The following is a 72089-nucleotide window of genomic DNA, read 5'->3' on the forward strand; positions in this document are numbered from 1 at the left end:
TTGTAGAAGGCTTGCATAGTAAAGTATCATTTTTTGCAGATGACAATAAACTGTGTAAAGTAATTAACACTGAAGAGGACAGTATAGTGTGTATATATATATACTACAGAGGACAGTATACTACTACAGAGGGATCTGGATAGATTGGAGACTTGGGCAAATAAGTGGCAGATGAGGTTTAACACTGACAAATGTAAGGTTATGCACATAGGAAGGAATAATGCAAGTCACCAGTACATACTAAATGGTAAAACACTAGGTAACACTGACATGGAAAAGGATCTAGGAATTTTAGTGAACCGCAAACTAAGCTGTAGAAACCAGTGTCAGGCAGCTGCTGCCAAGGCCAATAAGATAAGGGGTTGCATCAAAAGGGGCATAGATGCCCGGATGAGAACATAGTCCTACCACTTTACAAATCATTAGTCAGACCACACATGGAGGACTGTGTACAGTTCTGGGCTCCTGTGAACAAGGCAGACATAGCAGAGCTGGAGAGGGTCCAGAGGAGAGCAACTAAAGTAATAACTGGAATGGGGGGACTACAGGACTCAGAAAGATTATCAAAATTAGGATTATTCACTTTAGAAAAAAGACGACTGAGGGAAGATCTAATTACTATGTATAAATATATCAGGGGGCAGTACAGAGATCTCTCCCATCATCTATTTATCCCCAGGACTGTGACTATGACGAGGGGACATCCTCTGCGTCTGGAGGAAAGAAGGTTTGTACACAAACATAGAAGAGGATTCTTTACGGTAAGAGCAGTGAGACTATGGAGCTCTCTGCCTGAGGAGGTGGTGATGGGGAGTACAATAAAGGAATTCAGGAGGGGCCTGGATGTATTTCTGGAGTGTAATAATATTACAGGCTATAGCTACTAGAGAGGGGTCGCTGATCCAGGGAGTTATTCTGATGCCTGATTGGAGTCGGGAAGGAATTGGTTTCCCTTTAAGTGGGGAAAACTGGCTTTTACCCCAGTTTTTTTTTTTTTTGCCTTCCTCTGGATCAACTTGCAGGATGACAGGCCGAAGTAGATGAACAAATGTCTTTTTTCGGCCTTATGTACTATGTTAGTAATGGCTCAAGGAAAGAGGAAGGGTCACAAGGTCATATGTTGCATAGAAGCATACCGTGCAACCGCTATGTGGTCTTTGAAAGAGAGGGCTCAGCCTTGGTTAGACCCATCCCTCTTATTCAGGGGCGTACATAGAAATCATTGGGCCCCATAGCAGGAATCTGAATTGGGCCCCCTAACTCCACCTAATACCCACCCCTAGCTCATCCCACTACCTGCCCTGGCTCCTCCCCTGCCACACCCCCGTTTGCCAAAAATACAGAAATACAATGTATAAATAACCTAATAAAACCGTTAGGGATAAATAAAAAAAATTCTTACCCAACTTTGTTGCAGCAACTAAAAAAAATATACGCATTTTCCAATAATCATTGAAAAGTACAGATGGCCCTCACATAGCCTAATACACTTAAAGGGGTTATCCCACTTTGCGTTTTTAAACTTACCTGCTGCCACCGCGCGTTCACTTCCTGGATTCTGGCTGGGGGCGGGCTTCATCTTGATTGAAGTCTTCTCCCGGCCGTGCCGCACGCTGGACTGAACGCGTACGCCGCCGCGCATGCGCAATGGTGACTTATTCCTGCCCAGTATAGTACAGAGCCGGCGTGTGCGTTCGCAGCTCTGTACTATTCTGGCCGGGAAGAAGTCACCGTCGCGCATGCGCGGCCAGAACAGCGAGCGGCCCGGCCGGGAGAAAAGAAGGAGTCTTCTGGGCAAGCGCGACCATCGGGATTTTGGAGAAGAGCGGTGGTCGTAACCAGGGGAGACCGAGTCACAACAATAAGGTAAGTGGGGATGAATTTTATCCTAATCGGTGGGAATTTGTTAATAAAGTATATTTACAAAAATGATCACTGTCAAATCATTAACAGATTTAACAGTGATCATTATGATGGGATAACCCCTTTAACTACAAAAAAGTTAGAGGTGTCAGAATATTGCTATGAAAAAACTAAATGCTAAAAGTTTTTTTTTTTCAGTATTAAAACGCAAGAAAAACTATACATATGTGGTATCACCATAACCGTACTAACCTGGAAAGTAACAGACCAGTTTTGTCTGGTGTAAAAAACAAGTCCTCGGCTATATGAATAAAAAAAATGAAAAATGTTACGGCTTTGGGAGCGCTGGGAGTATAAAACAAAAACCAAAAAATTGAAAATTTGTGGACCTAAACTTGTAATAACATTTATTAGCCGCTATTGTAAGTGCTTTAAAATGACATTTTCTAAGACTTTCTTTCTGTATGAGAAATAGATGCTAAATTCAGGTGCCTATAGCGCTTTCTAATCCGTACTCTGATACACCGCTGATATGGCAGTGCTGTGTGGGAGTAAGGTAAAGTACACTCACTTTGTGCAAGCAGTGGCAGTGGCACACAGGGACAGGCAATGCTGGGGGCTGCTGGACTTTGGTGGCAAGCTGAAAGCTGAAGTAGGCAGCAGGTAAGTCACTGCCAGGTCCCGCCCACTCAGTTCTGTCTGCTGGTGCGAGTGATACACTAGCCAATTAGCAGCAGGAGTTTAGCCTGCTAAATGCTGATTGGCCAGTGCAGCGCCCAGCAGAAAGAATAGAGCGAGCGCTAGCCTGGCTGCAGTGCTGGCAGGGACATCGGTGCTAGTACTTGCACTGTGTGTGCACACAATGGGGAAGGGGCAGGGGGGCCTAAGAAGAGGGGAAGCAGGGCCCGCCGGAGCAGCATAATACATAAATAATGTCTGCAGACATTGTAGGGGACGGGGCCTTACATGTACTCTGGGCCCCCCCCCCCCCCCGCCATGGGACCTATAGCAGTTGTGTGGTCTTCCGCTATTGGCAGTACACCACTGCCTTTTATTAATATTTCGTAAAAACCTGTTTAGGATTCACGTCTCCTGAGGAAATACATTGCCAACAAACCAGGGGGTGAAGAAACTTTGGGCTGTATTCTCACAATTCATCACCATAAAGGAACCTTGTTTGATCTTTGCTATGTCCTCCATGTGCACCATCAGAAGATGGCCAAACGTTCTGTCTCCAGATGGAGAGCGTATGGCTGACCAGTACTAGAAGAAGGGCCCCCTGTTTGATTATTGCTATCAAACTTCTTATATTCCATGTTTGTTCCTTGAAGCAAAGTACTGGATGTTATGAATGAATTTCTAGCAGTTTACAATGAAGATTGTCACGTGCCAAGGGTCCAAGGCAGACCTCCGGGACGTCATATGAGCAGGTCACAGACAAACAGAACAGACATGATAGAGAATTGGTAACGATACCACAGAACCAAGTGCACCGACCGACCACAGCAAAACCCGTAGAGCGGAGCCAGTGAGCCTCGTACTTCACAGAGCCCCAGATGGTGGGGATGACTGGGCCGAGGGCTCACTGGTCGCACCTGCAGGAAGGTCCCGATACACTTGCCCCCGACCTGCCAGGAACAGGCTAGTGGAACTTCCAGAGGAACAGACAAAAAGAACCAGAGGAACACACAGATTAGCGATTCCCCCTCTGGGGAAGCCAGGAACCCCCTTCCGGAGGAAGACATGAACAGAACATACAGGGCAGGAACAGATAACAGACGCAGTTACGCACTGCTAGGCGCTCAGATGCAGATATGCTCTGCTAGGCCAAAACATGGAACCAATCAGGAACAAATAACATCATACAGAGCAGGAACAGATCAGAACAGGACATATCAAATACACCAGAACAGAGCAGGTACAGACGAACAGAGACTAACAATGCAAAACCAGGCGACACTACGCAGAAGGGTAACTGAAAACCCCCAGGAACAGAAGCGAGGTGCAACACCTAGCAGCACAGACAGGACTCAGGACAGACTGACAAAGACTGACAGACTGAACGGAGCAAACTGACAGACAAAACAGAACTGACCCCCAGAACCACAACTACAGGTCTATATAGCTGGTAATGAGGCACCTGGGAAGACACACCCAGGCACAGCAGACAGGGGAAGTTAACCCCAACAGAACCGGAGCTCAGACAGACACATAGGAACAGAACCGGACGTTGCCCCTGGCAACCAGCATACACCAATATAGAGCTGGGCGTTGTCCTAGGCAACCAGGATACACGGATACAGAACACAGATACAGTCAAAAGGGTACACACATACACTGGCAGGTTCACACAAGATACTGCAGCCAGCACGCAGCCCCTAGCAACCAGCCTGCACAGGATTACGGCCTGCAGCCAGTACACAAGGGCGCATTCAGCCAGCCTGCACTGCAACACACGGAACGGTGAACCGCAACGTGACAAAGATCCAGATGGGTGTTACCAGTTGGGGATGTGTCCCTTCACAGCCTGACTCTGACAGCACTATTTGGATAGTGTCTGGTAACACCTATCTGGACCTTCATTGTAAACTGCTAGTATATCATTTATAACTTCTAGTAGGAATAATAGTCATAAACATAAAGTCATAAGAATAGATTATCCAGAAAAAAATAGATTTTTTTTTCTTTTTTTATATATTTTTATACATTTGTTTTATTTTTTAAAGTATTCCTTTTTTTCCCCTATGGAACTTAAATTATTATAAGCTTTAGTGCTCATATATGTGACACAGTGAGAGGTTTGGTCTGGGAAAACAGATATTTTCCTCCCAGCATGTGCTGCTGGGCTGTCCTTAAATAGGCAGCTGGGCTCAGAAGCCAGGTCTCTGTGTTGGGATCTGGGAGCCTTGTGTCTGGATAAAGGCTTACTACCTGTTTGGCGTGAAAACAGGTTGGTGCTGCTATCAGCAAGGACTCTTTGAGGCATAATTGCTGCATGGTGTGAATTACCACCAACACCGCAAGATGACTTTTTTGTTTGAATATGAATTTGTTTTGTCACTTGCCTAAAGTGTGAATAAAACACTGAACTGTTTGATCCAAAGAAATTGTTGTTGCCTCTATACTGCGTCCGCTAATCCTGTCTACCAGAGCGAGTCCCCATAGATAATACAGTGCAATACTTCTGTATTGCAGTGTATTATGTCTGTCAGTCCAACACTGACAGGCAACCTAATAGAAGAACTAAGAGCTGCCCTGATAACCCATCAGCACCCTGCGTCACTCGGGGTCCAGTAGGGTGACAGAGGGTGCGCCCTTCCTTTATCTAACCATTTAGATGCTGTGATTGCTGTTGACAGTGGCATCTAAGGGCTTAAACAGTTAGTACCAAAGCTATCTCTGATCCTTCAGCTGAAGTTTGGCTGTAAATCACAGCAATGATCCTGCCGCTGATGGCACAGGCACAGACACAATGACATTTTATGAGATCTGAGTTTGCGAAAGAAACAAAGAACATTTTGGAGACATTGTCCATTTAACAAGACGCCTTAAAAAATATCCATTATGTTTCAAACACCCTCACAGACAAGACTCTACAACCGGGAGCTTCACTTCTGCTGGCCAGATGGGAGACTGTTCTAATTATCGGTTCTTTTACCATTGGGTAGAGCGGAGATGTAGTGTTAAAGGGACTGACAGGAAATATGTGCGGCGTGTACGCTGATAAATTCAGCCACAAAACTTTTCTGCTTCTGAAACTCATTTCTATGAGAACTTCAAAAAACGAGGAAAGACTTTAAACATGTCTTTGAAGTCTTTGAAGTATCGGCTTGCATTTTAGTTTAGGCAAATTTCCCCCCTTTAAAAACCATCTGCTTGTGCATTCACCTTTATACTTCATGCATTTTCACTTCTTCTGCTGACATATAATCTCCTTGCATACAATCTTGAAGAAATATTCTATACAATGTGGATGTTAAGCGATCTTATCATGGTGCTCTGGGTTCCTGAAACTCTTGAGGCCCCCAGTCAGCTGTGTGGGTTTGAGGATAGAATATCCGGAGGATAGACCATCAATATCTAAATCCTGGAAAACCCCTTTAAGAAAAATGCCTAGGGGGAGGCCTAAAAAAAGATTTTGGAGGGACTGGACAGCATGTTGTCATCACTTTGAGAAGGTGGGTGAAAATTTGGGGAGGGAAAAGGTAGGCAGGAGGAGATTAAAAGCTCAAGCATAGGAAGGAATAATGGCTATTTGGTAGAGTAGTGTGTCACCCAACACCCAGCCTCCCTTGAGATGATAAGGCATTCAAGTAGGAGAAGAATTTGGGTGTTTAGGATCATGAATGGATTACACTGGCCAAGCAACTTTGGCGTTAGGGGTATTCAAAGTTGGGTCAATGATGGATAGATTTGGAGATGGTCGCAGTTGTTCAATAGCATTGGTTGGCAAATCTACTTAATGGGATGGATCCTGATCACCCTGGTGGGGTGAGTAGTCTTGGTTGGTATCCAAGCCAAACATTTTGGTGCTTTTAACTTGGCGATAATTAATCAGCTGGGGAGACAGAATTTTGACCAATCTTTGTGGACCTTCTTCGTCGGGGCTCAAATTTGTATGTTTCAGGCTAAAGATGTTGGGGACCGAGCTGGGGCGAGGTTTGTTCTTTAATTCAGGTCTCACGTCAACATTTATAGGACAATTTTGGGAAAGGAGTTGACAATACCCAGTCAGCTAGATTCCAAATTAACCTATCTGAAAGTTTTTGGAGCATGGGAGGAAAACCACACTAACACGGGGAGAACAAACAAGCTCCATACAAATGGAGGATTCACACCCAGGACCCAGTGATCCAGCCTAGAGACCGATAATCGTTGCAGGTACTTCCTATTCATTTACCATTGTCTTTGGTCACCTTTTATTTTTGTGGGTGTGTTGCAAAACTTTTTGAAGTTTCATAAAAAAAATTCAGCCCAAAACTTTGGAATAAAAATAAAATTGGAAGGAAGTAATAGAAAAGCAGGAAGAATCCAAATCTCTCACTCATTAAAGAGACCCTGAGAATCAGGAATTCTTCTATTTGTGAAGTCTACCAAACTCTCAAGGCATATTTGAGGAAGGAACTTTCGCCTCTGCTGGTGTCTACCAGCATCTACTACCTAAACTGTGAATATTTTTCCTTTTAAGAATCTTGCACAGGACCCTGTTAAGAATACATTTTGCTGCTGCAAGCAATAATATTAACGACACCCCCCCCCCCCCCTTGCTGTGCACACCTCACCTCAGGAATATAAACTTATATGATTAGCGATTTCTCCAGTGCTGGTTAAGCACATTTTAACTGTTTCCATGAGTTCCCCAGCATGCCCAGACAGCCAGAAGGCAGTCTTCTTATTAATCCCTAAGAACTTTTTAGCTTTAGAATCAACCCAGATAGGAACCTCAGTGTGGTTTATTTATAAGGGTTAACACTTATGGGCGTATAATTGCTTTGGACAACCCCCAAGCAGCAGTCTGGGGCTATTTGTATGCAATTTATTTCTGCCATATTCCCATAAAGGCACCAGAAACATATCATAATAGGGTTGATCCTGCTGATTAAAATTATACCTGTCCTGTAAAAATCGGTTGCGGTATTCCTAAGAAAAAATACTTTTGTTCTTTATGCAAATGGAGGCTTCAGTGCACCAAAGGGAAGGTACTAGCCCCTCAGTGCACCTTAGCTCCTCCTCTTTCCAGTGCTGGTCATACCCCTCGGTGAGCTAAAGACCTCAGCCGTTGGTGAAGGAACCCCATAACCGATTTTCACAAGACTGGTATGATTTTAATCAGTAGGATCAACCTTATCAGACAATATGCATGGCTTAATAGGGTTGACCCTTATGACAGGTGCTTTCTAACAAGGGGACCTATTTGAGGGCAGTAGTCCAGCTGATTACATGGGTGCACACATTCTTCTGATATGGAGATCATTCATTGCCCAGAGTTGCACTCATGGCCTCCTCCGTGTAGCATCTGTTTTTCCAACTGGATGCTTGTAGCGCCAGTCTCCATCACCCTCACGGTCTGCCTGTCTGCTGTGGCCTTCGCTTTTGAAGGCCTGATATGTCTGCTCATTTTACAGATGTGCCATTGATCTAAATTTAAATTTTGTAAGGCTTATTGCACACGAACGGACCCGCAATACACGGGCACTGTTCTGTGTGCATTACGCATCACGGATACGGACCCATTCACTTCATTGGGTCCGCAAATCCGCAGATGCGGAATGGTGCTGAACGGAAGCATGGAATGGAACACTACGAAAGCACTACAGAGTGCTTCCGTGGGGTTTCGTCCTGTACTTCCGTTCCGCAAAAAGATAGAAAATGTCCTATTTTTTTGCAGAACGGCCGGATCGCGGACCCATTAAAGTGAATGGGTTCGCGATCCGCTGCGGTGGGTGTTCGTGCACAGCTGGCCATGGGGCGCACATGTTCCTGTGCAAGAGGCCTAATACTTCATTTCCCGTGTAGTGGTCCAGGAGCGCGGTTTGGGTTGGCTCCAACACTACGCTGGGTTCCCCGGACACAGTTGAGGTGTCACCACGTGTTGCTGCTCTCTGGAAGGGATGGTAAGGCGTGATGCACCCCAATGGGAAATAAGTCCAGAGAGTCAGGGTCTGCAGTAAACCAGGGTGCTTCTTCACTGGAGGGATTCAGATGCAAAACAATACAGGCGAGGCATAGGGCTGGCTTCTCCAGTCTCCTCCCTGGCAGACAGTGGCGTAGGGATCGCCATAGCAACCATAGCAGTGGCTATGGGGCCCTACGCCACTGGGGACCCGTCCGGGCCACCTTCTGTTGATTTTTTTATTTTTTATTTACACACATACACAGGCAGCCAGGCCCGAGCCGCGGACCACCCGCCCACTACACTAGTGTAGTGGGCGGGGCGGGGTGCGGGCGGTCCGCGGCTCGGGCCTGGCTGGGGAGAAGGAGTCAGGACGTAACTCAGAAGATCCAATCATATTCTAACCCCCAGGCGTTCCCATGGTGACAGGGACGCTTGCCTGGGGGTTAGAATATACAGGGCCACGCCGCTCACAGGAGCACATTTATAAACTAATCAGTAACTTTAATAATTTAATCATTGACATTGCTGATCTCTTTACTTGGATTGGATTTGGATATCTTACTCTGTCTTAGCTCCGGCAACGGTAACAGCAGGCAGTGCGGGCGGGCGGCGCTCACTCACTGACATCACGCGCTTGCTCCTCCCACTAGGCGGCGCAGGAGCGTGACGTCAGTGAGTGAGCGCCGCCCGCCCGCACTGCCTGCTGTTACCGTTGCCGGAGCTAAGACAGAGTAAGATATCCAAATCCAATCCAAGTAAAGAGATCAGCGATGTCAATGATTAAATTATTAAAGTTACTGATTAGTTTATAAATGTGCTCCTGTGAGCGTCGGGGAGGGGGATCTGTGGTGGATGGCACTATTTAGGGGAGGGGGATCTGTGGTAGATGGCACTATTTAGGGAGGGGGATCTGTGGTGGATGACACTATTTAGGGGAGGGGGATCTGTGGTGGATGGCACTATTTGGGGGAGGGGGATCTGTGGATGGCACTGTTTAGGGGAGGGGGATCTGTGGATGGCACTGTTTAGGGGAGGGGGGATCTGTGGATGGCACTGTTTAAGGGAGGGGGATGTGTGGATGGTACGGGGGGGGGCATGAAATTCTTTTTGCTATGGGGCCCATGCATTTCAAGCTATGCCCCTGCTGGCAGAAGAAGGGTTTAAAACTAAGGAAAGGCCTGAGCTAGCTGTCCTTCTCTCTCTTCAGAAGGCTGGTTCCTGGTCCAAGGCTGGTTGGGTTACAGTCTGTGGTTCAGCATGCCCATCTCAGCGTCTTCTTCTGGTCACTCAGTAGTCTGGAAGGAGTCTCTTTCTTCTTCTAAATACTGATCCCTAACTGCAAAACACTAGACTGTTCTCCTTATATACCATTTCTAGATAGACTGGAACCATAAACAGATACATTGTAACACTCCGTCTGTAATAGATTTACATTAGAGCTTCAATGATACTCAATGGCAGTTTTTCCAGACAATAACAAGTTTACAGACATAACAACAGAGCTAAAACCAGACATTCACACGGTCAGGCTGTCTGGCTTTGGTGGCAAACAACGTTTGTTTTTTTCACTCCAAAACATGGTCTTCTTTAAACTCTATGGCAGCTGTGGAAAATTACCCGCTTCTTATTCAAAGTCCTAACAGTCTCTCAGTGTTCCTTAAGCCTCTCCACAGAGCCATGCAAATTCAGTAATAATGAACAGGATATATATCACAACATACATATAAAATTCAGTAACTCAGTATTAAACAGTGCAGCAATTAAGCTTTCAAGTGAAATAAAGTAGCAAGTTTATAACTTTGCATAGGGGAAATAGACAAATTTCCAAACGTCAAAGTACCCCCTGCTCCAGGGCACTACAGAGGTGCTGCAGGAGGAATTGGCAACTTGCTACTGGGTTACCCAACAGATCTTAGGGAAGAACACCATGGTCAGCCTTTGCTTCCGTTCCCTCCTTAAAAAGGACCTTTCATGCGATTTTATTAAGGGAGATATATACCTGTACTTGCGGGGTACCTCCCTGGCTGTGACGCTCTGCGCTGCGATTGGACAGCGCTACAGCTAGGGGAGAAGGAGACGCCAACGGAAAAAGACTGCGTCTCCTCCCCATTGCTCCAATGCTCAGTATTAGCATACTGAGCGGGAGAAATCCGGCGGGGCACAGCGGGGCACAGGAGGCATATTTTAAAAAATCAAGCAGGGTGGCAGCATCAGCAAGTACAGGTATATATCTCCTTTAATAAAATCGCATGAAAGGTCCTCTTTAAAATGGTTGTCTACAAACTAGATTACATTCTACTACTGGAGGTTAGGGGTGATTGGCGCATGCACTCCCCTAGCTGATCACAAAGATGGGCCACTTAAAGGAGCGATTGTAACATCCGTTACCCAACCCCTGACTTGTTCAGTTGTGCTTATGTCTTTTCCACTGTACTACATGCCCAGTTTTGTCCGATTTCTCCAATACCTGACACGTGTCTCTTGTGTCTAATATCCATTACTATATTTACATTTAGTACAAGACTACTGATTGCCTACTCTTGACATGTGCATGTTTAGTTTTTTTATTATTAAAATTTAACTTTTATTATTTGCTTTTTTAATAAAAAATGAACATTTAATGATATCTAACCTACTGCTTTAAAACTGTTTACAGAGACCCATTGTGTGCTGTATTTTTTATTTTTTCTATGACTATTATTTTGGTAGTGGCGCACCTGCTACACTTGCTACCCGGTAACTGCCTGCTTTCACACATTCACTTTCTGGTGGCGGCACACTTACTTTCTTTGCTACCTAATATTTTCTCAGTGTCTGCCTACTTTCACACATTACCTTGGTCTGCTGTAGCCTAAAAACCTAATCACTGCCCCCCGACATGTTTCGCCATCTACATGGCGTCTTCAGGGGATCGGGCAGTCTGAGAAAATATTAGGTAGCAAAGAAAGTAAGTGCGCCGCCACCAGAACTATAGCAGACTAAGTGAATGTGTGAAAGCAGGCAGTTACCGGGTAGCAAGTGTAGCAGGTGCGCCGCTACCAAAATAATAGTCATATAAAAAATAAAAAATACAGCACACAATGGGTCTCTGTAAACAGTTTTAAAGCAGTAGGTTAGATATCATTAAATGTTCATTATTTATTAAAAAAGCAAATAATAAAAGTTAAATTATAATAATAAAAAAACAAAACATGCACATGTCAAGAGTAGGCAATCAGTAGTCTTGTACTAAATGTAAATATAATATAAGTGCCTCTACATGTGCAGGGTATATATATATATATGTAATAATATCCATTACTGACTACTAGCCCTGTCTCATTATCCTACTCTCACCGGATATGGGCCACATTCACTTTCTGTTGGCCTTATTAACCCACTGCAGTCTATTCTAGTTTCACCTATGCAGGGTTGGATTGGACATTGACTCTACTAGAATAAATCCTCAGGGTCAGGTCAGGGTATGACATCATAAGGCCGCCCCCCAAAAAAACGATTCAGTAGTAGCTCAGCATTCCTGGTCTGTGTTTCTGAAGCGTGCTATCGATTACAACTAGAAATGGACATAACTTAGATTTAGTTCACACATCAGTCCATCTTCCTTGTCTTTCAGATTTCCTGTTTTTTTTAATTTATTTTTTATTAATAGCTTAGAGATAATCCAGTCACCAGGATTAACATAATTAATGAGAGTTTATACAATGGTTTATTGCCTATGGCAGCCAAACAGAAAGCCTTCCGGGCCTTAAGGGAGAGCCACAAGCACACAATAGATCTCAATTATTGGGTGATTAACAGCAGCATATGACAGCACTCATGAACCCAAAGAATTAGTAATGCAAAGTATTCCTCCTAAAGAGCTCACGTCAGCAGGATCAGCCCTAATACGCCAATCATACTGCCTGGTTGGGTTGATCCTGCTCTTTATAATAATATCTGTCTTGTGAAAATCGACTGTGGTATTCCCTAGAAAAAAAGACTTTTATTCTATATGCAAATTAGGCTTTTAGTGCACGAGGGGCGGGGCCTAGTTCCTCAGTGCACCTGAGCTCCTCACTTTTCCATTGCAGGCCACATTCCTTGGTGCACTGAAGCCCTCATTCAGTGGTGGTGACATTACATCAATATTTATATACATCCTCCATTATATCGTCATATTATGCTGACAATACAGGAGGGCCAGCAGCAGGGGACGGTAGGGGTGCTTCTAGTTTATTTCAGTTTATTGCATTGTAATATGGATACATTAAGCAGCTTTATAAGGGTTCTTAGAAAACCAATCTTTAATTAAACAAAATCGTTATGTGATTGTTTGCTTTCGAACACCATTTTGTTTTTATTTCAAACTTTGTAATTCATATCTTAATATAGCTTTATATTAGTCAGAGCTCAAGGTTTCGGATACAGAGCTCCAAGTTCCCTTGTACAGACCTAGACTTTCATTCTTCAAAAATGCAGTCACTACTAGGGGGAGCTCAGGAACTTACTGCATACAGATATATACAGTCACCACTAGAGGGAGCTCAGAAGATTACTACATACAGATATATACAGCCACCACTAGAGGGAGCTCAGGAGATTACTGCATACAGATATATGCAGCCACCACTAGAGGGAGCTCAGGAGATGACTGCATACAGATATATACAACCACTACTAGAGGGAGCTCAGGAGATTACTGTATACAGATATATACAACCACTACTAGAGGGAGCTCAGGAGATTACTGCATACAGATATATACAGCCACCACTAGAGGGAGCTCAGGAGAAAACTACATACAGATATATACAGAGACCACTAGAGGGAGCTCAGGAGATTACTGCATACAGGTATATACAGTCACCCCTATAGGAGCTCAGGAGATTACTGCATACAGATATACACAGCCACCACTAGAGGGAGCTCAGGAGATTACTGCATACAGATATATACAGTCACCACTAGAGGGAGCTCAGGAGATTACTGCATACAGATATACACAGCCACCACTAGGGGGAGATCAGGAGATTACTGCATACAGATATATACAGTCACCACTAGAGGGAGCTCAGGAACTTACTGCATACAGATATATACAGCCACCACTAGGGGGAGCTCAGGAACTTACTGCATACAGATATATACAGTCACCACTAGAGGGAGCTCAGGAGCCTCCTGCATACAGATATATGACTACATCCAGATATATTCACCCAATACTAGAGAAGCTCAGTAGCTTACTGCATATAGATATACTACAAGAAAATTTAGACTAGCACATCAGAAGTCACAGGTGCACATCCATAAATGCAGACAGCAAACAAAAAGCGTATGGCAGCACACTATTGCACATGCAAGCAATAGAACTAAGAATTAGGGATTATTCTGGATTACAGTGATACTATACCTACTATACATAAAAAAAGTAAGCTCTCTGAGCACATTTTTTGTCAAACTTGTGTTGGACCCATCTACCGGCATCAAAATCGCTTTTATAGATGGGTACCTAATGCTAAAAGAACTGTCTCTCCTGGGCCTAACCTAAGCCTACAATGTTCAGGGTGGTGTACAGATATATACAGCCACTACTAGAGGAAGCTGAGGAGATTACTGCATACAGATATATACAGCCATCACTAGAGGGAGATCCGGAGATTACTGCATACAGATATATACAGCCACCACTAGAGGGAGCTCAGGAGATTACTGCATACAGATATATACAGCCACCACTAGAGGGAGGTCAGGAGCTTACTGCAAACAGATATATACAGCCATTGCTAGAGGGAGCTCAGGAGATTACTACATACAGATATATACAGCCACCACTAGAGGGAGCTGAGGAGATTACTACATACAAATATAAACAACCTCCACTAGCGGGAGCTCAGGAGATTACTGCATACAGATATATACAGCTACCACTAGAGGGAGCTTAGGAGATTACTACATAAAGATATAGACAGCTAACGCTGGTGGGAACTAAGGAGATTACTGCACACAGATATATACAGCCACCACTAGAGAGAGCTCAGGAGATTACTGCATACAGATATAAACAGCCACTAATAGAGGGGGCTCAGAAGATTACTACATACAGATATATACAGCCATTGCTAGAGGGAGCTCAGGAGATTACTGCATACAGAGATATACAGCCACCACTAGAGGGAGCTCAGGAGATTACTGCATACAGATATATACAGCCTCCACTAGAGGGAGCTCGGGAGATTACTGCATACAGATATATACAGCCACCACTAGAGGGAGCCCAGGAGATTACTGCATACATATATATGCAGACACCACTAGAGGGAGCTCAGGAGATTTCTGCATACAGATATATACAGACACCACTAGAGGTAGCTCAGGAGATTACTACATACAGATATATACAGCCACCACTAGAGGGAGCTCAAGGGATTACTACATACAGATATATACAGCCACCACTATAGGGAACTCAGGAGATTACTGCATACAGATATATACAGCGACCACTAGAGGGAGCTCAAGGGATTACTACATACAGATATATACAGCCACCACTATAGGGAACTCAGGAGATTACTGCATACAGATAGATACAGCCACCACTAGAGGGAGCTCAGGAGATTACTACATACAGATGTATACAGCCACCACTAGAGGGAATTTAGGAGCTTACTACATACAGATATGTACAATCACCACTAGAGGAGCTCAGGAGATTACTACATACAGATGTATACAGCCACCACTAGAGGGAACTTAGGAGCTTACTACATACAGATATGTACAATCACCACTAGAGGAGCTCAGGAGATTACTACATACAGATATATACAGCCACCGCTAGAGGGAGCTCAAGAGATTACTGCATACAGATATGTACAATCACCACTAGAGGAGCTCAGGAGATTACTGCATACAGATATATACAGCCACCACTATAGGGAACTCAGGAGATTAATGCATACAGATAGATACAGCCACCACTAGAGGGAGCTCAGGAGATTACTACATACAGATGTATACAGCCACCACTAGAGGGAACTTAGGAGCTTACTACATACAGATATGTACAATCACCACTAGAGGAGCTCAGGAGATTACTACATACAGATATATATAGCCACCACTAGAGGGAGCTCAGGAGATTACTGCATACAGATATATACAGCCACCACTAGAGGGAGATTAGGAGATTACTGCATACAGATATATACAGCCACCGCTAGAGGGAGCTCAAGAGATTACTGCATACAGATATGTACAATCACCACTAGAGGAGCTCAGGAGATTACTGCATACAGATATATACAGCCACCACTAGAGGGAGCTCAGGAGATTTCTGCATACAGATATATACAGACACCACTAGAGGGAGCTCAGGAGATTACTACATACAGATATATACAGCCACCACTAGAGGGAGCTCAGGAGATTACTGCATACAAATATATACATCCACCACTAGAGGGAGCTCAGGAGATTACTACATACAGATATATACAGCCACCACTAGAAGGAGCTCAGGAGATTACTGCATACAGATATATACAGCCTCCACTAGAGGGAGCTCAGGAGATTACTACATACAGATATGTACAATCACCACTAGAGGAGCTCAGGAGATTGCTACATACAGATATATACAACCACCACTAGAGGGAGCTCAGGAGATTACTACATACAGATATATACAGACACCACTAGAGGGAGCTCAGGAGATTGCTACATACAGATATATACAGTCACCACTAGAGGAGCTCAGTAGCTTAATGGATACAATTTATAAATGGAGCTCAGTAATTACACAGTATGCAGTAAACTTCTGAGCTTGCCCTACGTCTACATATGGGATTTGGAGAGTTATATGAGAAAAATGGCACTCTGATCCGTATTAAGATATTTGAAGTACGGTATTTAATCAACATAGAAATAGGCATCTAAGGATGACAGTCCTTTCTGTAATGTACATTTTCTTTTATGATGTATTTTATGGTGGAATAAAATGTGAAGAACATTGATCGGAGAGGACAAACGAGACAAGAGGCTCTCAGGGAGATCAAAGTGCTGATGGACCATCAGAGCTGGAGGACCCTGTTACTGCGTACAATCTGACCTTCTACTATACTCTGCAATCTTAAAAGGGGGTCGGTGTTTAGCTAGCATTACATTCAGCCTCATCCACATGGCAGATCTGTGGTCGCAGGAGGGGTAAAATGAAGACTCTGGGCCTAGTGTAAAGTACATTGGCAATGCCACATCTGTATGAAGAGATGTTTCCTGAGGATTCTCGGGTCGTGTCTTCAGTCTCCCCAATTGTCTCTCTAGTGAAGAAGATTGTCTGTAAACATCCTAATCATCATAAAGGTGTAATTATTTCATCAGAAGGTGAGTCACTGGCATTAGGATTCTGATCTATGCCAAGAATTTCTTTTAACAATCAGTTATCTCCTTACTATGTAGATTTATTACCCAGGATCAGAAAATCTTCACCATTTATAGCCATGCTATTTACAGCTTCATAATTCTATGTTGATTCATTTCTTTATTTATATATATTTAGTGCAGCTTCAGCTCCATTTACCTGATACCTCTGAGCTTCAAATACTGAATCTAAAGAATTATATAATTCAGCTGTCTGCAGCCACCTCTAAAGGAACCTTAAGAGCTTACTGCATATAGATATATACAACCACCACTAGGGGGAGCTCAGGAGATGACTACATACAGATATATACAGCCACCACTAGAGGGAGCTCAGGAGATTACAGCATACAGACATACAAAGCCACCACTAGAGGGGGCTCATAAGCTTACTGAATTCAGCTATATGCAGCCACAACTAGAGAGGGCTCATGAGATTACTGTGTGTGTATGTATGTATATATAAATATATATTTATATATACAAACACCAATAGAGGGAATTTAGGAAATTATTACATACAGATATATGGAGCCACTACTAGAGTGAGCTCAGGAGATTACTACATACAGATATATACAGCCACCACTTGGGGGAGCTCAGGAGATTACTACATACAGATATATACAGCCATCACTAGAGGGAGCTCAGGAGATTACTGCATACAGATATATACAGCCACCAATAGAGGGAGCTCAGGAGATTACTGCATACAGATATATACAGCCACCACTAGAGGGAGCTCAGGAGATTACTACATACAGATATATACAGCAACCACTAGAGGGAGCTCAGGAGATTACTGCATACAGATATATACAGCCACCACTAGAGGGAGCTCCGGAGATTACTGCATACAGATATATACAGCCACCACTTGGGGGAGCTCAGGAGATTACTACATACAGATATGTATAGCCACCACTAGAGGGAGCTCAGAAAATTAATGCATGCGAATATATTCAACTATCGCTAGAGGGAGCTCAGGAGATTACTGTATACAGACATACACAGCCACCACCAGAGGGGGCTCATGAGCTTACTGAATTCAGCTATATGGAGCCACAACTAGAGAGGGCTCATGAGATTACTGTGTGTATATATATATACTGTATGCAGTCACCAATAGAGGGAATTTAGGAGATTATTACATACAGATATATCGAGCCACCATTAGAGTGAGCTCAGGAGATTACTGCATACAGATATATACAGCCACCACTAGAGGGAGCTCAGGAGATTACTGCATATAGATATATACAACCACCACCAAAGGGAGCACAAGAGATTACTGCATATAGATATATACAACCACCACTAGAGGGAGCTCAGGATATTAATGCATACAGATATATACAGCCACCACTAGAGGGAGCTCAGGAGATTACTGCATGCAGATATATACAGCCATCACTTGTCACGGACGGTGTACAGGAAACAAGGCAAAACAACATGCATAAATGAGTCGCTGGATCCAAAAGCTAAGGAACAAAAGGAAGACCCCTGCAGAAGACCTGGCACTTTCCCTGGCTGCTCAGCCTATGCAAAGATCCGAATGGTGGAGGTCTGCATATCCACGTACCTTGACTATATAACCCCTGAGCACCCTACAATAGTGAGGGGAAACGACCACCAGCTCCCTACACAAGATACGGAGGGAGTCAGGGTCACCTGGGATCCAGCAAACAGAAAATAACAGATAAATGTTTCACACTTAACTTTGTAGAAGAGAGGAGAACCAGATGAGCATGCACACACACTCCAGGAAGAAGTATAAGCCGCCCAGAAAAGCATTCTGCTTAGGAACTTAAAGGGAAGCAATTAGTCCAACACATGACAGCTGAGAGAGGCTAACGAGATGAGTAACTGAATACCACAACAAAGAAACTCAAGGGGGAGGTTCTGAAAGGCCTCTGTCAGAGCTTCTCAGCTGTCTGGTTGTGACAGTACCCCTCCCTCTACGAGTGGACTCCGGACACTCAGAACCCACCTTCTCAGGATGGGACCTATGGAAAGCCCTGATGAGACGAGAGGCCTTAATGTCCGTCACTGGGACCCACATCCTCTCCTCAGGACCATACCCCTCCCAATGAACAAGGTACTGAAGAGAACCGCGGACAAGACGAGAATCCACAATCCTAGAGACCTGAAATTCAAGATTCCCATCAACCATAATCGGAGGAGGAGGCAAAGGCGAGGGTACAATGGGTTGAACATAAGGTTTCAATAAGGACTTATGAAAAACATTATGGATCTTCCAAGTCTGAGGAAGATCAAGACGGTATGCAACAGGATTGATGACAGACAGGATTTTGTAAGGCCCAATAAACCTAGGACCCAACTTCCAGGAGGGAACCTTCAATTTGATATTCTTGGTAGACGACCACACCAGATCACCAACATTCAGGTCCGGACCAAGCACACGTCTCTTATCTGCCACACGCTTATATCTCTCACTCATGCTCTTTAGATTATCTTGAATCTTTTGCCAAATAGATGACAAAGACGAGGAGAATCTGTCCTCATCAGGTAAACCAGAAGACCCCTCTCCCGAGAAAGTCCCAAACTGCGGATGAAACCCATATGCACCAAAAAATGGTGACTTATCAGAGGACTCCTGACGACGGTTATTTAAAGCAAACTCAGCAAGGGACAAAAAAGAACACCAATCCTCTTGATTCTCCGCCACAAAACAGCGCTGATATGTCTCCAGATTCTGATTGACGCGCTCTGTCTGGCCATTCGACTGCGGGTGGAAAGCAGAAGAGAATGACAACCGAACCCCCAAGCGAGAACAGAAAGCCTTCCAGAATCTGGAAACAAACTGCGTGCCCCTATCAGAGACTATGTCTGAAGGAATACCGTGCAATTTGACAATGTGATCAATAAATGCCTGCGCCAGCGTCTTAGCATTGGGCAAACCAGGAAAAGGGATGAAATGCACCATTTTGCTAAAACGGTCCACCACCACCAGAATCACAGTCTTCCCCGAGGAACGAGGCAGGTCCGTTATGAAGTCCATGGACAGATGTGTCCAAGGACGGGAAGGAATGGGTAAGGGAAGGAGAGGACCTGATGGCCGTGAATGAGGGACTTTGGCACGAGCGCAAGTCTCGCAGGCTGCCACAAAACCCTCAACCGACTTACGAAGCGCAGGCCACCAGAATCTCAGAGCGATGAGATCCAGTGTGGCTCTTACCCCCGGGTGCCCAGCAAGGACCGTATCGTGGTGTTCTTTAAAAATCTTGTGTCTTAAAGCGAGAGGCACAAACAACCTCCCAGGAGGACAAAGATCAGGAGCCTCTGACTGGGCTGCCTGCACCTCTGCCTCCAATTCAGGAAAAAGAGCCGAGACCACCACACCTTCAGCCAAAATGGGACCCGGGTCTTCAAAATTCCCGCCTCCCGGAAAACAACGTGACAGGGCATCTGCCTTCACATTCTTAACTCCAGGGCGGAACGTGACAACAAAATTAAACCTAGAAAAGAACAAAGACCATCTGGCCTGTCTCGGGTTCAGACGCTTGGCTGACTCCAAGTAAGCCAGATTTTTATGGTCAGTAATAGGGTGTCTGGCTCCCTCTAGCCAATGGCGCCATTCCTCAAAAGCCAACTTGATGGCCAACAATTCCCTATCTCCCACATCGTAATTTCTCTCTGCGGAGGAGAGTTTTCTTGAGAAAAAGGTACACGGTCGCCAATTGGCAGGAGAGGAACCCTGAGACAAGACCGCCCCCACACCCACCTCAGAAGCATCAACCTCAACTATGAAGGGTAAAGAAACATCAGGTTGCACCAAGATGGGAGCGGAAGCAAAACTCTCCTTGATATCAGAAAAAGCCTTACGCACCTCTACTGACCAAGAAGAAAAATCTACCCCCTTTCTGGTCATATCAGTGAGTGGTTTAACAATAGAGGAATAATTCAAAATAAACTTCCTGTAATAATTGGCAAAGCCCAAAAAACGCATCAGCGCCTTCTGATTCTCAGGAAGCTCCCACTCAAGCACAGCGCGGACCTTCTCGGGGTCCATGCGAAAACCAGAAGCGGAGAGAAGAAACCCCAGAAATTGAATTTCTGGAACCGCAAACACACATTTTTCCAGTTTCGCATATAATTTATTCTCCCGCAGGATGAGCAAGACCTGACGTAAATGTTCCTTATGAGTTTTGAAATCGGGAGAAAAAATCAAAATGTCATCCAAATACACCAATACAAATTTTCCCATCAAATGATAAAAAATGCTGTTCACGAAATGCTGAAAAACGGCTGGGGCATTCATCAAACCAAAAGGCATAACCAAATTTTCAAAATGGCCCTCAGGGGTATTGAAGGCCGTCTTCCATTCGTCCCCTTCTCTGACCCTGACCAGGTTGTATGCCCCTCTTAGATCTAATTTGGAAAAGACTTTAGCCCCAACAACCTGGTTAAACAGGTCTGGGATCAGAGGAAGCGGATAAGGGTCACGAATTGTGATACTGTTCAGCTCCCTGAAATCCAGACAAGGTCTTAAAGAACCATCTTTTTTCTTAACAAAGAAAAAACCAGCGGCAACAGGTGACTTCGAGGGTCGTATGTGTCCTTTCTCAGACTCTCAGAGATATAAGCACGCATAGCGATCCTCTCAGGTTGGGAAAGATTGTATAAACGAGATTTAGGCAGTTTGGCGTTTGGGATGAGATTAATAGGGCAATCGTACTCCCTATGCGGGGGCAAATCCTGAACTCCACTCTCAGAGAAGACATCCGAAAATTCAGAGAGAAAAGATGGTACAGTCTTAGTAGCAACCTCAGAAACAGATGTCGTGAGGCAATTCTCTCTGCAAAAGTCACTCCAACCATTTATTTGCCTCGCTTGCCAATCAATGGTGGGGTTATGCTTAGTGAGCCAGGGCAGCCCCAACACCAGAGGGGTAGGCAAACCGCTAAGGACGAAACATGACACATCCTCAACATGAGCATCACTCACAATTAAACGGATATTGTGAACTATGCCCTTTAATGATTTCTGAGAAAGTGGAGCGGAATCGATAGCGAAAACAGGAATATCCTTTCCCAAAGTGCACACCTGGAAACCATGAGTTATCGCAAATTGATTATCAATGAGATTGACCGCTGCTCCACTATCCACAAAAATCTCACAAAAAATGTTCTTGCTCTAGCGCCACCCTAGCCGGCAGGACAAAACGGGAACTGCAAGCAAACGGAAAACCTTTAATTTCCGCCTCAACCCTGCCAATAGTAACAGACGGAACATTTTTAAAAGATTTTTTCCTCTTTGTTTCTTTATTATTCCTAGAGAACTACCTGAATCTCCTAGAGGGACAAATATTTGCCAAATGATTAATACCTCCACAACAGAAACAAACCCTCCCATGCGGGCTGAATCTTCTATTGTCAGAAGCAATCAACCCCAGCTGCATGGGCTCCTGCTCAGAAGGGGCTGACAGCGACTGAGACCCCTGCGCACAGAATGAGACCGCTGCACTGTCCTGGGACTGAGTATGACAGGAAGGAGAGATCTCTCCTCTCTCTCTAAGACGCCTGTCAATACGAACGGCCTGAGACATAGCAGAGTCCAAAGAAATAGGCCTCTCATGAAAGGCAAATGCATCTTTCAATCCCTCTGAAAGACCATGGCAAAATTGACTTCGGAGTGCAGCATCATTCCAACCAGTATCAGCTGCCCATCTCCGAAATTCTGAGCAGTATATTTCTGCGGATTGTTTACCCTGGCATAATAGACGTAGTCTAGACTCAGCCAGAGCAATACTGTCCGGATCATCATATATCTGACCCAGGGCTAAAAATAATTCATCCACTGAACGGAGGGGCCGTGCCCCCTCCGGCAGCGAAAAGGCCCAGGACTGAGCGTTACCCCTGAGCAGCGATATAATGATCCCCACCCTCGGTTCCTCATCACCAGAGGAATGGGGAAGAAGGCGAAAATGGAGTTTGCAAGCCTCTCTAAAACGCACAAAATTCTCACTACCCCCGGAAAACGTATCCGGGAGCGAGATCTTAGGCTCAGAACAAACTCCATGAACGCCAGCTGAACCGGTCACTTGAAGCTGAGAAAAAGTCTTACGGAGATCAGCTACCTCAAATGAAAGACCCTGAAGGCGTTCAGCCAAAAGTGAAACCGGATCCATGCTTGAGACGGTTATGGCGGCTTATAATGTCACGGACGGTGTACAGGAAACAAGGCAAAACAACATGCATAAATGACTCGCTGGATCCAGAAGCTAAGGAACAAAAGGGAGACCCCTGCAGAAAACATGGCACTTTCCCTGGCTGCTCAGCCTATGCAAAGATCCGAATGGTGGAGGTCTGCATATCCACGTACCTTGACTATATAACCCCTGAGCACCCTACAATAGTGAGGGGACACGACCACCAGCTCCCTACACAAGATACGAAGGGAGTCAGGGTCACCTGGGATCCAGCAAACAGAAAATAACAGATAAATGTTCCACACTTAACTTTGTAGAAGAGAGGAGAACCCGATGAGCATGCACACACACTCCAGGAAGAAGTATAAGCCGCCCAGAAAAGCATTCTGGTTAGGAACTTAAAGGGAAGCAATTAGTCCAACACATGACAGCTGAGAGAGGCTAACGAGATGAGTAACTGAATACCACAACAAAGAAACTCAAGGGGGAGGTTCTGAAAGGCCTCTGTCAGAGCTTCTCAGCTGTCTGGTTGTGACATCACTAGAGGGAGCTCACAAGATTGCTGCATACAGATATATACGGCGACCACTAGAGGGAGCTCAGGAGATTACTACATACAGATATATACAGCCACCACTAGAGGGAGCTCAGGAGATTACTGCATACAGATATATACAGCCACCACTAGAGTGAGCTCAGGAGATTACTGCATACAGATATATACAGCCACCACTAGAGGGAGCTCAGGAGATTACTGTATACAGATATATACAGCCACCACTAGAGGGAGCTCAGGAGATTACTACATACAGATATATACAGCCACCACTAGAGGGAGCTCAGGAGATTACTACATACAGATATATACAGCCACCACTAGAGGGAGCTCAGGAGATTGCTGCATACAGATATATACAGTCACCACTAGTGGGAGCTTAGAAATTTACTGCATACAGATATATATACAGCCATCACTAGAGGGAGCTCACAAGATTGCTGCATACAGATATATACAGCCATCACTAGAGGGAGCTCACAAGATTGCTGCATACAGATATATACGGCGACCACTAGAGGGAGCTCAGGAGATCACTGCATACAGATATATACAGCCACCACTAGGGGGAGCTCAGGAGATTACTGCATACAGATATATATATACAGCCACCACTAGAGGAAGCTCAGGACATTACTACATACAGATATATACAGCCACCACTAGAGGGAGCTCAGGGGATTACTGCATACAGATATATACAGCCACCACTAGAGGGAGCTCAGGAGATTACTGCATACAGATATATACAGCTACCACTAGAGGGAGCTCAGGAGATTACTGCATACAGATATATACAGCCACCACTAGAGGAAGCTCAGGAGATTACTGCATACAGATATATACAGCCACCACTAGAGGGAGCTCAGGAGATTACTGCATATATTATTATTCAGTTTAATAAGCTCCCGGGTACCCACTAGTGGTGATTATTTCATGCTATGTTTGTTAAGATTTGGAACTCTGTATCAGGCAAATGGATCTCCAACCTTCATAAAAAAACAAAACAATAAATACAGTATTTTTAAACTATTTCATGTTGCATTCCCAAATAGTCAAACATTGAAGACGGCTCTGCTACAACTGTAATGCATTTCGCCACAAGACACCAGTATCTGTGTGGTTAGTGACATCAATACCCCCGGTCAGACTGACAGGAGCAGTAATCATTAATGATATTGTACCTGAGCTGTCAAGACAAACGGAGAAGTCACAGATTAAATATTAAAGCTCCTTTCACTTACTGTCAGTCACATCATAGAAGAAGTGAAGTTCACAGAAAACCACCTGTAGTCCTATGCTTCTCACGTGGGACCAAGTAGAGATGTAACTTCATGCTCTGGGCTGCAATGCAAAATCTGTCACACGACCCCCACATGCCACGTGACCAGGGACTCAAGGGAGCCTGGCATCAGCCCTTATTTATTGACTTTGATCCAGTAGATAACGGCCAGCATCACTACCCCTCTCTTCCAGGTCCTGGTACAAACTATACACAAATTCCTCCTGACATCCCCATATACATACATTCTCAGCACGCAATTTCAGTCAGTTTAGACTGCAATTGCGTTGCGTTCAGATTTTATCGCCCAGGTGCAATGCATTTTGCACACGCGTGATTAAAAACTGAAGTGGTACCCAGACCCGAACCTGGACTTCTTCACTGAAGTTTGGGTTAGGTGTTCTGTAGATTTTATTATTTTCCCTTATAACATGATTATAAGGGAAAATATTAGCATGCTTAATACAGAATGCATAGTAAACTGTCAATTTGAGGTTAAAAAAAAAATAAAAAAACGAACTCACCTCATCCACTTGATCGCGCAGCCGACATCGTCTTCTTTCTTCTTCTTTCAGGACCTGCAAAAGGACCTTTTATGACGTCAGCGCAGGTCCTCCTGAATGAAGATAGAAGAGATCCTTCTATCTTCATTCAGCAGGACCTGCACTGACGTCACCACGTGGTGAGTGCGATTACGTCATCAAAGGTCCTTCTGCCGGTCCTAAAAAGAAGACAATGCCGGCTGCGCGATCAAGTGGATGGGGTGAGTTAATTATTTTTTTTAACCCTTCAATCAACATTTTAGTATGCATTCTGTATTAAGAATGCTATTATTTTCCCTTATAACCATGCTATAAGGGAAAATAATACAGTGAATTTACTTTAATGGAGTCCGGGGTTGCTCATCCCTATCATCTCCTAGCAACCATGCATGAAAATCGCACTGCATCCGCACCTGCTTGCGAATGATTGCGATTTTCACGCAGCCCCATTAATTTCTATGGGGCACGCATTGCGTGAAAAATGCAGAATATAGAACATGCTGTGATTTTCACGCAACACACGAGTCATGCGTGAAAATCACTGCTCATCTGCACAGCCCCATTGAAGTGAATAAGTCCGGATTCAGTACGGGTACAATGCGTTCACCTCACGCATTGCACCCGCGTTGAATTCTCGCCCGTGTGAAAGGGGCCTTAGGGTTTAGTGTGCTAGGGAGGTATTAGTGTTACTGTATTTCGTCTTTAAAAAAATAAAAATAAAGTTTGTTTCTGTCCGTTTTTCTGTCACTGTCCTAGGGTTTAGTGTGCTTGTTTAGTAATTACTGTGCTAGGGAGGGATTAGTGTTACCGTACAAAACAATCACTGTCTGTTGCTCTAAATTATTATTTAATTCGATTTTTGCCCCATTGTCCCAAACCCAATAAAGTTATTCACAAAGTCGCTCCTTATTTTCTTGGTATATTCTTTGGGGCTTTAATTTAATTTTGGGCAGATAATGAGTGGACGTGGGTGTGCCGGCAGCCGTGGTCATGGAAGGGGAGTTGGTTCCAGTGCTGGACCGCTGCCAGCACGGGGCCGCTTCTCTACCCACGGAGGGGCGGGCGCAACTGACAGGGGCGTCCACCTTATCCGAGATCAGGACGCCAAGGGCCCAAGGCAGTGGTGTCTTTTGTCACACAAGCCAGTGGCACAAAGTCCTCTACCCCGGCTCAGAGCAGCAGCAGCAGCTCTCCGCCTCCTGCAGGACCAGCCCCCGTCCCCCAAGACTCGTCCCTGCTGCTGTTTGGCAATGACAGTGAGAGGGACATCCTGGGGGAGGTAATGCAGGAGAGTGAGCTGCAGCTTGGTCTGGATGGTCAGGACCTTTTGAAAGGGATGGAGAAGGAGGAGGAAGGGGTCATTACCCCAGTGACATTCCTTCCAACTGGTATGGGTGGTTTCAGCCACAGAACCACCGCACCTAGTCAGACCCAGGCGTCAGCAGGGGACAGCGGAGCCAGGTCAGGGGCTCCTCGTCTGCTGTTCCCCTCAGTCCACCACTGGTCGACCTTGGGTCTGACAATGCAGGTGACGAAGAGGAGGGTGACCAAGAATGGATGCCATCTCCCTTGTCAGGTGACAGCAGCACTGATGATGAAGGTAGGCACCCGAGGCAAACGGTGCGCCAGGTCACCAAGGAGTCCAGTGGCAGGGGCTCCACTGGTAATGGCAGCAGGAGGCGGCAACAGCAGCAGGTGTTGCCTCCACCTGTGCGCACCAAGCCCAAACAGGCACAAGCCAGCACCACCCCATCTGACAGGAGGTGGGTGCATAAGTCGCCTGTTTTGGCTTATTTCACCCTGGCAGAAGATCAGACAATTGCAATCTGTCAGCAGTGCCATGCCAGGGTGAGGAGAGGGAGGTCACTTGCTAGGCTGGGTACTACTGCCCTTATCCAGCACCTGAGAGGCAACCACTGGCGGGAGTGGGACCAGATGCAGGGTGCAGTGCGCAGGGGACAGCCGCTCCTGCCACTGTCCTGCAGTCACCCCACCCCCTTCCAACAATGCATTCCCACTCCCCCACTCCCTCTCCTGGAGGTACTGGTACCGGCAGCCATACCTCTGCCTCCTCTGCACCTTTCTCTGTCGCCTCCACCGCTTCCATGTTTTATTCAGGATTTAGGTTCGAACATGGTGTTTCTTTGTCGTCCTGAACAGGATGCCTGACTTCCATGTTGACCTCTCTACATGGTTGGGTGTGACTGTCGTTATACTTATGAGTGTGGTAATCCGGTTTTGGGAATGTAGCCTTATTGCCACATGTATCTATCTATATATACATTTATATTTTATGTTACTTCTTGACAACTATGTAATGGTAAGGTGCACATGCTATTTTTATATAATCACAACTTTTCACTTTGCAATATAAACTTGATGCCAGGTCACTAGTTTGCGAGTTATTCAGTTCATATCCGTGGTTGCGATCATGTGACCGCATAGACATTGCGGCTCAGCATGCGTTCCATTTCAGGTGCAAACACGTGATCTGTTACCATGTGACCGCCCTGTCTATGGACGCTCGCGGCCTGTGTGTGTTCCTCCTTCGATGCGATCACCTGATTGCATCACATGTTTCTTTATGTAATGCGGAAGCTATGTGACGACATGACGCTATATCGGATCCATGCTGGTTAGTTCTTGGCCCCCTCCATTATGTATTTAATCGGTACACCTCATTTTTTTATGACACAATTGGTTTTGGACATATTTTTTTAATATGTACTTATTATGATTTAAAGGGGACCTTTCATCTGTTTAACCCTAGTCTAATTAGGGTCTTACCTTATAGGGCGGCCCCCACTGATGTCATCACACTTTTTTTTTTTTTTCAAAGACCCCCGCTGTTGTTCGCCGTTGATTTCGGCGCCTTATATTCTAATTAGCCGACTTGGTTATACTAGGCGGAGACTGGAGCGGTTCTCTTCTCCCTGGCTGTGACCGCATCCAATCAGAGCGCACCGCTCATAGCCAGGGAGAATGAGCTCCTCCCTTGCTATGAGCTGGGTAAGGGTAGGTAAGAGACTTCGGGATGGATATTGAGCACGGATTGTAATGATCTTATGTGGATCCTTTCAAATTCTTGGGCGTTTTTTGTATGCATTTGCACTTTACACAGATGTACTAGTTTGTCTTATGAGTGGTTGGTTTCATAGTGGATTTGTTGTTACATACCCCTTTGACTATATACATTATCATATGTTATATGTTTAATGTAATACAACAAAGCACAGAGCACAACAATGACACTGCTGTCTCTTTCATAACTGCAATAAACTTTAGAAGATAGCTGCTGGGGAGGTTCTTATATACTAAGGGGAAGGCAACTTTTCTATTGGTTGCTAGGAATGTTGCTAAGCTGTGACAAAGCCTTCTCATTGGCCCACAACCTAGAAGAAGGGAGGGATGATCACCTGATGTGTACTGTGTTTAAAAAAAAAAACAAAAACAAATATTCTTCATTACGAATATATAGCACTATATTCTAAATATTCGCGAATTCTCGAAGTGCCGATATTCGCGATAAAAATCAGCTTTTTTCGAATATTCGCGCTCAACACTAATCATGGTAATAATTTGATTGTCCTCTTTGATTGATAATTTTGTACACTTTTATAACCTTCCCTATATATACTTTTTCTCTGCTTGACAAAGGCTCCATTGAGTAAATAAAAGATCTGTAACATCCCAGAGTATGTCACTAAACTCCGTCTCCCTGCTACAACATTTAAGGTGTGAATCTATTGTCATCTTGTGTAATCTAACTGTGCATTTTCATCATTATATGTATTTTCCAGGCCTGTATTATGTATTTGCTGTAATTTCCCTGTCCGCCAGCAGGTGGCAGCAATATGTAGCAGACAATAGCTAGGTTAGTATATCTAGTCTGGAATAGTCCATTCTAGTCTAGCCTCCCCTGTGTGAGCAGAAGTGGGACGTTCCCATGTCCTGTCTCATGAGGAGGAGAAGGAAGTTAGGGTAGTGTACCAGCCACCCCTGCCAGGGGCAGGCTGTGTTGGTAGGAGCTCCCAGAACCAGGGATCCCAACCCTGGATCCCGCCTCAGCTGAGGCAAGGATCCATCTTCCCAGCCTGAGTCATCTACCTCAGCTGGTGACAAGCAAGCAACAACCTCCAGAACTTCAGATCTCCAGGACGACATCATTTCCTGTGAGCCAAGCTGTGAGTACATATCCAGAGTCCAGGAGAAGCCAAATTCCTCCTCAGCTAATCAGGCCCACTACAAGCAGAAGACAGACAGAGCAGAAGATAAATACCTGCCAGATTCACTAGACATATGATCAGAAGCAGAATAGATATAAATTCCTGCCACATATTGCCAATACCTGCTGGGACCCCAAAAGACTATTGCTGTAACTCGTATGGATATCTGTGGCCATTAAGTAAAGACAAGTTGGACTATATCTCCTGTCTGGATCTCAATCATTCCACCACTACTCCTACTGACTACACTCAATTTATTGCAAGTGAGCCAGGATCCAGGAGTCCAGCCGTACCAAGGTAGGAGACACCGTTGACACTACCATATCTGCTATACAGAGACATTATCCCCCTCTGGCATTCCTCACCTGGTACGTGAGTTATAACATCTTAAAGGGCCCTGCTACAGTACCTGCGCAAGCTGCAATTGGCGTCACAAACTACTACATATATATATACTGACCCACTGCATAGCTGACCCACTGTACCGGTGTCCTGCTCATTGCAGATCCACTATTCACCTTCCAAGAACGGAGTGTTGCCCTGTGTTTGTTCATACTATATATATATATATATTTTTGTACAAATGTGTAGGCCTTCTACTCCACCGTTACCTTTATCTGCTGCTGCTGTCTGTCCAGATCCTGATGAGTTTGCCCCTAGACTAAAGGGGCCTCACTGCAACCTTATAGGTTAAAATTAATAATAAACATAACAATATCAAAAAACAAAAGCAAACTTTAGAACGGAAAAAAACTATTTATTGGCAATTTTGAGGAACAAATATGGCTCTAAGGCAACTGTTTGAGTTGTTTATGGAGGTCCAGCATCTCCTGCATCCCATTACGGTGCAGCTCTTCCAACTGCTGCACCTTGCAATACAGATGCCGCTGCTGCTCCCTTATCTTTTTTTGCTGCTCCCAGATCTCCTGCATGGCTTTTTTGTCCTCATGCTGCAGCTTTATAATTATTTTGGGGTGTTTGCTAAATGATGAACATATACTGGGGTGCATTTTCTTCTTTAACCCTTCTGAAAGTGAAAAATTAAAATTTTTTAATTTTTACAAATGTGTGCTTTGAAATGCTGTCAGACACCTGTTTGCTGAAAAGTACCCTTTCCACCACTTAAAATGTTCGTATGGGGGTGCTGTTTCTGAAATGGGATCACAAGTTGTTGTTTTTTTTATTTCTGGGGACCTCGGGAATTTATTTAATGTGACATGGCATCTAAAATCCATGTCTGCCAATTCAGGTGAGCAAAATCCATATTTAGCTGTTTGACTATAGAGTCCTACCATGCGCCCATACATAATTTTTTGAGTACATATGGGGTGTTGGTGTATTCGGGGGAAATGAGGAACAAAATTTGGGGTGCATTTTGTCCTGTTACCCCTTGTGAAAGTGAAAAATGTGGGTGTAAATCAACTTTTTCAGGAAAAAATTTAAATTTTTCATTTTCACAGCCAAGCATTTCCGAATTTGGTGAAACGCCTGCTCACTACACACCTTGAAATATTACTTGAGAACTGGGGTGACTTTTTGGGGGTTTCCACTCTAGGGCCACCTCAGGGTGTCTTCATATGCAACATAGCTCCCAATTACCATTCAAGCTAAATCCACCCTCCAAAAGCCATATGATGCTCCTTCCACTATGAAGCCTGCTGTGTGCCCATACATCAGTTTTTCAGCACACATGGGGTGTTTCTGTAAACTCCAGATTCAATGTAATAGATTTAAAGTTTTGTTTGGCTGTTAACCCTTGATGTTTTGCAGAAAAAAATAGATTAAAGTTTAAAATCTGCAAAAAAAAAGTGAAATTTTGAAATTTCATTCCCATTTTCATTGAATTCTCGTGGGCACCTAAAGGGTTAACAATGTTTGTAAAATCAGTTTTTAATAGCTGGAGGGGTGTAGTTTAGGGTGATTTATGGGTGGTTTCTAATATTTGAGCCCCAGAAAGTGATTTTATAACTGAACTGGTCCTGAAAAAATTGGGTTTTGGAAATGTTCTTATAAATTTTAAGATTTGCTTCTAAACCTCTAAGCCTTCTAACGACCCCCAAAAATTAAATGTCATTTTCAAAATGATCCAAACATGAAGTAGACATATGGGGAATGTAAAGTAGTAACTATTTTTGGAGGTATCACTATCTATCATAAAAGTAGAGAAATTTACATTTTAAAATTTGCTAATTTTTCAAAATTTTTGGTAAATGTGTTTTTTTTTATAAATAAAAATGAATTTTTTGACTCAATTTTACCACTATCATGAAGTACAATATGTGACGAGAAAAAAATCTCAGAATGGCCTGGATAAGTAAAAGCATTTTAAAGTTATTACCACATAAAGTGACACATGTCAGATATGCTAAAATTGGCCTTGGCAGAAAGGTGAAAAATGTCAGGGTTCTTAAGGGGTTAATATTTGTGTACATGTTATGGATACAGACTTATATTGCTGTGTGCCCATATTTATGCAGCGTCCCACATATGTTTGTAAAAGGGACACTTTAAACATCTGCCTATTTAGTTAATGTATTTGCAATGTATGGTATTTCCTATTTATCAGGCTGGCATTGTCATTTCATCAATTCACCCATAGGTGGTGCTGTCATTACTTAGACCAGGGATGCCCAACCAGCGGCCCTCCAGCTGTTGCAAAACTACAACACCCAGCATGCCCGGACAGCTTACAGCTATCAGCCTACAGCAGGGCATGATGGGAGTTGTAGTTTTTCAACAGCTGGAGGGCCGCATGTTGAGAGGAGAAGGAAGGTAATGGAGGAGAGAAACAGGCTTTATCCACTATGTAGCTGCAATTTCTTTCCTCCGGGACCTGATCAATCCTGGAGAGGACAAACTAAGGGTCCATTCACACATCCGTATGTGTTTTGCGGATCTGCAAAACACAGACAGCGGCAATGTGCGTTCCGCATTTTGCGGACCGCACATCGCTGGCACTCTCATAGAAAATGCCTTTTCTTGTCCGCAATTGTGGACAAGAATAGGACATGTTCTATTTTTTGGCGGAACGGAAGTGCGGATCCGGAAGTTCGGATCCGCAAATGCGGATCCGGACAGCACATTCCGGCCCCATTGAAAATGAATGGGTCTGCACCTGTTCCGCAAAATTGCGGAACGGATGCGGACCCATTTTGCAGACGTGTGAATGGATCCTTAGAGTAGTTACAGCAGCTTAGCACTGAACAGTAAGTCTGAGTCTAAATATAAAGGCCAGCCTAGTGAAGGTTAGAGCTGCGTCTGGCATATGGACTTCACAATCACAAGTGACCGACTTTCCAAGTTCCTGGACACGACTGGATGATTAAAGGCCATAATTATCCTATTTCACTAGAAGCCTTCTGGGATATAGTGAACCTGAATACTTCAAGAGAGCTTCCTGCAAATATTGTCGCAGAGAGTTTGCCTGCCATGAGGGAGAACGCCCTTATTGGATTGCTAAATATAAAGTAAGAAAACCACTATATTCTGTACCTGAGTGCCAGAGATTGGAATTAACGTAGAACTATCTAAGAAGAGAACTTTTGTCTTGCCTGTAAAGTAACATTATAAGGAATACTCCTCAACTGACAATTGGCAGACCTGTTGTAAGGATTACAGCTAAACTAATTTCTGAATCATCCTTTGTGCCATACAAGTGCACTGTACGGATGAACTGTACCAACGGTCTTGAGACATTTGATTTAAGTAAATGTTCAACTATTTCTACTGCAACTGACTCCTCATCCTTTCTACTACTCTCAACATTTGCACCTTACGGTGCTGGCGTCACGAACAACACAGGGGCCCAGCCACCAAAGCACCTTAAACACCTATACCATCAAGGGCACCTCAACCACCATCTGGCTGGTGTTCCCTGCAATAGAGAGTGCCCCGGAGGATTTAGTGCTGTCTTCCCCTCCACTGCACGCCGGCCCAGGGGACAACTGAACTGTGAGTACTACTACCCTCACTCGGCACACCACCTCCGTTACACTCACATAACAACCCTAGGGTGCGGGTGTTGCATTTACCCTCATGGCGGGGGCTGGTGACAGCCTCTTCTTCCTCATCTGGAGCTGGGGGTGGGGGGATCCAGCTGCCGGGAGAGTCCGGCCTCCTCCACCTCCATCTCTTCACCCACATCAGGTGAGGGTGGTGCATCCTGCTGCGGCTGGGAAGGTCCGGCCTGCTCTTCCTCCTCCTCCTCCTTCTCGGCGGACATGACCACTACCTTCATCTCGTCCGTCGACGACCTGTGGCGGACGGGGGGAACGGGAGCACCTGTAATCACACAATGTTCAAAATTTAGACAAACAACTCAGAACTCCTAACAAATGCAAATTAAGTGGGGGATGTAATGATGGATGGGGCCTTATACTGGAATACAGAATGATGATTGCAGTTTATGTATATACACACACATATATATATATTTATGTGTGTGTGAAACATACAAAATCAGCCGGTTACATCATACTTCTCTACTTCGCTGTGTTTATAAATATATATACAGTGGATATAAAAAATCTACACACCCCTGTTAAAATGTCAGGTTTCTGTGCTGTAAAGAAATGAGACAAAAATAAATAATTTCAGAACTTTTTCCACCTTTAATGTGACCTATAAACTGTACAACTCAATTGAAAAACAAACTGAAATATTTTAGGTAGAGGGAAGAAAACAAACAACAAAAAATAATGTGGTTGCATAAGTGTGCACACCCTCTAATAATTGGGGATGTAGCTGTGTCCAGAATTAAGCAATCACATTCAAAATCATGTTAAATAGGAGTCGGCATACACCGGCCATCATGTAAAGTGCCTAACCCCAAATAAAGTTCAGCTGCTCTAGTTGGTCTTTCCTGAAATGTTCTTAGTCGCATCCCACAGCAGAAGCCACGGTCCACAGAGAGCTTCCAAAGCATCAGAGGGATCTCATTGTTAGAAGGTATCAGTCAGGAGAAGTGGACAAAAGAATTTCCAAGGCATTAGATATACCATGGAACACAGTGAAGACGTCATCATCAAGTGGAGAAAATATGGCACAACAGTGACATTACCAAGAACTGGACGTCCCTCCAAAATTGAGGAAAAGACGAGAAGAAAACTGGTCTGGGAGGCGACCAAGAGGCCTACAGCAACATTAAAGGAGCTACAGGAATATCTGGCAAGTACTGGCTGTGTGGTACATGTGACAACAATCTCCTGTATTCTTCATATGTCTGGGCTATGGGGTAGAGTGGCAAGACGAAAGCCTTTTCTTACCAAGAAAACATCCAAGCCAGGCTACATTTTGCAAAAACACATCTGAAGTCTCCCAAAAGCATGTGGGAAAAGGGGTTATGGTCTGATGGAACCAAGGTTGAACTTTTTAGCCATAATTCCAAAAGAGATGTTTGGCGCCAAAAACCACACTGCACATCACCAAAAGAACCCCATCCCCACAGTGAAGCATGGTGGGGGCAGCATCATGCCAAGGGGCGGTTTTTCTTCAGCTAAAACTGGGGCCTTAGTTAAGCTAGAGGGAATTATGAACAGTTCCAAATACCAGTCAATATGGGCACAAAACCTTCAGGCTTCTGCTAGAAAGCTGAACATGAAGAGGAACATCATCTTTCAGCATGACAACGACCCACAGCATACATCCAAATCAACAAAGGAATGGCTTCACCAGAAGAAGATAAAAGTTTTGGCATGGCCCAGCCAGAGCCCAGACCTGAATCCAATTGAAAATCTGTGGGGTGATCTGAAGAGGGCTGTGCCCAGGAGATGCCCTCGCAGTCTGACAGATTTGTAGTGTTTTTGCAAAGAAGAGTGGGCAAATCCTGCCAAGTCAAAATGTGCCATGCTGATAGACTCCTACCCAAAAAGACTGAGTGCTGCAATAAAATCAAAAGGTGCTTCAACAAAGTATTAGTTTAAGGGTGTGCACACTTATGCAACCATATTATTTTATTTTTATATTTTTTCTTCCCTCTACCTAAAAGATTTCAGTTTGTTTTTCAATTGAGTTGTGCAGTTTATAGGTCACATTAAAGGTGGAAAAAGTTCTGAAATGATTTATCTTTGTCTAATTTTTTTTACATCACAGAAACCTGACATTTTAACAGGGGCGTGTAGACTTTTTCTATCCACTGTATATACACTCACGAGAAGGTAGATGTATGATGTAAACGGCTGATTCGCTACGTGTCACACCAGGTAGTAAGTAGTAATTTGTAAAGGGATGAAATGCTTATTTGCATAACTGTATATATAGATTACAGAGTGTAGGCGAGGGATACAAAAGTAATGTAAGCATTGTACCTGGGCATTTTCTGTCCCGGATCTCTGTGATCCACGCGATGTGCCTCCTCTTAAGATCCGACCAATGTTTGATGATCGCCATCGCACTGTGCCTTCCCTTACACTCCCTCCTTAGCTCCTTCCTTATCTCCCGCACAATCCTCGGCTTTTCCTCCTGTCGTATCCCCGCTCCAACATGCGCAGGATAAAGATGCAAGCATATAATCCCAAATTTTTTAACTACAAGTATTTAAAATAATGTCCTCGCAAATTTATGACGAATATTCGCTCACAAATTCGCAAAATATCGCAAATTCGAATATTGCCTCATCACTACCCTAGACCACCAGGGATGATGGCATTAGCCAATTCACTATTCTAAATCACAAAGGATACTGGTATTGTCCTATTCACTACCCCAGACCACCAGAGATGCTGATATTAGCCGGTCACTATCTTACACCACCAAGGATGATAGCATTAGCCCATTTATTACCCTAAATCACTAGGGATGCTGGCATTATTCAAGTAACTACCCTTGACCACCAGGGTTACTGATAGTATCTCATTCATTACCCCAGAACACCAGGATGTTGATATTATCCCATTTACTACCCCAAACCACCAGGCTTGCTGTCATTAGCCCATTCACTACCTTAAACCATCAGGGATGCTAGCATTAGCTCATTCACTTCCCTAGGCCACCTTGGATGCTGACATTAACCTATTCACTACCCTAGACCACCAGGGATGCTGGTTTTGGCCCATTCGTTACCTTCGCCACCAAGGACTCTTCCATTAATCATTTAATACAACTCAGCAGAAGAACCGCTTTAGAGTCACACTGGCATTAGCCCACTCAATATCTGGGACCAACAGGATTATTACCATTAAATGGGTTGTGCCAATTTTTTAAGTTATCCTCTATCCACAGGATTGGGAATAGCTAGGTGGGGGTCTGACTACTGGGACCACCACCAGTCATGAGAACAGGGGTTCTGTTTCCCAGTTCTGATGGAGTGACATGTTACGTGTGCTTACTGCTGCTACATTCATTCTCTAGGAGGTAGCCAAGTACTGCACTCAGCTGCCTCCCGTAGAGAATGAATGGAGCAGCAGTGCGCATGGACCACCTGCCGCGGAATCAGATCGGGGGAGCAGGACCCCTATTCTCGTGATCGGTGAGGGTCCCAGTAGTTGGACTCCCAGCGATCAGTTATAACCTAATCCCTTTAACTCTTTTACCTATACTGACCCTCTAGGATAACATGTATTAATCTCTAAAGCTCCCTTGACCACCAGGGATATTAATATTAACCTCAAGGCCATCTTACACTAGCAGCAAAACTCTGTATTAACCCCAGCGGTTGACAGTGGCATACTGGCCATAGACCATACAAGGAAATGTCCCGGTGGGCCGATGCCCTGGGGACCACTCGACTGGGTACATAACTATCTGATGATCTCAGCATTAATTATTGCTGGAAGCATCAGTTACTTATACACCTGGCCAACGGCCGCAGGTGCCTTCCTGATCTCGACTGCATCATCGTCCTCAAGACGGTGATACAGTTAAATGCTGTGCCGAGAGCGGCACTATTTTGTGCTGCACTGTAATATTTGGTTCCGCTGACGCAGTATTTTGTGCTGCACTGTGGTATCTGGTTCTGCTGGGGTGGTATGTTGTGCTGCCCTGTGTTATTTGGTTCTGCTGGGGTGGTATGTTGTGCTGCATTGTAATATTTGGTTCTGCTGTGGCGGTATTTTGTGCTGCACTGTGGTATCTGGTTCTGCTGGGGTGGTATGTTGTGCTGCATTGTAATATTTGGTTCTGCTGTGGCGGTATTTTGTGCTGCACTGTGGTATCTGGTTCTGCTGGGGCGGTATGTTGTGCTGCATTGTAATATTTGGTTCTGCTGTGGCGGTATTTTGTGCTGCACTGTGGTATCTGGTTCTGCTGGGGTGGTATGTTGTGCTGCCCTGTGTTATTTGGTTATGCTTGGGTGGCATTTTGTGCTGCACTGTGGTATCTGGTTCTACTGGGGCGGTATTTTGACCTGCACTGTGGTATCTGGTTATGCTGGGGTGGTATTTTGTGCTGCACTGTGATATTTGGCTCTACTGGGGTGGTATTTTGTGCTGCACTGTGTTATTTGGTTCTGCTGGGGTGGTATTTTGTGCTGCACTGTGATATTTGGCTCTACTGGGGTGGTATTTTGTGCTGCATTGTAATATTTGGTTCTGCTGTGGCGGTATTTTGTGCTGCACTGTGGTATCTGGTTCTGCTGGGGTGGTATGTTGTGCTGCATTGTAATATTTGGTTCTGCTGTGGCGGTATTTTGTGCTGCACTGTGGTATCTGGTTCTGCTGGGGCGGTATGTTGTGCTGCACTGTGGTATCTGGTTCTGCTGGGGCGGTATGTTGTGCTGCACTGTGGTATCTGGTTCTGCTGGGGCGGTATGTTGTGCTGCACTGTGGTATCTGGTTCTGCTGGGGCGGTATGTTGTGCTGCACTGTGGTATCTGGTTCTGCTGGGGCGGTATGTTGTGCTGCACTGTGGTATGCAAGCCCCACCTACTTCTATTGTCCCTGCCTATTTTTGCTGCCCGGTTTTCTGTCAATTTGGACCCGCCAACAACATGGGGCCACTTTAAATTTTTCTTCCAGGGCCACTTTCAGTTCACAGTCTGTTCCTGGTGGTTGACATCAAAATATTCTGCCCTCTATATAAAATGTATATGTATATTATATTACCTATAGCAGGGGAACCCGGAAACTCATTGCGCAGCCTTGCCAATAAGCAGCAGACACATTATGTAATGGAGGCGTTCACAATACACAGCCCTGTACATAAATAGTGATATGGCAGCACCATCAGACCTGCAGTTCTGTACTGCCATAGCGTGCATGCCACGTAAGTCAGTGATATTTATGACGCCGTTGATGTGAGATCTCCAGGAGACGACTTAGTATTATACAAGCTACCAATTAACTAGGTCACATCTGTGGTATCACCCAGTAAACCAAAGCCCTGGTCACTCTGCCCTGATAAGAAAGCAGTGAATAAAGTCCCGCTACGTGGTGAAAACCTGTAAGTGGTGCACAGTCTTCATCCTATTTGTGTTAAGCACAGGGTGATGATATTACACACATGGCTCATTAAAAAGAGATTGTGAGTAATGAAATATACGTACCTACCGTCATACTGTGTATATACTGTAGTCATGTTCACGCTGGGCACTATAGGGTGACATTTTTTCTGCAGTCAGAAGTTTTTCCATCAAAAAGTGATATACCTGACCTGGAGCATACTGGGGAGTTGCGGCTTTTCAGGGCTGAATGAATGGGCACCTTCTAGTGTCCTCTAGTGGACATTGTACGGACCTGTTATTTATACATTTATATGGAGGCTTTATGGACACTGTATGGCGATAATTATTCAGACATTGTATTGTAGTATTGGAGAACAGTATTACTGTACTATTTGGCCATTGTATAGAGTTGTTATTTGGACATTGTATTGTGGCATGATTTTGACACTGAATTGAGGAATTATTTGGACATTGTATGGAGGTATTAGTTGATATTGTATGCAGTTGTATTGAAGGATTATTTGAACATTGTATGGTGTTTTTATTTGTACCCTGAATTGTAGTATTATTTGTACAATGTGTTGTGGTATTATTTGGGCATTATATGGAAGCATTATTTGAGCATTAAATAATAGTAATATTTGGTCATTGTGTTGTAGAATTATTTAGACATTGTATAGAAGGATTATTTGGACATTATAAGAAGTTATTATTCGGACATTGTATTGTGACACTGTATGGTAGTATTATTTGAATATTGTATGAAGGCAGTATTTGGACACTGTATGTTGGTATTATTTGAACATTGTATGTTGATACTTGGACAACGTACGTTAGGATTATTTGGAAATTGTATGGTGGTATTATTTGATATCTGTATAGAGGTATTTGGACCTTGTCTTGTAGAAGTATTTGTACCCTGTATGCAAGTATTTGTACATTGTATGGTGGTATTATTTGGACATTGTACAGAGGTATTATTTTGAAATTCTAGGGAGGTATTTGGTCGCTGCATGCTGTTATTATTAGGATATTTTATGGAGGTTTTATTTGGACATTCTATGTCAGTATTATTTGGATATTGTATGAGGCATTATTTGGAAAGTGCATGCTATTATTATTTGGACTTTATATGGGGGTATTATTTGAACATTGTATGGTGGTATTATTTGAACATTGTGTGGTGGTATTATTTGGACATTGTATGGAGGTATTATTGAAAATTATATGGTGGTATTTGAACATTGTATGAAGGTATTATTTGAACATTGTGTGGTGGTATTATTTGAACATTGTATGAAGGTATTATTTGGAAATTGTATGGCATATTACTAGAACATTGTAGTATTATTTGAACATTATTTGAAGGTATTATTTGAGCAATGTATGGTGGTATTAAGTAGACATTAGATACAGGTATTATTTGGATATTGTATGGCGGTATTTTTTGGATATTGTATGGCGGTATTATTTGAACATTGTATGAAGGTACTATTTAGACATACATAGGTATTTTATGACATTGTATGGCAGTATTACTTGGTTATTCTTTGGTAGTATTATATGAACATAGTAAGGTGATATTTTTGGACACTGTATTGCACAGTTTGTATACTGTATGATATTTTTTGAAGGGCCATTGTTACATGTTTTTTCTGATTTACATTTTCTTGATTTTATATTTTACTCATTTATATAGCACCAGAATATTCCACAGCGCTGTACACAGGTTGTCATCGTCTACATCGGCCCCTGAACCCATTAGGGCTTACACATGACATTGTAATTTACATGTATATGAAGGTTGCACAACCTTAAAGGGGCTATTTTTGTTAGTCCCATAGAAATGAATGGAGAGCGCAACGTGCGGGAGCGGCCACTGCTCCATTCTATGGGAACGCTGGAGAAAGCCAAGCCAGCTCACGGCTATCAAGTCTACCTACGTTTGAGGGTCGCAAAGGTGGAACCTGCAACCTATCCGACAGTGGACACCAATGTCTCAGATGAGACAACCCCTTTAATGTAGCAATTATCGTATAGCGCTTCATGGCGTCGAGGTTGTAGAATTTTTAAGTTAATTTGGAGATTCATGTCCTAGCCGTGTAGGTAACTGAGGCGGCACATAATGCAGCGTGATCAGCCAGTGTGACAACCACTGACCTGAGATAACTCCCTGTAATGGGCTGGCCGCGGATATAACTTGTCAGCGAGGTGCACAGTCACGCTCCATGGAAGAAGTCACCCAAGAAATTATTAAAAGAAACATTTCAGCACAATCATTAGACCGCAGATGGCTCTGACCCGGAGGGAGCGCGAATCGACTAGAATAATCTGCTATTGCTAATGTATCTCAAAAATAGGAGGTGATGTTCAGGGGAGGGGAGGAGAACCATCTCAGGTATGAAACCAATGTGAGGCCCTCTAGCAGCCACATAGAGGACCTACGGGGGTGCACCTGGACCTCTCCATTAAAGTTTGTAGGAGAGATAGAGGCTGAGACTTCAGAAGGGAAACCCTCATGTGTCTTCACCTGTTGACAACTGGATGGAATAGTGAATGGCCATGAGAGATGGAGGTCCTAGAGGAGAGCGGTGTAGACACCACACTGCTAGTTGTGGAACTATGAAAACCGGGGGAACTAGGTTTTGGATGTTCCTCACTCTTATAGGTGAGCGGTGGTAGCCTTCTAAGGTTTTTGAATGACTTGCCCCCACAAATTCCTAGGACATACAGTACTGCGTGCATAAGTTTTAGGCAGGTGTCGGGAAAAAGCTACAAAGTAAGAACTCTTTTAAATATGGACGTATGAAGAGTTTATTTTTTATAACAAAATGCAAAGTGAATGAAACAAAAGAGAAATCTAAATCTAATCAATATTTGGTGTGACCAGCCTTTGCCTTCAGCATCAGTTCTTCTAGGTAGACTTGTCCAAAGTGTGAAGGAACTGAGCAGGGAGGTTGTTCTTGCACAAGTAACCACAGATCTTCCCTGGATGTAGGCTTACTCAGATCCTTCTGTCTCTTAATTTAATCCCTGGATGATATCATGGCTTCCAGGACTCCTTGTTCTTCTTTACAATGAAGACAGTTCATAATGACATTGGTTGGATGTTTGGGGTGGTTGTCCCGCTGCAGAATAAATTTGGAGAAAATCAGCCGCCTCTCTAGTGGTATTATATGATAATATAAGTATCTGCCTGTATTTCCCAGAAAGATAGATAGATAGATAGATAGATAGATATGAGATAGATAGATAGATAGATATGAGATAGATAGATAGATAGATAGATAGATATGAGATAGATAGATAGGAGATAGATAGATAGATAGATAGATAGATAATAGATATGAGATAGATAGATAGATAGATAGATAGATAATAGATAGATAATAGATATGAGATAGATAGATAGATAGATAGATAATAGATAGATAATAGATATGAGATAGATAGATAGATAGATAGGAGATAGATAGATAGATAATAGATAGATAATAGATATGAGATAGATAGATAGATAATAGATAGATAGGAGATAGATAGATAGATAATAGATAGATAATAGATAGATAGATAGATAATAGATAGATAGATAGATAATAGATAGATAATAGATAGATAGATAGATAGATAAATGATAGATAGATTCAGAGATAGATATTATCTGCCAGGCTTTTCCACTAAGGATTTGTCACCTTGCCTGACCTGACGCGGGCCATTGTGTGACATGGACAATACCGCTAATCTTCTGCAGGATGCCTTCCTTTGTACTGGACACGTCATCATTATTTCTCACTCACTGGTTCGGGAGGTGACATGTCCTCTCTGCATCTCTCCGGGGATTCTGCCTCAGTGTCTGCCCCATGGCTGCTGATGGGAAACTACATTCCCATCATGCTCTTGTGATTCCGGAATGTAAGGGGGCAGAAGCAAGGCAGACACACGTACTCTTCTTAGTAGCATCAATTAAAGGGGTTTCCAGTAAAAAAATAATATCGTTTTATTTTAGAAAAAGGAGGCTGAATGGGTTAAAAATAACCGATAACCATAACCACCTTTAAAGGGGTTCTCCGGGAATAAAGACTTTTTCTGTACTGCCCACAGCCTGCCTCTGTAACCAGAAGATTCATACTTACCTGCACCCCGCTGCTCCGGTCCTCGGCGCGGGCTTCCGCTGGTCCATGTTCCAGTCCCTGGACTGTTTACACACCGAGGTGCATAGTCACATGCTCCACTGCAGCCAGTAACTGGCCTCAGCAGTCATGTGCATATTCCAGGCAATCACTTCCAAATGCTTGATGTGCAATATGTGACTGTGAGAGGTTTCTATATAGAGTCTGGAGGTGACAGGTTATTGGAAGGTGTGGATATTGTCACTTACCCCTTAAAAGATATGGTAGGTGTCATGCATTCATATCTACTACCTGTAATTGTCGCCTGCAATGATGTCGCTCTGCTAGATCTGTTAATAGTCTCCTCTTTGATGTCTATATTCCCATCAGATTTCCTGTGGCATAACACAGTGGATGGTGTACACACCAGATGATGATCATTCCATGTTCCATCCAGAAGATACTGGAACGAACCCTCAGCGCCTGAGAGATATACTGCAGCCTTCCGCAGAGTCGAACCCTCCTGCGGTTCTTTGGTCTAAACAGGAGCAGACAGCAGATGACGTTGCTCGGGGTACACAGTGTACTTTTCTAGGTGGAGTCTGTTTTTATGGGGTTTTTCGCTTTCGGGATTTATTTGGAGCTTAATTGATTTATTTCAGTTTTTATAATTTCTTCATTTATTTTTATTAACTCCCTTTTTTCCCGGTCATTGCTTCGTGACCTTGAAAGAATTCTGTCGGAGCGTGCAGCCGGTCAGAACAGCCAGATCTGAGATTCAAATGTCCCTGAAAACAAATGAAAACAAATGTCGCCAAGGGAAATCTTGTCCCAAATCTACATCCAGACTCAGCAGTTAGTTTTAAAGGGATACTCCGGCTAAATTCAGTTGGTTTGCTTCATATTCAGGAGAACAAGGTTGATGTGGATCTGCTGTGTCTACTGAACTTGGGGCTACTCAGGCACAACTGTAGTCAGGTCACTTTAGTCACAGGGAACCTCCTGTTATAAAACGTAGCCTTTAATATAAATTACATATAAATAAAATAATGAACTCCCACAAACAAACAAAACACGGAAAAAGAAAGAAATACAAAAACGGCAGTACTGTAATGCTCAACGGCCATGTATCTGTTCCTCGGTTATAGTTGAGGACATGGAGATCTAGGCAGGGTGATCTCTTGTTCATTCGGGCCTGTCCCTAGATGTAGCCCTATACTTAACAGACCCTGCCTATAAACGGAATGGCCGCCCTGATAAGGGCAATCCCTTGTTCCGGAACCTCCTGATAAGCCCTAGACCAGGGATGGCCAACCTGAGGCTCTCCAGCTGTTGCAAAACTACAACTCCCAGCATGCCCGGACAGTCTACAGCTATCGGCCTACAGCAGGGCATGGTGGGAGTTGTAGTTTTACAACAGCTGGAGAGCCGCAGGTTAGCCATGCCTGCCCTAGACTAACCCTATAGTGCTATTGTAGGCAGAGCCGAGTAGGATGCCCATAGATAGTGGCCTGTTCTAGGTGCAAAAAAAGAACAAACTATCAGTACATCGAGCAATGGAACACCGCAGCCGTGGGCACCATATGTGATAATAAACAATTGCTCTAGATGTGTCGTGTTAGGCTACTTTCACACTTGCGTTCGGAGCGGATCCACAGACGGATCCGCTCCTATAATGCAGACGATGGGAACGGATCCGTCTGCATTATCTTTCAGAAAAAATTCTAAGAGTGAAAGTTGCTCACACGGATCCGTCCAGGCTTTGCATTGAAAGTCAATGGGGGACGGATCTGTTTGAAATTGCACCATATTGTGTCAACTTCAAATGGATCCGTCCCCATTGACTTACATTGTAAGTCTGGACGGATCCGCACGCCTCCGCACGGCCAGGCGGACACCCGAACGCTGCAAGCAGCGTTCGGGTGTCCGCCTGCTGAGCGGAGTGGAGGACAGACGGTGCCAGACTGATGCATTCTGAGCGGATCCGCATCCACTCAGAATGCATTGGGGCCGTACGGATGCGTTCGGGGCCGCTTGTGAGAGCCTTCAAACTGAACTCACAAGCGGACACCCGAACGCAAGTGTGAAAGTAGCCTTAGGCTACATGCACACGATCAGGATTGCATGCGGATTTTCAGCGCGGATTTGCGTGCGGAAAATCCGCACCGTAGGTCCTGTACATTGTATTCTATGAGAATTTGAAATTCTCAATGCACATGATGCAGATTTTTTCCACGCGGATTTTGACCTGGGGTGCGGATTTTAAAATCCGCAGCATGTCAATTTATTTTATTTTTCCTGACCGGATTTTCTTCATTCACTTAGTGAAATCCGCATGCGGAAAATCCGCACCAAATCCGCACCAATTAATGCGGATTGACCGCACAGATTTGCCTGCGAACACCTGCGGATTTCAGTGCGGATTCTCCGCACATGAATCCTGAACGTGTGCATGTACCCTTAGCGATACACCAAAATTTAATAACATATGTGATTATCTGAATATACAGTACAGACCAAAAGTTTGGACACACCTTCTCATTCAAAGAGTTTTCTTTATTTTCATGACTATGAAAATTGTAGATTCACACTGAAGGCATCAAAACTATGAATTAACACATGTGGAATTATATACATAACAAAAAGTGTGAAACAACTGAAAATATGTCATACTCTAGGTTCTTCAAAGTAGCCACCTTTTGCTTTGATTACTGCTTTGCACACTCTTGGCATTCTCTTGATGAGCTTCAAGAGGTAGTTACCTGAAATGGTCTTCCAACAGTCTTGAAGGAGTTCCCAGAGATGCTTAGCACTTGTTGGCCCTTTTGCCTTCACTCTGCGGTCCAGCTCACCCCAAACCATCTCGATTGGGTTCAGGTCCGGTGACTGTGGAGCCCAGGTCATCTGGCGCAGCACCCCATCACTCTCCTTCATGGTCAAATAGCCCTTACACAGCCTGGAGGTGTGTTTGGGGTCATTGTCCTGTTGAAAAATTAATAATGGTCCAACTAAACGCAAGATGCTGTGGTAGCCATGCTGGTTCAGTATGCCTGCAATTTTGAATAAATCCCCAACAGTGTCACCAGCAAAGCACCCCCACACCATCACACCTCCTGCTCCATGCTTCACGGTGGGAACCAGGCATGTAGAGTCCATCCGTTCACCTTTTCTGCGTCGCACAAAGACACGGTGGTTGGAACCAAAGATCTCAAATTTGCACTCATCAGACCAAAGCACAGATTTCCACTGGTCTAATGTCCATTCCTTGTGTTCTTTAGCCCAAACAAGTCTCTTCTGCTTGTTGCCTGTCCTTAGCAGTGGTTTCCTAGCAGATATTCTACCATGAAGGCCTGATTCACACAGTCTCCTCTTAACAGTTGTTCTAGAGATGTGTCTGCTGCTAGAACTCTGTGTGGCATTGACCTGGTCTCTAATCTGAGCTGCTGTTAACCTGCGATTTCTGAGGCTGGTGACTCGGATGAACTTATCCTCCGCAGCAGAGGTGACTCTTGGTCTTCCTTTCCTGGGGCGGTCCACATGTGAGCCAGTTTCTTTGTAGTGCTTGATGGTTTTTGTGACTGCACTTGAGGACACTTTCAAAGTTTTCCCAATTTTTCGGACTGACTGACCTTCATTTCTTAAAGTAATGATGGCCACTCGTTTTTCTTTACTTAGAATTTGTATTATGGCAAGAAAAGAGCAGCTAACAGTCTATTCAGTAGGACTATCAGCTGTGTATCGACCTGACTTCTCCACAACGCAACTGATGGTCCCAACCCCATTTATAAGGCAAGAAATCCCACTTATTAAACCTGACAGGGCACACCTGTGAAGTGAAAGCCATTTCAGGTGACTACCTCTTGAAGCTCATCAAGAGAATGCCAAGAGTGTGCAAAGCAGTAATCAAAGCAAAAGGTGGCTACTTTGAAGAACCTAGAATATGACATATTTTCAGTTGTTTCACACTTTTTTGTTATGTATATAATTCCACATGTGTTAATTCATAGTTTTGATGCCTTCAGTGTGAATCTACAATTTTCATAGTCATGAAAATAAAGAAAACTCTTTGAATGAGAAGGTGTCCAAACTTTTGGTCTGTACTGTACATCACCACATACAAATATCTATGTACATATTTATATATTACGATGCCAAACACATTTGTTGATATCAATGTGATATTTTATATACAAACGCGGCGCCTAGATTTGCTGCCTTGAAGTGGCGGCATATAATTAAGCACCTTAAACCCTATGCGTTTCACCCATATCAATAACCTGGGCTCTTCAGGGGACTAGTACTAGGCATCAATGCTAAGTTAAGGATGGCAAAGTTATCAACAAGGCCACCAATCTTAATGACAAAGTTTCAGATATTTAGAATAGATAACCTGGTAGATGTAACGTACTTGAATAGCTTGTCCTGTCAGACATGAGAGCCACACGTACTGTACGCGCATCATGTGAAGGTAGGGCGCTCTGGGGTGACGTGATTCTCGTCACTAAGTCCAAGTACACGTCAGGACGCGCTGTCATGTCTACAGTAGACTGATATAACAGGTAGTTGTCTGGGGACATTGCGCCCACCTCTGTTGATCAGACCATGCAGTGATATTATATTGGCCGCCATTGTTAAACAACATACAATATATATAGTTATTTAACCCCTGGGCCAACAAACAATATCAGTGTATAGCAATCTACCCATCATCTCATTGGGACACGCAGTAAAAAAACAAGAAATCACCAATAGTAGGGTCAGGCGTTCTACAGGACTATCCTAGCTATTCTTTCTATTTCTATGCCAGATTGATATAGGCTGAAGTATTAATATTATTCATATTTACAATGTTACAGATGAGGAATGGCAAAGACGTACAGTCCAGGAGACGGCTACAAACCCTCCCCTTCTCAGATTGACTCTGTACTCTGGTATACACCTGTTCCTTTATAGATAATTTTATGGTCAGCTATAAAAAGCACGAATAATCGATGTTCTCGTTTAATCCTAATGGTGACATAGTATTTAACATATGAATCCACTTGGACTCTTTTTGTCTCAAGATAATATCTATGTCCCCAAAGGGCAGGCAGGGTCAGGGCAGGCAGAGTGCATGCAATTCGATAAACAGTCTGAGGTCAGGGCAGGCAGAGTACATGCAATTCGATAAACAGTCCGAGGTCAGGGCAGGCAGAGTACATGCAATTCGATAAACAGTCTGAGGTCAGGGCAGGCAGAGTACATGCAATTCGATAAACAGTCTGAGGTCAGGGCAGGCAGAGTAAATGCAATTCGATAAACAGTCTGAGGTCAGGGCAGGCAGAGTACATGCAATTCGATAAACAGTCCAAGGTCAGGGCAGGCAGAGTACATGCAATTCGATAAACAGTCTGAGGTCAGGGCAGGCAGAGTGCATGCAATTCAATAAACAGTCCGAGGTCAGGGCAGGCAGAGTACATGCAATTCGATAAACAGTCTGAGGTAAAGGCAGGCAGAGTACATGCAATTCAATAAACAGTCCGAGGTCAGGGCAGGCAGAGTGCATGCAATTCGATAAACAGTCTGAGGTCAGGGCAGGCAGAGTACATGCAATTCGATAAACAGTCCGAGGTCAGGGCAGGCAGAGTACATGCAATTCGATAAACAGTCTGAGGTCAGGGCAGGCAGAGTACATGCAATTCAATAAATAGTCCGAGGTCAGGGCAGGCAGAGTACATGCAATTTGATAAACAGTCCAAGGTCAGGGCAGGCAGAGTACATGCAGTTCAATAAACAGTCCGAGGTCAGGGCAGGCAGAGTACATGCAATTCGATAAACAGTCCGAGGTCAGGGCAGGCAGAGTACATGCAATTCAATAAACAGTCCGAGGTCAGGGCAGGCAGAGTACATGCAATTTGATAAACAGTCCAAGGTCAGGGCAGGCAGAGTACATGCAGTTCAATAAACAGTCCGAGGTCAGGGCAGGCAGAGTACATGCAATTCGATAAACAGTCTGAGGTCAGGGCAGGCAGAGTACATGCAATTCGATAAACAGTCTGAGGTAAGGGCAGGCAGAGTACATGCAATTCAATAAACAGTCCGAGGTCAGGGCAGGCAGAGTACATGCAATTTGATAAACAGTCCAAGGTCAGGGCAGGCAGAGTACATGCAGTTCAATAAACAGTCCGAGGTCAGGGCAGGCAGAGTACATGCAATTCGATAAACAGTCTGAGGTCAGGGCAGGCAGAGTACATGCAATTCGATAAACAGTCTGAGGTCAGGGCAGGCAGAGTACATGCAATTCGATAAACAGTCTGAGGTCAGGGCAGGCAGAGTACATGCAATTCGATAAACAGTCTGAGGTCAGGGCAGGCAGAGTGCATGCAATTCGATAAACAGTCTGAGGTAAGGGCAGGCAGAGTACATGCAATTCAATAAACAGTCCGAGGTCAGGGCAGGCAGAGTACATGCAATTTGATAAACAGTCCAAGGTCAGGGCAGGCAGAGTACATGCAGTTCTATAAACAGTCCGAGGTCAGGGCAGGCAGAGTGCATGCAATTCGATAAACAGTCTGAGGTCAGGGCAGGCAGAGTACATGCAATTCGATAAACAGTCTGAGGTCAGGGCAGGCAGAGTGCATGCAATTCGATAAACAGTCTGAGGTCAGGGCAGGCAGAGTAAATGTAATTCGATACAGTCCAAGGTCAGGGCAGGCAGAGTAAATGCGATTCGATAAACAGTCTGAGGTCAGGGCAGGCAGAGTACATGCAATTCGATAAACAGTCTGAGGTCAGGGCAGGCAGAGTACATGCAATTTGATAAACAGTCTGAGGTCAGGGCAGGCAGAGTACATGCAATTTGATAAACAGTCTGAGGTCAGGGCAGGCAAAGTACATACAATTCGATACAGTCCAAGGTCAGGGCAGGCAGAGTACATAAAATTCGATAAACAGTCTGAGGTTGGGGCAGGGAGCTCAGGGTCAGTACAGAGATCAGGCAGAAGTTGATACACGGGCAAGAAACAAGAAGAGCACACCTTTGGAGGACACTAGCGGACAAGAACCTATTGCTCAGGCACCTTCCCACAGAGGAAGTTGCCTTAAAGTGTCACTAACTTTTCACACAATTTTTGATATGTCACACAGACATATTAAGAGTTGTGATCTGTGAGAGTCTGAGTGCTGAGACCCCCACTGTTCTGTAGAACGAGGGGAGAGAAGTGCACACATATCGCGATGGGCCCATAGATTTCTATGTAACCCGTCTCATGTGGCAAGGAGAGAGAACGCGATATGCATGGACTTCTCTCCCTTCGTTCTAGAGAATGGTGGGGGTCTCAGCACTCAGACCCCCACCGATCACAATTTTTGAAATGTCTCAATAACATATCAAAAGTTGTGTGAAAAGTTAGCGATGCTTTTAATACACCAGGGTGGTCAGCCATTGGCTGAGGAGAACTGAGGTGTGCATGATCTGGTCCTTTAAGAGTTAGAAAGAGCGCTCTACTGGCATAGGAAAGCAGAGCTGGCCTGAAGCCTGAGTAGAATGGAGGAGCGGTACTATGAAGATGCCTGCTAGGAACAGGCAGAAGCATGCCAGCAGGCCTGCACCACAGGGGCCACGGAGTGGAGGACCAGGTGAGAGAAGCAGAGGACATCCCCACCTGGAGCAGTGAGGCTGCGTTGAGCACGGAAAAGCAGTATAACCGTTGAGAAATGGCTGACTCATAGAAAACTAAAGTGCTAAAGAAAGAGCGCCACATTTCCATATCCTAGGCATCTTACATATGATAGTTCTACATGTCTCCATGGTAACAGACTACAAACAACTCCTATGTAGTCAAACCCTTTCCCATTGTTTCCATGATCTCTAGTCCCAGGGCTACAATATACTGGCATACATAAACCATCTCTCCCGGAACGTCCGAAAGGTCCCCCCCCCTTCCTCAGAAAAAGTGGAAGAGCTGTCAAATCCCTTGGGTGTCACAGAAAACTCCCAGTAGGGAGCACTTCTCAAGTTTTCCTCTGCCATATTGCCGCACCATTAGACTCAGGCCCAGTATATACAGCAGCATTGAGGTGGCAGGAGCGGTCCCTCTTGGCGCAGCTATGATTACCCAGCACAGACATCTCCAGAAACGGGCACAATGTATTACAGGTCCTTCTAAAAAAATTAGCATATTGTGATTAAAGTTCATTATTTTCTGTAATGTACTGATAAACATTAGACTTTCATATATTTTAGATTCATTACACACAACTGAAGTAGTTCAAGCCTTTTATTGTTTTAATATTGATGATTCTGGCATACAGCTCATGAAAACCCAAAATTCCTATCTCAAAAAATTAGCATATCATGAAAAGGTTCTCTAAACGAGCTATTGACCTAATCATCTAAATCAACTAATTAACTCTAAACACCTGCAAAAGATTCCTGAGGCTTTCAAAAACTCCCAGCCTGGTTCATTACTCAAAACCGCAATCATGGGTAAGACTGCCGACCTGACTGCTGTCCAGAAGGCCATCATTGACACCCTCAAGCAAGAGAAAGAAATTTCTGAACGAATAGGCTGTTCCCAGAGTGCTGTATCAAGGCACCTCAGTGGGAAGTCTGTGGGAAGGAAAAAGTGTGGCAGAAAACGCTGCACAACGAGAAGAGGTGACCGGACCCTGAGGAAGATTGTGGAGAAGGACCGATTCCAGACCTTGGGGGACCTGCGGAAGCAGTGGACTGAGTCTGGAGTAGAAACATCCAGAGCCCCCGTGTACAGGCGTGTGCAGGAAATGGGCTACAGGTGCCGCATTCCCCAGAAACAGCGGCAGAAGCGCCTGACCTGGGCTACAGAGAAGCAGCACTGGACTGTTGCATGTCATTCGGAAATCAAGGTGCCAGAGTCTGGAGGAAGACTGGGGAGAGGGAAATGCCAAAATGCCTGAAGTCCAGTGTCAAGTACCCACAGTCAGTGATGGTCTGGGGTGCCATGCCAGCTGCTGGTGTTGGTCCACTGTGTTTTATCAAGGGCAGGGTCAATGCAGCTAGCTATCAGGAGATTTTGGAGCACTTCATGCTTCCATCTGCTGAAAAGCTTTATGGAGATGAAGATTTCATTTTTCAGCACGACCTGGCACCTGCTCACAGTGCCAAAACCACTGGTAAATGGTTTACTGACCATGGTATTACTGGGCTCAATTGGCCTGCCAACTCTCCTGACCTGAACCCCATAGAGAATCTGTGGGATATTGGGAAGAGAAAGTTGAGAGACGCAAGACCCAACACTCTGGATGAGCTTAAGGCCGCTATCGAAGCATCCTGGGCCTCCATAACTCCTCAGCAGTGCCACGGGCTGATTGCCTCCATGCCACGCCGCATTGAAGCAGTCATTTCTGCAAAAGGATTCCCGACCAAGTATTGAGTGCAGAACTGAACATAATTATTTGAAGGTTGACTTTTTTTGTATTAAAAACACTTTTCTTTTATTGGTCGGATGAAATATGCTAATTTTTTTAGATAGGAAATTTGGGTTTTCATGAGCTGTATGCCAAAATCATCAAATATTAAAACAATAAAAGGCTTGAACTACTTCAGTTGTGTGTAATGAATCTAAAATATATGAAAGTCTAATGTTTATCAGTACATTACAGAAAATAATGAACTTTATCACAATATGCTAATTTTTTTAGAAGGACCTGTATATAGTCTGCATGGCGAGGAAGGAAATGGCAAGTACTCTTTCCTTTTATCGGAGATGCGACAGTCTTGGTCTATAATCACTCTCCACCATTGTACGGAAAGTTACAAGCTCTACGCTATTTGCCAGTCATCAACACCAACGCAATAACCTTATATAACACTAAAAGTTCTAAACACAATAAACAAGAGATAAAGAGGTGAAAGAGGAAAAAACAAGATTTTTATCTTTTGTACTTTTTCTTGGCATAGCCGCTTAGCAGGGATCAGTGGTTTTAGATGTGAGCACAGAACGGGTGAGAGAACATGTTACTGCTGGCAAGAGAGGGAACACGTGTCCGGAGATCACCTGTAGTATCGAGCAGTCACCGGGGCCAAGGCAAGGAAACTGGAAAATAAATACTGTCAAACTAAGGTTCCTTGGACCCATCAGAGGAGATCATTTTGGGGTTCTCCATTACAGTACAAACCATCATCACAGACCAGAGCTGAATTCACAGTTCTGCTCTTTGGAAAAGAAAACAGCCAACGAGTTTTGCCGTTTTTATTACATCAGCAGGGGGTTAGCTATAGAGGCTGCAGTGGTAACAGATGAACTCAGACCCTTTTCAACAGCATTATTATAAATGGTCCATTAAAGGGACGGGCCCCTGTTACAGATTTCTCATTGGGGCCCAGGACCTATAAGTTACAACTCTGCACATCATATCATGGCACAGTGTCTAGTGTAAATACTACTTTACCCAGAAAGTAAATCAGCAGGGCATAATTTCTGCGTTCTGACAAAAATCAGGGAAGGCTAGAAGATTTTGCGACAGACTCGACCGCGGCAAGGGATCCCTTTTAGTGAAAGTTTGTCGTGACGCCAGTTGCAGTGAAGCAACAAGGGCACAGGGCCCCTTTTAGTGATGTAGTAGTTGGTACCCAGGTGTAGGAATTCCAGAGTGGTGAAGGGTGGCCTAAATGTCCCTTAATGTTGGCACACGTGTCACGGTGCTCCTACCTGGATACGCTGGACCCCAGGCGTTGTTGTCCGAAGCAGAGCAAAGGGGGTAGTGTCACGGATGATGTTGCAGATAGCTGGAAGTTATGAATAAACGTCCGACTGGCTTGATCCCAAACTAAGGAGCATATAGGTGACCCCTATAAAACCCTAAGAGCTCACCCTGACTGCTAAGCACATACAAGGGTCTCAAAGGTAGACGATTGTATGCCCCCATACCAAAGACTGCTTGACACCTGAAAACCCTACAATAGTGAGGGGACACGAACACCGGCTCCCTGCACTTCATACGGAGGGAGTCAGGGTCACCCAGAATCAAGCCAGCAAGGAAACACAATACATGAAAGGACTTATCTGAACAAGCAGCAGCAGAAGTCTCCAGCAGTGAACACTTCAATCCAGGAAGTAGTATAAACCACAAAGTGATGCAGTATGGGAGGGAATATAAAGGAAAGAGGATTAGTCTAAATAGGTGACACCTGGGAGAAGGAAATGAGATGAGAAAGTCAAACCAAAACAAAGAACATCATGCAATAGGTAGAGAAGGACGTCTGCCAGACCTTCTCACAGAACTGGCGGTGACAGGTAGTTAGTAAAGGGGATGATGGAATAAATTGAGTCCAGACCTTGTGATGGAGTTGATAACAGCTTTACTTCCAATAAACTTTTCTCCAAATGATTTAGAGACTTTGTCTTGGTTTCCAGCAGGCTGAGATTTAGGATCAGTACAAGAAAAGTACTGTATAGTCCCTCACCGCACGAAGCAATACATAACCTACACCTCCAATATCCAATTGGTCATAACAAACAGGTCACTAAGTGTCTGTTGGCAGTGAATAATGGCAAACTTGTGACAGAAGAGCTATTGGGCCCCACCAGGTGGCGTTGCTAGGGTCTAAAAAAACTTGGGGCCCAAGCCCCAATGAATATTGCCCAATTCTCTAAGTCAACCAATCGCCCCCCCAACCCCTTCCCCTGCTAACACTAGCACTGAAGACATTTTACTGTACTTGCTATACAGCTATACAGCAGCACGTACCTCTCACATCCAGTGCCTCCCAGGTGACCTCTCCTCTGATGTAGATCTTCTCTGTTATCTTCTCCATTCGGTCCGGAGAACTTCTCCCAGCCGCGCCTCGTCTCTGCAGAGTGTGACACACAGACATCTTAGCTTCCTCACTTTTCTCTACCCCCAAATACTATCCTGAAGAAAAATGAGTGCCCCCATAGTAATAGTGCTCCTCATACTCCCACCAATAGTAATTCCCTTCTAGAATGCCCTCATTAGTAATACTGACCCCTATAGTGCCCCCCAACAGTGATAATGCTCTCCAAGAGTGCCTCTGTTAGTAGAAGAGCACTCCGGTATTAATAATGTCCTGACAGAGCCCCTAGTAGAAATAAGGCCCCCCTATTGTTATCCCAGTGGTAATAAAGCTCTCTACAGACCCCACAGTAGTAATAAGGCCCCCATAATGCTCTTAATAGAAATAATGTGGATCTATAAGTCCCTCCTATAGAGCCCCCAGTAGTAATAAGAACGCTTAATGTCCCCTGCATTTAAAATGTCCCCACAGTGCCCCCAGTATTTATAAAACCCCTTACTGATATAATGCCCACACAGTGCCCTCAGTATTTATATTGCCCCCTACTCTTATAATGCTCACCTTGAAGCGCCATCAGTATTCATAATTCCCCCTGTAGTCCCCCCTGTAGTTATATTCCTCCGTTTACTGTCCTCAGAAATTATAATTCCTCAGCCCCTCTACCATACAGTCCCCTGTAAATAACATAATTTCCCTCCTCCGCCATAGAGTGCCATGTAAATACCATCACACCATTTCTCCAGCCCCCTCCAATATACAGTCCCATGTAAATAACATCCCTTTCTATCTACAGCCCCCTCTAAAATACAGTCCCATGTAAATAAAATCACCCCCTCCCCAGCCACCTTCAACATACAGTCCCATGTAAATAACATCACCCCTCAATATTCAGTACCATGTAAATAACATCACTCCACCCTACTGTCCCACGTAAATAACTTCAGCCCTAACATACAGTCCCAGTTAAATAACTACAACTCCCAACATTGTTCTGTCTCTCACACTGAGTAATCTACCCCTTCACTTACCTCTCATGTAGCAGACCTCACCACAGCTTCTTCCCAGGACTTCTCTTCACTGCAGAGCTGGCCTCTCCTGCACTGGTCACATGATGGTGACATCATCGCAGGTCCTTTTCAGCTACTGCATTTAGAACTGATCACATGGACTGTGATGTCACCACAGGTCCTTCAGCTCTTGCAGGGCATTAGATTTAATTGTATTGCCGTCCTGAGGATGGCAATATAGTTGGATCTATCTGGCAGGTGGTACATTCAAGGCCTGGGACAAAACATCAGGGGCCCAGGCCCTAGCAACGCCCCTGGGCCCCACTATGTAGAAGAGCCCAGTGCGACTGTTATTCTGCAGCACCTTTAGCTACAAGGTAGAAGAACCCCCCTCCCCTGAAGAAATAAGTGGTGCTTCCGCTTTAACGTTGCTGTCCTGAACAGAGCAATTAAGAAAGGTGCCATCTCCTAACCCATGCACTCATGGATGGTAGAAGGTCCCAGGATCATGGCCATGTAAGCAGCGATGCATCTAGCACATCACCCACTCTGAGGAGAAGATGAAGAGCCCCATAAAAGCATTGGTCAGCACCATATTGGTCAGATCAGGCTGTAGCCTGCATGGTGCCGGCCAATGAGAGCACTACAGCTTGGGAGAGAACATGCTCCAGCCCACAGGGAATAGGAGGCAAGCAGGGGCGTAGCTATAGGGGTGCAGAGGTAGCAGTCACTACCGGGCCCAGCGCCTGAGGGGGCCCAAAGACCCTTGTGCCTCATAAGAAGACACTCGTATTATAGAAAGTGCACGCTGGTCAAGTTACACCTCTGGCTGTAGGGAAGGGCTTAGGTGAAGAATTTGGCATTAGGGGTTGCCGTTTCAATTCTTGCCTCAGGCAGCATGAAGGCTATGTGCTCCCCTGCCCCTGGCCACAAAGCACTGAGGGAAGGGGGGCCCCAAGCTGAACTCTTGCACCAGGGCCCATGAGCCTTCAGCAACACCCCTGGAGGTGAGAACTTGTGCATTTCAAGAATGGTGCAGTAGGACTGGCTGGGGACGCACAAGAATAAAGTTCCTTTCAAGCAAAGGTTTCTTACGGCCCATGAGATGCAGCCTGAGAGGGATTGCAGAAAAGAGCCTAAGCATGGAAGTAGAGGGAGTGCAGGTCCAAGTAGACCAGGCCGGAATTGAAGACCCTGGCTAGGGATGAGAAGTGACTGTCAACGTGACTGTGATGACCAGAAGATGACCACATACAAAGGCATTGGCCCACATGGCGTGGAAGAAGAGGCAAGCCTGTGACGGAGGTGGGTTCAGCAGTCTTGATGTGGAGATACTGCTGGAGAGTGAGTATGGCAGGAGATGGACTAAGGAACGCCCTTGCCGTGCGTCAAACAATTGACTCGGAGGAACGGGTTGAGTCAATCAGTTGGAGTACAGAAGACATTGATTGAAGTATAAACTTTTTTGAGTCCCATCTTGGTGGAAGGGTAGATGGGGTACTGGCTCTCATTTAATGCTTTATGGGAAACAATATGCAAATTAGCTCATGTCAGCCGAACCAGAGAGCCATGAAAGGCTAATACAAGAGCCACCGGCAGATTGCGCCTCTCCCGATGTCACATATCCCAGTTTGATGTGCCATAGATAATTTATTTCTGAGCCCTGACACGCGGCGTGCTAACAGTGGATAAACGCCTGCATTGTGTTAAATCATACATAAAAATACCCGTAAAATAAGAAAGTACAAAACACCTCGATAAAGACCCAGCAGGAGTCATCTGCAGGAGGGAGACTTTATGAAACGTCTCCCAAACATCCGCGCGCCGGGAACATTGCGTTCTAATCCGAATGTGATTTCTCTACTTTGTTTCTGTCAGGATTAAAGAATAAAGTGCGATATCTTGGTAATTAAGATAACAGCGAGTCCTTCTATGAAGCATTCCTTCCTGAGGACTCAGCTCTCCGCTTCTTTCATCTTTAACCCCTTGGTTCCACATACTGTTAATGTACGAGTTCAGTGCGGCTGCATGAGAGTCACAGTTGTGAATGGCGCAGATGTAGCATCAGTCCCCAGCGCCCTAATGGCCTTTACTAGACAACCCGGCATCAAATAGTACTTAATAATCCCTTTTTAACAAGACTAGAACCACCCCTGTACCTCACATGGATCCAGAGATCTCCACATCCATTGCTCCAATTGCTCTGCTAGATTTATTTCAGACTAGCAGCACGGGGGCATGTCCTTTTTGCTGCAGCTCTCTCCCTATCACAGCTCTTAGGCATGTCATTTCTGCTGCAGTTCTATTCGTATCACAGCTCAGGGAGTGTGTTCTTTCTGCTGCAGCCCTCTCTGTATCACAGCTCAGGGGGCATGTCCTTTCTGTTGCTGCTCTCTCCCTGTAGATGTCACAGTTTCTAACAGGAGAACTAAACATGTTTGTCCGCCGTGGATGTGCACATTACCATAGTGATTAAACACCAAACTCCAGACTGATACATTGTAACAAACTAGCAGAGTTGTATCCAGTCTAGACAATGCTCTGTGAGCTAAATAGCCTGGGCTCCAGACTGATACATTGTAACAAACTAGCACAGTTGTATCCAGTCTAGACAATGCTCTGTGAGCTAAACAGCCCGGACTCCAGACTGATACATTGTAACAAACTAGTACAGTTGTATCCAGTCTAGACAATGCTCTGTGAGCTAAACAGCCTAGACTCCAGACTGATACATTGTAACAAACTAGCACAGTTGTATCCAGTCTAGACAATGCTCTGTAAGCTAAACAGCCCGGACTCCAGACTGATACATTGTAACAAACCAGCAGAGTTGTATCCAGTCTAGACAATGCTCTGTGAGCTAAACAGCCTGGACTCCAGACTGATACATTGTAACAAACTAGTACAGTTGTATCCAGTCTAGACAATGCTCTGTGAGCTAAACAGCCCGGACTCCAGACTGATACATTGTAACAAACCAGCAGAGTTGTATCCAGTCTAGACAATGCTCTGTGACCTAAACAGCCCGGACTCCAGACTGATACATTGTAACAAACTAGTACAGTTGTATCCAGTCTAGATAATGCTCTGTGAGCTAAACACATTAGCAGCAACTACACAAATCTCTACTTTGCTACAATGTATCTGTCACCACCAGACATCTGAGAAGCTCTGACAGACGTCCTTCAGAACCTCCTCCTTGAGGGTCCTTTTGTTTTGCTTTCATTTTCTCATCTCGTTAGCCTCTCTCAGCTGTCATGTAGTTCCACTGATTGCATCCCTTTAAATCCCTTCCCATACTGCATCACTTTGCGGTTTATATTACTTCCTGGAGTGTGTGCATGCTGATGCTACTTCTGAGTCTTCTACAGATAAGTTTTGTTCAGTCATTTGTGTTTTCCTGTTTGCTGGATCCCAGGTGACCCTGACTCCCTCCGTATCAAGTGTAGGGAGCCGGTGGTCGTGTCCCTTCACTATTATAGGGTGTTCAGGTGTTATACAGTCGAGGATATGCGATCATCTACCATTGGGATTTTCGCATAGGCTGAGCAGTAAGGGAGAGAGCCAGGTCTGTTGCAGGGCTCTCCCTTTTGTTCCTTAGTTTTGGATCCAGTCAGTCGGATCTTCATTTTGTGTCTTCTAGTTTTCTGTACACCTTCCGTGACAGTATCAGTCTGGAGGCCAGTCTGTTTAATTTATGTTTACTCTGTTTTTATTAAGTGTTTCAAATTATAACAATTATAGAATAGTAAGGCCATTTAGCACATGAACAATCCAGACTTAGGATCTTGCAGGATCCAAATTGCAGTATAACAGATAGACACATACCAGGGCTGTTCATGTTGCAAACAAACATGTATCCATGTGATTATATATGTTGAGTCTAACGTTTGTGGATATCACATATTGATATCTGTAAAAGGTGTAAAATTATAAACAAGGCTGACTTCTGTTCTCAGTGTTCTTCGAATCAATGCTTCTATATTGAAACTCAAATTATTAGGCCATTAAAAAAAATTAAACAAATAAAATAAATGGGAAAGAACAAAAGTCAAAGGATGTAGAATTATGTGTAGAGAAATCCTAAGGGCAGGCCTAAGCTTGGTATGCCGAGAAGGGTCACAATTCTGGGGATTCCAAGAACGTGAGTAAAGAATGACATCTATTCATAAATATCTCTGACTTTTCCTGTTGATCTGCTATCAGCTTTTCCATGAGTAAAATGTACCGTAGTTCCTTGGTCCATTCACATATTGTGGGTGAAAACCTGGATTTCCAGTGTCTGGGAATTACCATCCCGCAGCCCACAGGAAATGTCTCAGGACCCCCTTCTTAACTTGAGCCTAGGAGCCAGGAATAAGAGATAGCAGTGTTATTTGTGGAGTGTTACGGATCATCTTGCCAGAATACTTAACCTATATTTGTAAGATTTGGTCCCAGAAAGAATTAATTGCCGGACTGCTCCACCATATGTTTAAAAGAGAACCCCTATCCTTCTCACATCTTCACAGTTAGACTCCACCCAGGGGAACCTGCCGGCGTCTCCTTCTCCCATGCTGCAGCGCTGGCCAATTACAGCGCTCAGCTCATAGCCTGAGAGAGAAAAAAGCCTCTCAGGCTATGAGCTGAGCGCTGTGATTGGCCAGCGCTGCAGCATGGGAGAAGGAGGCGCCGGCAGGTTCCCCTGGGTGGAGCCTAACTGTGAAGATACCGGAGGCAATAACGGGAGAACGGAGCAGCGTCCAGGTATAACAGTAAGTGCAGGGGGTCCCTGGGCGCCGCTCTACATGCCTGTATAGTTACTTTAGAAGTTTTATTCTGGCGAAAGGTCCTCTTTAATGTTATAAAGGGAATCATAGTATGTTCGTGAGACATCCACAATGTGGGAGGGATGAAGCACTACCTGCCCCCTCTGATCCTTAATCTCTGGGATATAGGTTTGAGTTCGCCTGGGATGCAATAACTTAGCAAGTGCACGTCCACATTTATTGGCATTATGATACAAAAAACTGTGGAAACGCTCCATGGATAGGATGAATCTTTTGTCTATAGCTTCTTTTAAATTGTCTCTTACTTCTGTCAACTCAACCAAAAGAGCCGGGGTAAGACATTGTTTATGTAAAGATTCTACTCCGTGTAAGCGGGCCGTCGGCCTTTTGATATTGGAATCCCTTTCCCTTTTCAATCTGGACCCATGCTGTATGAGTGTACCCCTGATCACACATTTCACTGCTTCCCACTGCAGACGAGGAGCTGTATCGTCAGAAGCGTGGGTCACCATGAAATCCTTGATTGTCTCCTCTATCGCCTGATTACAAACCATGTCTTTCAGCAGGACCTCATTGAGGCACCAAGTCCATTCCTTAGCCACCAAATCAGGCAGTTCAAGGGTAAGGAATATCGGTGCATGATCCGACCATAAAGCTGAGACAATAGTAGCTTTAGGTTGGAAGGTTAGAGCATGATGGGATATGGCGAACAAGTCAAGTCTACTGTAAGTGTTGTGGGCCAGTGAGTAGTAAGTATAGTCTCGTTCCCTGAGATGCAATATTCGCCAGATATCTACCAGTCTCCTGCAGTGTACGGCCCCGCGTACCCTAGATATTTTTGAGGATGGCACTAATGACCTACCCAAAGAAGTGTCAACTTTTGGATTCAAAGTCAGATTGAAGTGCCCGCCAAAAAGGAAAACACCCTCTATGAAGGAGTCCAATCTGGACATTATATTGGCAAATGTCTTACCCTGTCCTGAGTTTGGCAAGTATATACTACCAATTGTGTACGTTCTCCCATGGACCGCCAGCTTGACGAAGGCATATCTTTCTTTGTCACACATTTGGGTATCTATAACAGAACAAGAAAAGGATTTAGGTAAAGCAATGGATTTGGATTCCAGATTTATGCTATAGAACCAAGTGTTATGGTTTTTAGAGCGAAAATGTGGAACATGATGTGTTTTAAAATGAGTTTCCTGCAATAGTACTACTTGGGCTTTTTCTTTTTGTAAGTCAGACAATATCTTTGATCTCTTATGTGGGATGTTAAATCCCCTAACATTTAAGGAGACTATTTTGACGGAGCCTGTAGTGGCCATGCTAAGATATTACGGCCTGCAGCTGAAGCTCAAAGGATGGGAAGAGAAAGGAAGGAAAGAACAAAAAGGACAATCAAGGAAAAAGAAAACAAAACGAAGTACAACGAAAACGAAAACCCCCCTACCCCTCAAATAAAGCTAAAATGGACTAGTGTATAAACACTAAAAGTTGTATACTCTAGAATACCCATAATGAAACCTCAAAAAGAGGAAATTAACGTAGAAGTTTACCTAAATAGGGTCGGTCTTCCCACAGTAGGTGAGGATACCACCACGAGATTGTAATATAACACTACTTGTCTAATAACCGTTCTTTCACCTTGTTACTAACAATAATCTAAACTATTCTAGGCAGGCATTGCCTAACATTAATGTGTATAAGCTACTAAAAATCTGCTCTAGAATTGAGTATGCCTCAGCATCGACTGTATCTACTTCTAGCTTAATACAAAACACGAAATTAACATCTGAAGAACACCACATGTATCGCTATATCTTCAATAAGGACTCTCGGCAATCGAATAGGACTATTTGACAAGAGTCATCAATAAAGCAGCGTCGATGTACACCGCGGGTCACAATGCATGCCTCAGGACATGCTTGGTCAGGTTGGAGGTCTCTGTGAATTGGGCACCTTCTTTGATCCAGGTCTATTTGCTTTCCAAACCGAGAAGCGAGATGGTAGAGGAGGAATAGCATGCCAGTTTGGAAGGGCAATTTAAGGCAGACCAAGAGCCACCAAAAAATCTGCCAATTCCGAAGGATCTCTCAACTCAAAGTGCTTGCCGTTGCGACGGACCACTAGTTGAAAAGGATATCCCGACATATATGGAATCTCTCTTTCCTTCAGGCATTACAACTTCCGTTGTAGTAAGGTGGAGCGGGTTAGATCCTGCAATAAAGAGATGTGAGCACCACCATATTCAATTGTAGGTTGGTTTTGCATTTTCTGCATAATTTCCTCCTTCACAGTGTAGTAATGCAGATGACAAATAACGTCTCTCGGCTTGGAAGGATCAGGGTTAGGAGGCGCCAGTGTCCTATGTACTCTGTCAATTTCCAAATCATCTGAGATAGATCTATCCAGGATTTTCTTGAAAAAGTCCTGTAGGGTAGGCAAAATCTGCTATGGATATAGACCTCGGGAGACCTCTGATCCTGATGTTGTTTCTTCTACTTCTATTTTCAGTGTCCTCAAGAAGGTGATAAATTTGACTGATGTGCTGATCTCTAGTGTCTCCTTTATTCTCTAGATCATCTATTCTAGATGTTAACTCATCCTGATGTGATGCCACTGCTTCTACCCTTTCTTCAATGATTTGTAAATTTCTGGAGATGGCATGTAGCTCTTGCTTATAGGATGTCTCTAGACGCACTATAAATTGCTAAATTTTTTGCCTGGTCGGTAGTTGTTTTACATGTTCTCTCCAATCCCAAGTCATCTCATCTTGTGGCAAGGGTGTTGTGATCAAAGCTGAAGCTGGGAGAGAGTGCTCTGTGCGCTGCTGTCTAAAAGCTTGGGAATCTGTGGCTGGTGCGCAAGATGGCAACCGCCGCGTGTTAGATTGATTGCAGGGAAGGACCTCTGAGGCCAACAATGGTCCCCCCTGTTCCTCCCCTGCTGATCTCGAACCCTACATTATGACGATACAGGCGGCTGTGAGAGGCGGGTATGGTTGGTGTGGCTGTGCTGCGGCACTTATTTTGTGCGCCATAGGGGAGAAGACTTCCGGGTGAGGGTTGCGGCCTGTTACCTTCTGCCCCTCCGGGGCAAAGAAGTGCTGGATGTCGCTGCGTCCTAGGTCTGATTCGGGTGCTGATGGGCCAGCCATGGACCCCTTTCTTGTCCGGACTGTTGAGGCTCCGGCAGGGCCGTCTGCCAAGTAAGAAACGGCTCGCTTGTGGTCTTGTGGCAGGAGCTCACATCAAGTGCTTGTTCACTCCGCCATAGTCAGGACACCCCCCCCCCCCCCCCCCCCCTCAGTCTGTTTAATTTAAAGAAATTTTTTCCTGAATTTATTTAAGGGATTTGAATTTAATGAGATGCCTGGTTTGGGGTCTCAATTAGTTTTGGGGTGTGTCATGGGGTCTCAGTTTATTATGGGTTCTGGTCTGGGGTCTGAATTACTTCTGGAGTTTGGGTGTGGGGTTCGGCTTTATTTAGAGATCTGGGGTCAGATTTAAGAGGTCTGGGCTGGATGGAAAAGAAAAGTAAACCATATTCAGAGACGACGTCACCTGTGAGTCACTATCGAGGATCTTCTTATTCATTGACAGCAAACATGTCTTAAAAATAAGTCTATTAGAGTGCCACAAAGTTTTGCTTATATATAATTAAAAAAAATTCTATTAGAAAATTGTAGAACTTTTCATTTAGACAGCGATTACGCTCTCAGGCCTCTTGCACACGACCATATGTATTTTGCGGTCAGCAAAAAACGGATCTGCAAAAAATACGGATGACATCCGTGTGCATTCCGTATTTTGCAGAACGGAACAGCTGGCCCCTAATAGAACAGTACTATCCTTGTCCGTAATGCAGACAATAATAGGACATGTTCTATTTTTTTGGGGAACAGAAATACGGAAGTGCAGAAATGAAATGCACACGGAGTACCTTCCTTTTTTTTTGTGGACCAATTGTAATGAATGCTTCCATATACGCAAAAGAAACGGAATGAAACTACGTTCGTTTGCAAGAGGCCTAATGCAAACAACTGGAAAACTCTTTAAGACCAAAGTCACTTTGTTGGGGCGTATATGTGATGCATTTAGCTTTTAATTTCTTAATGTTCCTTTGTGCTTTGCTGAGTCCATGTAGTCACCTATAATTAAAAGAGAGAAAGAGAGCGTGGAAAAGTGGAGACCTCAGCAGTCATCACAGTGATTTCCAATTTGCTTGCTGCAAAAAGCAATAATAAGAGACATAATAGGAAAGCAGATAAGTGTTCTGGGAGGCCTGTAGTCCGTATTATGCCGCCCTGCTTCTTGGAGATAAAAGGCTGTAATAAGAAGAAAGTACCAGAACAGTTGTAAGTGTCACCTCCAAGGATATAAGGAGGTTTCAGTGGTTTCAGACCATTATTATGTGATAACACAGGGAATATGTGTCACAAAGGGAATATTCAATTCAACAAGTGGCCCCCTAGTTATTTTATAATTAAAGGCTATGGACACCTTTGGGGGCATTTTATTTATTTATTTTTGTAACTTTGATTTTTATTGAGAATAATTGCTTCAATTACAAAATACATGAGGTACAATACATATTGTAATAATAGAAAAGAACAAAAAAAAGAAAAGTCAAAGAAAATAAAATACGTTCATTCATACTACCCTAAAGGTGCAAAGAAAACCTCTAGGACGTACTGTTCCTGAGATATTCCCAAAATATGACTTGCATTAGCTAATAGAAGCTTGGTCACATGACCCTTATCAGCCAATAGAAGCTCACAGGCCATTAGCCTCCACATACACACAGTTTTGCTCCAGGTTTCCATAACAACCCAGCCATTTTTCTTCACTGCTGTAGGAGAGCTTTAAAAGAAATCTGTCACCAGGATAATTGCTATTGAAGTAAAGCCATGGCCTAATAGCACTTAGTACCTTATTCCAAGATGTGCCTTTGTTCCAGCAATAGATGTTTTTATCCTCTGAAAATCCAGTTTATTTGGTATGCAAATGAGCCAGTAAGGTGCCCAGAGGGGCGTCACTCTTGCAGTAAGGAGCCCAGACACGCCCCCTCACAATGTGTCCACCCTCAAAAGACCAACTTAAAACCCCACCCCCAGGTCCAGCTAAGCCTCGCCCCTTATCCAGTTAGACTACGCCCCCTCCATCTGAGCCGACGGGGATTGAAAAAATGAAGGTTAAAATCAACTTCTGTCAGCTGCAGGGGTGGGAGGGAGGGTGACTTTCTCCATGCAGCTCACGCAGTGCTGCTGTCTTAGAGTGCGCTGTTCAAAAGGACACCCTTGTGTTTGTCCAGGCCCTGCGCCAGACGGAGGACAGGGAGTCTGAAAGCCGGACTGTCCGGCCTAAAACCGGACCTCTGGCCACTCTAGGGGCAGACTGCTGTCGAGGTCACAGTTCAGGGGATAGTCCGCTATGGAGGTCAAGGGGCAGATTGCTGTAAAGGCAACTGTTATGGGGACAGGCTCCTGTGGAGGTCATTGTCAATGGGGTGGTGTGCTGTGAAACTCATTGTTAAAGGGAAAGGCTGCTGTGGAGGTCCAATTTAAGGGACGGGGCACTGTGGGGGGTGTCAGTGTTAAGGTGTGGGGGGCTGTGGAGGTCACTGTTAAGGTGTGGGGGGCTGTGGAGATCACAGTTTTTGGGGTGGGGTGCTGTAGATGTCACTGTTATAGTGGATAGTGTTGATATCTTTTAACGACACACACAAACATAAAATTAAATTGATTAAATATACCCGAGGGAAGCCGGGTACTTCAGCTAGCGTAAACATAAGTACCACAAACATTGAAATTCTGGGCTGGAGTATGTATTGTTTCTTATCATAGGGAGATTATATTGTATTTACATGTTAACCATACATCCCATTCATTTTTAAAAGACACAATATTATCCAGTGAGGAGGCAATCATGGATTCATACCAACAGTTATTGTTTACCCCTTGTATTACCCTAGCCATTGATGGTATGGCTGTAGATCTCCAATTGCGGGCAATTTGTTCTCTTACTACAGTTGAGTACATGGAGAATGATAGTTTTATAGAATAGAGAAAATTGACCAGAATTAATGTTTACTTCAGTAATGCCAATGGGGCCTCCAAAATTATTGGAAAACCACATATGAATGATAAAAGTCTCCCAATTCTTTTCCAGAACCTCAGAATACCGGAGGCCTCCCACCATATGTGTAGAAAGGATCCGGCCTCCCGACGCCTCCAGCAGGGACACCCTTGCAGGTACCATAAACCATTGATATAGCAGTTTCCTAGATAGTTCAATATAGTTTAAGCCTCTAGAAATCTTGGGAATTGCAGCAAATGCTTCCTGCCATTCGTTTTCTGAAAAGGTCGTTTTGAGAACAGTTTCCCATTTTGTTTTGTATTTCGCAGGGGGATCGGGGCCTGCGGTTATAAGAATCTTGTAGAAGATATTTTCCATTTCTTGTGGTGGAAAGAGAGGTGAGCCAACTGCCCATTGGGGGGTTCGTTGAGCCAACAGGCCATGTTAGCTTAGTGAGAGCATGTCTGACTTGTAAATATGTAAATGTATTCTTTAGGCTTTCAAAGCTGGCAATTCGGTTACCTATAATTAAATCTGATAATTTGCATATGCCTTTTGATCTCCAGTTAGATAAATCAGTGTTCGGTATAATGGATTCAAGCAATTCAGTACTTGCATCCAGGTAGTTTATGGAAAACAGTTTACGTTTAACCCTTAGGATACCAGCGCTGTACATGTACGGCACTGGAAAGTGGGTCCGAAATCCCCATGTACGGCGCTGTGTACACCCGGTCCCTGAGCAAAATCGCCCGGTGACCGGGGTATGACAGCAGGCAGTCGTCTTTCCCACAGGCACAGGGAGGTTTTTCTGCCAACCCCCCCCCTGAAGCCCCGATCGCTGCGATTGGCCAATTGCAGCTCCGGATCATTCATGGAGCTGCAGGGGGGTGGTACAGAGGTTGTACAGGGGTGACTGGTGCTGAACTAGTCAGCACCAGTCTCCACGGAGGTCAGGCAGGGGACACCACTGTTTGGCGTCCCCTGCCAGCGCTGCGATTGGCTGGAACAATGCTCCAGCAAATGGCAGCGCTACAGCAGCACAGGAAAGGACTGAACCGGTCTGCAAAGTAGCCATCAGGGAAAAGCTACCCTGTGACCAGTGGGCTGAGATCATCGCTCTGTTCCTGGCATCCGTTTCCCAGCGGGTGTATTTCGACTTGCCGGATGATCAAGCGGCTGACTACCAGAAAGTCAAGGGTGAGATTTTGGCAAGACTGGGGGTGAATGTGTTGATCCGGGCCCAGCGGGTGCATCAGTGGGGGTTCAACCTGGCTGAGCCTGCAAGACCCCAGTATTATAACTTACTTCACCTCTTGAAAAAATGGCTACAGCCTGACGTGCTGAGTCCCACTACTATGCTAGATCGTATGTTAGCTGATATGTTCTGGAGGGCTTTGCCATACCCTCTCCAGTACTGGATCGGTCAGGTGTCTCCTGGCAATGCCCTTGAGATGGTGGACCTGGTGGAACGCTATGAAGCTACTAGGAATCTAAAGAAGGGCTGTGTAGGGAGGGAGGTCGGCAAACCCCGGAAATCTCTACCCCATGCCCAGAGATTTGAGACAATAAAACCCACCCGGGATGTACCCACGGCAGACCTGGCTCAGATAGTCCGCTGGTGGTGTCAGGAGTCTGGCCATGTAAGGGCTGACTATCCCCATAGGGTTGAGCCCATGGACACTAACTATGGCTACCGTCAGTCGCTATATGCCAGGAGGCTGTGTGCAACAGGTACCCCAGAGTCTCTAGATCATTTGTGCCAGGTGGAAGTGGGAGACACTCAGGCGGAGGCTCTGCTGGACTCAGGGAGTCTGGTGACCATAGTAGGCTACCATGGTGCGGTCCACTGAGTATACTGGCCGGAAAGTTGGGGCGATGTGCATCCACGGAGACTTAAAAGATTACCCCACTGCACTGGTGTCTCTAACTACGGTGGCCGGGAGATGGACCCACGAGGTGGCTGTAGCCACAAATCTACATTATGATTATGAATTCATAATAGGGAAAGCCTTCCCGGGCTTCCTGGCACTGTGGCCTGCTATGAGAGTGACTGATACCCATGAGACAGTGGTAACCCTAGCAGAGTGGCCCGACTCAGGGTGAAGACCAGGACCCTAGGAACCTGAGACCAAAAGGCCAGTGGTAGGGGTGAATTGGCAGACGTCAATGCCTCCGGGGATAATTTTGGTACCGCCCAACGTCGGGACCCAACTCTATCCCGCGCCTGGGAAAATGTTTTAATAGTAGATTATCGAAGTCCTGTTTGACCGAATAGCTATGGACCTCATAGGCCCAGTACCGAAGTCCGCCAGAGGGCATTAATACAGCTTAGTCATTCTAGACTACGCCACTTGGTACCAGGAGGCGGTGCTACTGCGACATACCTCGGCCAAACTCATAGCTAAGGAATTAATGGAGATGTTTTCCCGAGTAGGACTACCTAAAGAGGTTCTGACCGACCAAGGGACTCCTTTTATGTCCAAGGTGATAAGGGAACTCTGCAAGTTGCTGCACATAAAACAGCTACGGACGTCCATTTACCATTCGCAAACGGACGGACTGGTAGAATGGTTTAACCAAACATAAATTTTTTTTTGAAAAGGGTGGGGGCTAAAGATGGGAAGGACTGGGACCTCCTGCTGCCCTATCTCATGTTCACAGTGCGAGAGGTACCCCAGGCCTCTACTGGATTCTCGCCCTTCGAACTGCTATATGGCAGACACCCTCACGGTCTCTTGGACGTGGCCAAAGAGGCGTGGGAACAACAACCGACTCCACATAAAAGTGTCATTAAGTACGTTACCCAGATGCAAGATCGGATAGAGACAGTGTTGCCTCTTGTTAGAGAGAATATGGAAGCATCTCAGCGAGCCCAGAGACGGGTATATAATTGGCAAGCTCGGGACCGGATCTTTAACCCGGGTGATCGGGTTTTGGTTCTGGTGTCGACCGTGGACAGTAAGTTCCTGGCCAGGTGGCAGGGACCTACGAGGTACTCGAGAAAATTAGAGATGTAAACTACAAGGTACACCAGCCAGGGCGGCGAAAGCCAGAGCAGGTTTACCATGTGAATTTACTCAAACCGTGGAAAGATAGGGAAACTTGTACGGAAGACAGCACACGGCCGTGTTTTTTAGGAGAAGAGGTACCAACCCCTCTGTCTGATGCAAGAGAGGCGGCTGCCACAGTACAAATTGATGACAGTCTCTCCTCTAAACAGATTTAGGAGGCCAGGGAGTTTGTTAGTCGGAACACGGATGTGTTCTTGGACCTCCCTGGACGCACTTCCATAATCCAGCATTACATTGTCACTGAGCCTCAGGCAAAAGTCAGATTAAAACCATACCGGCTACCCGATGCTCGGCGACAAGCCATATCAGAGGAGGTGCAGCTAATATTGAAGCTAGATGTCATTGAGGAGTCAAAAAGTGAGTGGGCCAGTCCTATAGTATTGATACCCAAGCCGGACGGGACTTTCGAAAACTTAACGAGGTTTCCAAATTCGATGTGTATCCCATGCCCCGGGTGGATGAGCTCATTGAGAAGTTAGGACAAGCCCGGTATTTTTCTGTTTTGGACCTCACGAAAAGGTACTGGCAGGTGCCCTGAATGGAGGCTGCCAAAGAGAAAACTGCCTTCATCATTCCTGAGGGGCTGTATCAATATAAGGTCTTACCCTTTGGTCTGCATGGCGCCCCCGCCACTTTTTAGCGACTAATGGACATCGTGCTTCGTCCACATCGTCGGTACGCTTCGGCTTACCTGGACGATATTGTCATCTACAGTACCGACTGGGAAAGTCACCTCCCCAAAGTGCAGGCTGTAGTGGACTCCTTTCGGAAAGCTGGCCTAACCGCTAACCCCAAAAAATCTGCGATAGGGTTAGAAGAGACTAAGTACCTGGGCTATGTCATTGGACGCAGAGTCATCTAACCCCAAGTGAACAAAATAGAGTCGATACAGAACTGGCCCCGACCTGTCACCACTAGGCAAATAAAGTAATTCCAGGGAATGGTGGTTTCCCACTTTGCTACTCTAGCCGCGCCCTTGACAGGACTCCTAAAGGGACACAAGTCAATGATGGTTCGCTGGGATGATCGGGCGGAAGAGGCTTTCTCCGCTTTGAAGTCGGCCCTGTGCGGGTCCCCGGTTTTGGTGACGCCCGACTTCAAAAGGGAGTTTATAGTACTGACCGATGCCTCCGGTTACAGGGAAACGCAGATGTCCTGTCCCGGGTACACTGTCTGGTGTGTGTTCACCCCCTCAGGGTTGAACAAATGGGGTGTATGTGACACAGTGAGAGGTTTTGTCTGGAAAAACAGGTATTTTGCTCCCGGCATGTGCTGCTGGGCTAATTTACAGCCAGGTGAGGTCAAATACAGGACCGGATTTTAAGTGCCGGTCCGGGTTTTGGCAGCACCAGGCTGTCCTTAAATAGGCAGCTGGGCTCAGAAGCCAGGTCTCTGTGTTGGGATCTGGGAGCCTTGTGTCTGGATGAAGGCTTGCTACCTGTTTGGCGTGAAAACAGGTTGGTGCTGCTATGGTCAAGGATTCTTTGAGGCAGAATTGCCGCATGGTGTGAATTATCACCAACACCGCAAGGTGACTTTTTCTTTGATTATGACTGCTTGTTTTGTCACTTGCCTAAAGTGTGAATAAAACACTGAACTGTTATATCTAAAGAACTTGTTGTTGCCTCTATACTGCGTCCGCTAATCCTGTCTACCAGAGCGAAACCCACAGTACCCTATCTATAGGGTAGAGTTGGGAAGATGACATAAGATGTCGGGAAGATGAACAAGATGACAAAAAAGTTGATTAGGAAGACCCTTAGTTGTTCGGTTTGTACTGTTTTAGGAATCTCAGAAAATCTAATGTTATTTCGCGGGATCTATCCTCAAGATCTGCCAGTTTGAGTTTTACTGCTCCCATATCATCATATAACTCATTCTGTGCATCCACTAGTGAGTTGTGTGGAGTGGAAAATGTGTCCATTTTACCCTCTAGATGGGCAGTTCTTTCGCCTATATATTTTATTTCTTTATATATATTTTGTACTGTAGTTTGGAAGTCAGCTTGAATAGAGCTGCGTAGCTCTCGTAACATGGCCCTCATGCTGGTTTCAGTAATGGCGGAACCAGTATTTGCTAGCTGATTTTTATCATTAAACCTGTTGGTGGCTTTATTAGGGGATGAGACTAACCTAGTTGATGGAGAGCCCGAGAGTGTGCAGGATCAAGGTGAGCCTTGTGGCATCTGGTAGTAAGGATTCGCTGCACTTGTGAGCAATGAGGCATGTAGCAGTCTATCTTCAGTAG

General features: G+C 44.7%; 1 long non-coding RNA gene across 1 annotated transcript; it reads right to left on the reverse strand.

Moving 5' to 3' along the window:
• Window positions 1-30421: 30421 nt before the first annotated feature.
• On the reverse strand, window positions 30422-36107 carry LOC122937749. Its single transcript, XR_006389911.1, has 3 exons — window positions 35960-36107; window positions 33686-33935; window positions 30422-30681 (listed from the first exon to the last, which is right to left on the reverse strand). It is a non-coding gene; the product is annotated as an uncharacterized LOC122937749 (long non-coding RNA).
• Between the last annotated feature and the right edge of the window lie 35982 nt (window positions 36108-72089).

Source organism: Bufo gargarizans, chromosome 1 (assembly GCF_014858855.1).
Source record: "Bufo gargarizans isolate SCDJY-AF-19 chromosome 1, ASM1485885v1, whole genome shotgun sequence".
Classification (NCBI taxonomy): Eukaryota; Metazoa; Chordata; class Amphibia; order Anura; family Bufonidae; genus Bufo; species Bufo gargarizans.